Source organism: Pieris rapae, chromosome 15 (assembly GCF_905147795.1).
Source record: "Pieris rapae chromosome 15, ilPieRapa1.1, whole genome shotgun sequence".
NCBI lineage: Eukaryota > Metazoa > Arthropoda > Insecta > Lepidoptera > Pieridae > Pieris > Pieris rapae.
The window spans coordinates 9,267,805-9,326,852 of NC_059523.1; the positions used below are offsets into that span (position 1 = coordinate 9,267,805).

Sequence of the window (59,048 nt, forward strand, 5' to 3'; positions counted from 1 at the left end):
AACAAGCTTAAAATCAGTAAAATTTTTAAAACAGAATTATAAATAATATTAAAAAGTTCCCCATCATTCCCGTGTATGGATTTTTTTTAATTTAATGTCAAAGGTAAACAAAATGAGTATTTCTATATATCGTAAAAGTAGGTACCTTATGCAACAACTTTTCACCACTGGAATATTATAACATACTTTAATATAATAATAATATAAATAATAACTAAATCAGGGTTAAATTATTTATTTACTATGACACCCAATCTATGACAAATAAAATAGAGTTACGAATGCACAACTTAAATACAGAAATAATAAATAGTAGAACATTGTTAAACGTACTTATCGCATGTCGTGTGTTGTTATTAATTTTTATCAAAATTAATTATTGTAGTTAGCGGTCACTTTGATATACCGGATTTGTTTTGTTTAAGTGATAAACGACTCTTAAAAATTTCGTGATTTTATGTGTAAGTTTTTTTTTTAAATTCCAGTTCTGATTGTTCAATATAAAGTGGATTATTATTATTAGGGTCTGTTTTACAATGTATGGATAAGTTCCAAATAAGCTATTTATTACTTATTGGTAGGACAAACAGTATTTTTGCGTCAGGTAGCGCTATTTGTCATGAAATGCGAAGTATCATATTCGGAAATTTTATCTTTCGAATAACTTATGTGTTGCATAGCTATTTGGTACTTTATCCATACAATTGTGACACAGGTCCTTAATCTCAAAAGCATTCAAATGCCAAGTTTCATGTGGAACCTGGAAAGCTGGAAATCCAAGGGTTTCCCTGCAACAACCCGCTTTTGTCTCACATAATTGCCTGTAATGTGTTAAGTTTATGTTATCAACGTTTGTCATTGAACGATGTATTATTCAATATTGGAGTTAGATTATTATCATATTTGGAGGGATTTACGACGTAAATGGTTATTATTAATAAAGAGGCCATGGTTGGATCGGTCTGGAAATGTTTATTGGTGTAATAAGTCAATTTAATATTTCAGAGTCATGGAATACAGAAAACATAGAATATTCGGATATACTTTAGCAATATTGATACATATCGCTAATTTAGTATATATGGGAATATATGTAGCCCCAAGAGTCTACGGAAATCCAAAACTTATGCAATTTAATAATTTACAACCGAGATTCTTTACGATTTGGACCTTGGTAAGCTTAATTGTTTGATAATTATGTGATTGACAATTGCTTGATGATTGGCAATTCACAGATACTAACAAATGAATCTAGAGATGAAACAGATAACCCTGTTGTTTATTAACTATTACTAATAATAATTAGTTTGTTGTTGTAAAAAAGATTCAGAGATTGTGTGTATGTGATACCACCAGATATACAAACAATCCCCGCGCGAATAAAAATGTTTTTAGGCTCTCTTCAAATCGGGTCGGAAACACTGCGATATGCCTATTTAAATATACATTAAATTGTTTTCAGATTTTGCAATTGATATACTCAGCTGTAAGTTTAATATGTGAAATCAAAATGAAAAATGCAACGAATTGGAAAAACATGACTCGATATGTAAATGGATTAAGAAACGTTATGTTTTCCAGTATTCTGTGGCCATCTTGTTGGGTAAATATATTATTACTTTTGAAAGGCAAATAAATAATTTTTAAGCACAAATCTGTTTAAAGTATGAAACGGAGAGATGTTGTGCCGGATAGCCGAATATCCGGCCGAACATCGTCGAATGTTGCCTTGTTACGCGAGTGCGTCACTAAGCAGTCGGGTGGACTAGGTTTTCGCGCCCTTTCGTTTATTTTTCATTGGGTAATATCACCCCTGAAGAAACTCCATGGTACAAATGACTCAATATTTTGTGTCACCCTCTTGTTCTATTTTTAATTACTAGCACTTAATTTTTTCATGCCTCTGGAAGTAATAGCAAATACGATCAGAAGAGGTTATGAAAAAAAGTTTTGTTGTTGTTTGAGATTGTGTTAATTTTTTAGTGTTTTTTTCTATAAACTTTCTATGAAGTACAAGTGCATTTATCCTCATTTAGTAGTTATTTTATCTCCGGTACTCATTTCTTATCCGGTATTCGGTCGGATTTAAATATACCGGATAGTTGCCGTATCATTTAAAACTTTCTAAAATTGAAATTCTATATTTTGTTTTCAGGTTGTTGCGATTGTATTTTGGTCGCTCTATTTATATGATATAGACCTAATATTCCCTGAACACACAGCTGAATTACTTCACCCGATATCTAACCACATAATGCATACACTAATAGTTCCTATATCTGTATGGGAAGTAATATACAGACCGAGAAATCAGCCCAGATCACATAGGAAATATGTTTATCATCTATTATTTTATTTCGCTGTTTATTTTAGTGTGTAAGTACTTTTTCTTTTATTATTTAGCAGTATATGGAGCTCAATACACATAAAAAAGTACAATATTATACATCAATTAAAAACTTATTATTGTGTCTTAAAAATCAATCACGCTGTTTTGCATGCAATTCTTCGCCGTCATAACGCCAGGCGCAATAGTTTAGGAACTGCATCTTCATTTTCAAATCGTCTGCAATTTTAATATTTGTAACGTTAGTCGTTTATTATCTATGGAAATTGACTGCCTAACGAGTTATTTCATGTGTTTAAGTCCTTACTTAACTGCATAGGTTACCTACATAGAGGCATTTCGTAGATTACTCTGATTATCCATACATAGAAGACAGCTTTATTGTCACATACAATAAATCCGTGTTCCTTGCCCTAAAATTATTTATTTCTTTTCAGATTGATCTACACATACATAGAAAGAGGTCTATGGATTTATCCAGTTTTTGCAAAATTTTATGGAACTATCTTCTTCCCACTCATACACCTGGTAGTGACGGGTATAGCAATAGTCGCTTACGTCATACAATGGCCACTAGCGAAGTATGTTTGGCGCCAAAATATAAAAAAAGCCCTTTAGTATTTTTTAAATCAGAGTTAATTCTTATTTGATTCCTATACATTTAAATGTTACGTACAATTTATTATAATTTACGTAATTATTTTCGATTAGATTTTCTGATGATTTTCAAATTATTCTCATTATTATTTTATTTTGATTGATATTGCGCGAAATCAATTTTTTTATCTATATTTAATCGATGTATTTTTTTCTCTTCGTGCTTCTATGTTTGCCTACAACTGTTTGTAAGATTAAATCTTGTAGGTATTTTATTTTAAGTTGGCATACTTTTGTAAATAAATTTAATTTTCAACATAACTAATAAATATCTATAGTTTTTGTCAAGCAATTTTTAATAGTACTTAATAAGTAACTTTAACTTGGTCGTACTTGAATTCGTGTATGCGGTGATATTAGTTGTTTATACTACGTATTTGCTTGTTGTTCTCACGAGTATGTAAGTGCGTGCTCCTATTTCACCATGCCTCCTGCTGATATAGGACAAATCTTTGTTTTTCATTTTTTTATTCCTTATTACTCAATATGTCATATGGAACATGGTGTAGTGGTTGCAGCTCCTGACAAACATTGAGTAAAAAAAACTTGGCAATTAAAAAGAGTGGCGGAGAGTTTATTGCCAGTTATTCTCTTCCGTTCTACGCCCTTGATTTGAGAACTGGCAGTAAATGTAAAATTAGCTTCATTTAATATTGTATTGTCTTTTATTAACATAACTTTTACACATTTAAAGAAAAACACTTTGTTACGGATTATAGTTATGTATTATTGTATTTAAACTTATAATTATTTGGACATAATTTTAAATTTAAACCGCGCGAAACGTCGTCGTAAATTAAATACAATAATACATAACTATAATCCGTAAAAAAGTGTTTTTCTTCATTTAATATTTCTTTTTTTTTGACGTTCATAAGTGTACATTATGTTACCTATATGAATAAATCAATTTTGACTTTCACTAACTAACACATTTTTATGTTAGGTAAAGTTAATTAAGATCGTGTAGTCACAAATAAACTTTAAATAAATTTTTAAACTTGTAAGGAAGAGCTACGTTTACTGCTAGAAAGCATCCAATAAAACCAAAGAGAAATGATTATTCTTCGATAACTTTCGAAAAAACGATTAAACCATATACATTGACCTATCTAGCTGGTACTACACGGTTAATTACTTGTCACAAACCGGGTCTTCTTATATTGGCTATTAAAGCTAGACGCATATACTTTATTGTATTGGAAATTGTATCTTAATAATATAAACGTAGAACGTTTAATATCGCGTACTATTAAAATTGAATGCGTTTCTAGCTTACTTATCTAAGCGCATTTTATGGCTTTTATTACAATGTTCTAAGGTACTAAATGTGGAATCATACAATCAACATCACTTTGTTACTAAAATGGGTAATGGGTCCGATGCATTCCACTTTTCACGGTCAAGACCAATGTTGCTATGAAAAATAAATTCCCGGATATGTTGTAAATCTTGTGTATTGATTGTGTGTTACGCATTTTTTTTAGTTAATAAATTCGAGCAACGTATCATAGAGTAAATCCAAACTTATGTGAAGTATTTTTTATGGAAAGTAAAGATGCCTTGTATTAATTTACGCAATAACATAAAAAAAAATATTGAGTATGTTTTTAAAATATTAGTTTTATTTACCAGTATATGGTCTATAAATTATTTCTGATAGATAATCAATTCACAACATTTAGTATCTGACGAATATTCTATCAATACATAATATGTAAATATTATGAATGACACTTCAGTGTATTTATTTACAAATTAGAACCAAGACTATACAAGGGTAACATGAAAATCAATGTCGCAACAAAAGAGGTGTTAATTAAGGTAATTTTAATATAACAAAGGTAACACTGACGGATGCACCACTATACGCGTTGTCATAACAACAAGCGCACGCATAGATAATAGAATGTTTTAGAACGCGCCAATTTTAAAGTGTCAAATGAAAAATGGCTTTATCCTCTCGCATTTTAAGACGTGCTTCGTTATTTCTCTATCAAAAAAGATTAGAAACGACTGTTGCAAGTTTGACTAAAGATGAAATTTTAATTTTATTAAGACCACCGTTCAATAATTGGAGTAATGTTATTCGGGAAGCAGAGAAAGTTGTCGGCTATCCGACCTCTTTCATGAACTTAAGGTGTCTATTGAGCGATGAATTTGCTAATCTGGCGCTGTATTTACGTAAACTGGTAAGTTATTTTCATGTTTATTTGTATTTTTTATCACATCATAACAATATATTAAATTTACAAATCTAATAAAAAAATTGTTCTTGTTTACATGCCATCAATGTTTTTACTGTGCCCTTTTACTCAAAACCTTTTCTGTCCAAAATTAGAATGCCGAACGAACACTGTGCGGGCGTAATTCTAATACATACATGCAGAATCTGATATAATCAGTAAAAAATATAGATGATAAAGATATAACAATATAAGTATCTGATTCATTACTTTGTTCTGTATAGCCAAGTAACGCTGTTGATTTTTGTAAGTCGCGACGTTTTTTTTAACCGTAGGAGTTTTTACTGAGCATACAATATTTGTAGACGAAGAAGACGGGATTCGACCGAGTTTCTTAACCACTATTCCAAATACCTACTATACATTTTCGTCTATTGCTTAATTGACATATCATTTAAGTGTTAACATTCGTATAATCATAATAATATTGTTTTTTTTTTCTTTAAGTCTTTTAATAAGAACAATATAATTCTATATTCCTTGTTAATATTTATTTTGTTACTTTATTTTATTTATTACGCTCTATCCTCGTAGTATTCATTATTCTTGCCTGGAAGAGATCGCTTGTTAGCGGTAAGGCTTCTATCTAATCTAAATAGTCTATCTAATAAAAATATAAATCTAAATAATCTATCTAATCACTTAAATTTTTACTCTCAATGCAACGATGTCTTAATAAACACCATGCCAATGAATGCCACGAAAAGTTAGTCTTGACTTTCATAGTAAAGGGAAAATAGACTTTCTGTTGACAATACGATTAACAAGTATTTTACAAGTGTTTATATAGATTTGCGTTACGCTTACTCTTGTGTATTTACGATCAAACGGTAACGCTAATATGTATAATATACAAACTACAAACACCGTATCCATATCGAAAATGTCGAATACTTTTAATCCATAATAATAGGCACAATTTAAATATTTTTTCTGGGTTAACATATTTTGACTGTATCCATAAATTGTAATTTAGCCATATTAACAACTGTGACATAATATACAAAACTAATTGATGTATTAAAACGATCTTTCTTTAGCACGTTCTTCATTTCTAGTGTCTATGCGACAGTCTATTCTCTTCGGCAAGTCTCGTAATGCTGTAAGGATCTTAACCTGGTCGATTCAGCAACTACCGAACTAGCCACCACCAACTTCTGCAAGTTATGGTTATAAAATATTTATAAGAAAACAACAAGTCAAGCCGTTAATTTGTTAAAAATGGTAATTCAAAACGCAACTGACAGCAAAAGTTTTGAAAACACTGCAAAACGTCAAAATTCAAGTTGACAGTTCGACGTGTTTGCTTGTCAGTCTTTGCAGGCACGTCCTTAAAATACTTGATTAAAGTCTATTCTCATAAAAAAATATATATGTTACTTACGTGATTTTTATTTATTAATGTTGTTTATTAAATAAAAATATTTAAAAGTAAATTATATCATGCCACCGTCGCATCGCTGAAATGCATTAGAGTCTATAAAAAACTTCGCAGACGTGTTCAAAACGGGACCCATATCTCAAGAGGCAAGCCGTTGTAGACTCGATCTGAAATAAAACTGAATAATCTTGTATTAATCTACTTATAGATTGCCTGCTTAGCTTCTATTTTATAAATTATTAAATAATAATATAACAGTATGATTACAATTACAGTGCGATGTTGTGATTTTAGCCTTTGTCAAGTCTCAATAATTTACGATTTAAATATATAACCGTATTAATTTAATTAATTAAATCACTATCAAGTGGGAGGTGACAAATTCTGTAAGCACAATAAATTGATCTATCATTGAACTAAAATAAAAAAAAGGAAAATATGGAAAGTTAACTTTCACGATACAGTTATAACTGTTGTGCGTTTCGCTTCAACGATTATTTACAAAGGCGGCTTATAGACGAATGTAACACAGGTTTTAAATAAACTTTTATTAATCGAATATTATAGTTATTTATATTATAGATACGTATTCGAAGTCGTATTACATTGGTTTAATAATTTGGTTAACGACTGATTGAAAGCAAGAGATATTTTTTGTATTCCGATTCTTACGGAACTAAAGCAAACTTATTTTTTACTAAAATGCACGAAATACCAGTTAACTTGGAACGAATGACTCTACGAGTCTGTATTTATCTTTTATTTTATTTACAAAAGCTTTCCAAGTATGAAAATAAAATGCAACAGTTACTATGATAAGCACATATAACAAAGAGAGAAAAAAACATTGATGCATAAATTAATTTGTGTCTGCTCAATTCCAAATTGATTTATCAATGAGATTTGGCTAAAAGGCGTTTTTTAAATAGGATAAGTATCTAGCGGTTACACGAAATTTAAGTTTAGCTGAAAGCTTGTGTAAATTTGTCGAATTCGGTTTCAATAGCTCCCTCCATTTGCTACGCCAAAAACGCTGCATATATTCGTGACGGTTCATCCGTTTTTTACTCTCACTCGCCTCAAGAAGGTTCACTTCAAAAAATTTGGAGCTGTTTTATGGTGGAGCCGTGGTTCGGCCAATTTACACACAACCTGATTCATAAATATCTTCAACGCCAATGTTAAAACAATTAAATTTCCTATGACAAAATCGTGTTCTAGCCTGGTTTCATATGATGGTAACTAAAGAGGGCGGAGAGTTTCTTGCCAATTCTTCTCGCCTCTTCTTCGTGACTTGCGAACTGGTAGTAAATTAGAATCGAATTAACATCTATTCTGTTGATGCTCTTAAGTGTAATTGGTTTCCTATATGAATAAAGTTATTTTGAGCTTGAACTCTTTTATCGAGACGCCACACTTAATATTATTTAAATTACTCTTGCTATAAGAATACCACTTAGATTTTAATTTAAAAGTACTTAAAATAATTACGACTTATTAAGATTATAAACTGCTTATCAAAATCAATGAAAAATCAAGTACCTTATACACAGTGGTTCTTGGAACTGTAATGGTAAAAAATGGTTTTAGTATGGTTTCCATATTATGAACATAAAAATCATTAGTTACTCTCAGAAATTGAAAATAAAACAGTCAATATCGATTCTGATATAGTCCATTTCTATTTCGCTATCGGGTGTCACTATTACCTGGCGGTTATACTCCCGGTAAAATAAAAATTGTTTCGCATAGTTAAAGAAATATGATCATTTGAATTGAAAAAATATAAATACAGCAAATTCTAAAATGTGTCTTCCACAGAGCAATTGAACCAAAAAATCTATAATTCCAGGTTGGCAGTAACCATCTCGTAATGCAAACAGCTAAGAACGTCCTCTACGGCGACTCCAAGAACCTCCAACCTTGGGGCCTCATCATGCTGCTCCTTTCAAAATCCGTCAAAATAAGATCATCTCAAACGAAACTAATTGAAGATCAACAAAGACAATTAGCGGAACTAACTGAAATGATGAGGACGGGACATCTTATACATAGAGGTACTTAGCTGATTTTAGTGCCTTTGTATTGCCATATTAAATTATACCTATAGCTTTAGATTACTTTTATCTTAGTCTTGAAATGAATTTTCATTAATTGACAAAAAATACGAAAGAAATGTACGGTCTATAATTCCTACCGTATTTAATCAATATTATAAATAAACATACATATGTAATGTGGTTTATAGAATAAATACAATTAAATATGGTAAAGGTGGCTTTTGATGCTTTTTGATAAATTTAAATATACATTAATTAAATTTCCAATTTTCACAGGTATCGTCAACGTCCCATTTGCGAAACGCTCAAAGAACACAGAATCAGCCATATTCGGGAATAAAATCGCTATCCTACTTGGTGACTATCTATTAGTCACAGCAAATGCAATGCTGGCTGGCCTGAAGAACGCTGATGTTCTGTACATCGTATCCACCGCCTTACGCGATCTGTCTGAATCAGAATTCTTTGGTGAACGGGACGAACAGAATATGCCCTTACCAGGAAAACCCAAGAAAAATACAGATGACGATATAACCTTTGACACCACGTCTATAACAGCTGATGACGTGTTAGGGAAACCGCGAAAGGAATGGACTGCCAGAACAGTTTACAACGGAGTCAGTTTGTTAGGCCGCGGTTGTCAATCAGCGATGATGCTCGGCAAGCAAAATCGTGATGTTCAGAACAGTGCCTATCATTTCGGATGCCACGTTGGTTTAGCATGGCAAGCAGCTATGGAACTGCAAGCCTTAAACGCCGACAATAAAGACCGGTTTTGTCTAGCAAGTGCCCCGGTGCTATTCGCGTTGGAAGAAAACCCTGAACTATACAAAATCATCGATCAAGCCAAGAACGATGTAAAAGATGTGGATTATGAAGATCTGAAGTTTAATATATTGAAAACTGATGCTGTTGATAAAACCAAAACGCTGTACGAGGACCACGCAAAAAAGGCGACTGGATATATTGAAAGTATCGCTAGAAATGACACTGTTGAAATGATCAAAAAGTTGATTAATACCTTCTAAATGACATGAAATGACAAAACGATGTCTATGACTGTAATTTACTAAATTTCGTTTATCACCATTTATTTGTAAATTGCATTGGCCGGATCCGTTCCCTTACCTACTCTTGATCTTAGCTTAAATTTTACTTTAGTGATATATTTAAATGATAACAATATCAACTTAAGGGGCGGGGCTCCTTCCTTGCATAATCCATAAAATCATAGCTTGTAAAGCAAGCTCACGCTTGTGACATCCGAGTTTCTATATAAAACCTCCTGGGGAAAGTAATTTTCTTTAGAATTCAAAGTATTCCACTAGTACACGTATTTCGTGATATTAATATAACTACATATTGCTATCATAAATATATTATTTCGTACTAAAGATGACTGAGACTATTATTAACTTTAGAATAATATAATTGAATTAAAAAATATAATTTTGGTAGTTGTTTTCTTCGAAATATAACATTGCTACGATTCTGAGACATTTTTTATTCTCATTTGCCATAACGCAAAATTTTGCACCGCATGACGTTGCTTTCTATTAGCGCGCCATCTATATTGTGTCTCCTAAGGGGTAAGCAAGGATTACACTCAACAACTTTAAAGATATAATTTATTGAACTATTTTAATGATAAAAATATAAAATAAGAAATGGTTTTTTTTTCTTTTGGCTCTAACACTGTTTGTGCAAGAAATAGTTAAAGCCTTTGTTTTTATCAGCATACTTTTGACAATCATTAACTTGAAGTAAGCTGTCAATTTCAAATATTAAATTTGATTTCACAAAAGTGTTACCATTTGTTGAATATGTAGCCAAATAAGAGGTATTTAAAATGGTATCTAAATAAGATATTATATCAAATAAATTAAAATTTAGTAATTTTAACAGTTTTTAAAAAGCTCAATTGTATGACTGATTTTGTATTTTCTAATACAAATACATTTTTTTGAAGAGTTAATATGGTGTTGTGTGAAAGGTTTGCGATTAAGAATTGATATTTTTACATGGTCACCCAAATATTAGGGGAAACTTGAAAGGAGGTCCTTTTAATATTGGTGTTATTTGTTTAAAAAACACAGAATTAATCGTAAAATGACCTTACAAAATTAAATTAATGAAATGAGTGAGGAAGAAGATTATTATTGCCGGCTTTGTGCTGAGCCCACTCCAAAAGCCCAGTTAATATCGCCTGATGAAGATGTTGCAATTAGTTCAAAGGTGGCCACTAAATTACTCTGGATAAACATTGATATATCTTCATCCAGCACCCTTCCAAATACAATATGCTTCTCTTGCTTCGATCTGTTGGAAAGGACATGGTCGTTTCTACATAATGCTCGTTCTGCTCAGGAAAAACTGCACAGTATTTTTCAGTCACAACAAGACACAAACAAACATGAATCTAACTTAAAAAACGTGGAAAACATTTGTAACACCATTGGTAAACCAGTTGATCAGAGTTGGGAGAAGTTCCAAGAACTTAAAACAGAAATAAAAGTTGAACGCGAAGAATTCACTGAATATGTTAAATCCGAAGATGACAGTGATCCAGATTTTACAATAGTTCGTGACTTTAGTATTCATAGTGGGAATACCTCAGACAGTGACGTGCCATTACTTGCATCTAGAAGGAAAAAACAAAAGCGTACCTGTAAGAAAGATTTTAATAGCTCTATAAAGAAAGAGTTGCCCATAGATCCCCTACCTGACACAATTACTTGGGATAAGCAAATGTGTAGATGTGCAAAATGTGATGCTCAGTGTGAGAATATAGCCTCACTTCAACTACACTCTCAACAAATACATAATCGCTGCTGTGTTTTCAAATGCCTTGACTGTAATAAAATTGTTCATTCATTTAAGACCTTTATAAAACATGTACGAACACATAAAGAGTTCCTTAGATATTGTTGTGAGTTTTGTAACAACTTGTTTACTTTAACATCTGATTTAAAAATACACAGAACTAAAGTGCATGCTGGTATATTTGTCAAAAAATGCAGAAATTGTGGTTCAGAGTTTGATACTCCAGAACAATTACAAGAACACAAGGTACTGTACAACCAGCGTCATAAAAGACTGCCATCTACTCAAGGAGAGGCTGTGTTTGATCTCAAGTGTAAAGATTGTAATAAGGAATTCAAGTCACGGAGCAATTTGCAACAACATCGTCAAGTACACAAAGAACGTACCAGGGATTTCTCATGTCATGTTTGTGGTAAAATGTTTTTCACTAAAGGAACACTAGGCACTCATATGACGACACATGAAGATACAAAACCTTACAAATGTCCTTACTGTCCACTAGCATTCAAAGCAAGAGGAAACCTCACGTCTCACATAAGCTGTCATTCTGGAGTGAAACCGTTTGTGTGTGAACAATGTGGTAAAAGTTTCAGAGTTAAGAGGCACCTAAAGTCTCACTCAATTATTCATACAGATCTTATGCCTTATGTATGTGAATATTGTGATAAAACATTCCGGTTTAAAACACGACTTAACCTGCATATACGACAACACACAGGAGCTAAGCCATATAAGTGTTTGTACTGTCAGCGAGATTTCACAAATGGATCTAACTTCAAAAAACATATGAAGAGAAGACATGGTATTGACACATCCAAAAAAGCATATCAAAATATGGAAATGGATGATGCACAGCTTAACAGTGAGAATGAGAAAGTACTGTAGGGTAAATAATATTATTTTATTACATTGAAAATGAAATTATGTAGAAGTTTTGCATTATTTCTGTGTATTGATGTTATAAATATTAACTGCTGGGTTACAGTTGCCAGTATCAGGAGTCAGGACCATATCATATTGATAGAAAATCTGTTTTGAGAATGAATTGTACTATGCACAAATATTTTACTTTGCTTATCATAATTCTTTTTTTGAAAAATATCAATGTATAAACAAAAAAAATCACACCCACCTTTTTATTTTAAATTTTAAACTTTTGTTAGAAGACAAGATCAACAAAAGTGTATTACTATTGTGATAAATGTATAAGCTGATGTAATAATACTTTAATGTAGCAAAAATGTACATTTTATAAGTAAATAAAATTAAAAATAGTAAATATTTTTAAACCAAAGCACTTTTATTTAGTCAAACTATACATAAAAGGGGTTCTATTTGTGAATAAGAGTAATAAACGTTATGTCCTTTATTTCTAACAAAATTCATGAAAATCAGTGGAATTCATGATTTGAATCACATTTTACACTTATATATGGGTCCTTAAGGAAAAGGGCGTACCAATTCTTAAAAGGCCGGTAACGCGAGTCCGTTTAAGAATTGGCCCGCTAACCGGTTAGGTTAGTCCACTAGTGCCGCCCATGGACACTCAATGACAGAGGGCGGCATTGAGAGTGTCCATGGGCGGCGGTATCACTTAACATCAGGTGAGCATCCTGCCCGTTTGCCCCCTGTTCTATAAAAAAAGCAGTTTGTATGAAACCTTAAACAATAGCTATTCAGAGCGTGACTTCTTAAATTTCCCTTTGTCACTTGAAAGTACTGCTAATTATTGTTATTTATTTTTATTGTTATTGTTTCGATTATGTACATCACCCGTATAAACAGCTTTTTACAACGAAGGCTGCATAATATCCACGAAATTTCGCACTGTATTCATAATACTGGTAGTAGCTTTAAAGTCTACAAAATGCGACTCATAATATAAATAATAATAGAATCAAGAAGAAAAAAGTCCTGTAACAACGTTGTGTCCTAAAAACCATGCAATTGATTTCGACTTGTTAATCTCTTTGTAATCGTCCTCATGTATGGAGATATTTATTTACAGTTAGCTTCGTTATATATAGATATAAAATCTAAATATCTCATTCCAAATATCTAAATCTATCTATTAAAGTAACCTACCGTCAAAATCAGTGATTCCCAGCCTTGTTCGTGCCATGCCCTCTTTGCCTATCTTAAACTCCCGAAATCTAACATATTTTGTAATACCTATTTAAAAAATCTAAATGTTCAATTCAGAAACTCGAATTATGGTTTTTAAATTACTAACTAGGAAATTGTAAACAAAACAAGTAAAAAAGTATATTTAAGTTTAAAAACATACTTAATAAAAACTGTTGCATTGCAAATAGTTTTAGCGTGGGGCATGGACCCCACATTTGGAATCACTGGCCTTAACCTTCGTATCGATTTCGATATGCTATAGATACGTAAATTAATGATTGTCGATAGAAATTATTAACGTTTAATATATATATATATTAAACTATATATATAAACTGTATATACTCATCAAAAGTATACAATCAATTTCATTGAAATTTACGTAAATTTGAAAGATAATCTTACCGCACTTTCGCATTTACATGTATGAATTATTATCTATAGCTGCATAACAATCTATGATATTATGGCATGCGATCATTTGTCTTAAAAGATGGGTGTAGTATACGTGATATTTAGATGTAAAGATCTGTCTGAGGATAAACGCCTGAAGCGAAAGTGTCAGACATGTTTTATTTCATCGGATTCCCACGGAAACGAGATGATTTCGGTTAAAAGAAGTTGATCAATGAAAAATATTCTCTATACATTTAGCTGGCACATTCCTGCACCTACGTGCACATATAGTTTCCCTCGGGTATATTACACCCTTATTACTCCATTGCATTGTCCAACGGGTGGCCTTTTCGCTAGTTAAAGATGTCTCCAGGCAAGGGATATACTAACGAAAATATGGAGTTATTTCATTGATGGATTGTATAAAGCAATTTTCGTCTTTTCTGTTATTGTTGTTTGGGAAAAATGCTTCTATTCTTAAAAATTTGAAAAGATATATCCGTAGATATTATGTGCGATATGGCGGTCCCCTCAATCTGTGTCGTGTTTACTCACCGTGGCCAAAACAATACAGCGGAAACATTAGTTGACGACAAGGAGTAACGCTAGGCTGTTTTCTATAACGTAAAATTAAAAAAATCTTAAAAAATAAATATAGTTTCATCGGATTAAAAGCGTATTTTGTTGTATTATTCGAATAAATTACATCTTCTATTAATTCGTAATAAATTAAGTTTTGAGTGTGTGTTTCTAAAATTTTAATTTCTTAACTTAAATTCGCTTTTAATTCGATAAAACCTTATTAAACATTGTTTTTATTTAGAGCATGGTCAATACAGTGAAAAATAATATAATTATACATATTATGTGTTTATTAAAGTGACAATTGACTTCCAAGATGGCGGTCAAAAAAGGCGCGTTAATTTTATTTGCTTTCTACACACGGTTCGCGTGCTGTGATTATTATCGAATGGTGAGTATATAATAAATCATAATGTGAAAATCTTTATAAAGATGTATATTTCCTTATATAATATTAGAAACTACAGTCTAGTGTGTTATGCTAGAAAGCTCTTGCCTGGATAACAATTATTTCGTCAGGGTAATATTATCTATTGTTATCATAATTAATCGCGTTTTAATACAATAAAATGTTCTATATTCTATACGCAATTCGAAAGTCTAAAACTGGAAGAGTTTTTTTTTGTTTTTAGTAATTATTTATACGTTCAAGATTATGAGCCAATATTTTCGGGTGCGTACAATAAATTCAATTGCCACACTATCGGCATTCGAACACACGACCATGAGAATCGCTTAACCACTGCGCTATCGCTGCTCCGTCTAACTCAATTATCGATGAAAGTTAATTACATCGTTACAGTATCCAACAAATAATTACAACGAATTTTGTCTTTGAGTAGATTCTCTATGAAATAATATATTCTGTGTAATAGAGGAGCATTAGTTTTTTTAAATAATATAAAATATGTTTACAATATTGTTATAAGCCAACTTTTAAAAAAGGTAGCAGGTAATTTTAAGAGGGACTTACAACGAACGTTTGTCAAAATTCAATCGATTTTTGAACCTTGCCATGGAGTGTTCCATATTTGGTTTATTGTCCTTTATTGGCGGTTAGCAATTAAAGTGTGACCAAAAATGTTAAACATGTTTATAAAAAAAACTACTACTAAGTAGTATTCTCATACTTAAGTAAGTATGAGAGTGCTAGCCTAGTGGCTTTAGTGTGCAACTCCCATCCCTGAAATCGTAGGTTCGATCCCCGACAGCACTAATGACATTTTTTCATTTAACATTCGCTTCAACGGTGAAGGAAAGCATCGTGAGGAAACCGACTTGCCTTAGATCCATATAGTCTCGTGTGTCACGGGCTATTAGTTGACAAATGATTATGAAATCATACGGAAATCTGAGGCCCAGACCTAAAAATTAGTGATGACTGACTCCCATATATCAATAACGTATTGGATTAAGACGTTCAGGAGTCATGGTTCTACGTCTCGACGTTGAATCTTACCCGAAACGATTCTATTGTGTACACAAAACCTTGCAAACATAATTTTGGAAGGAAACCCAGTTCTATAGGAGATACGCTGACACACACACATTAAGTGGTATTACAGTTCTCAAGGATTTTATTATGTTTATTTAATTTGCTGTGACAAAGTGTCTCTTGTCGTGATACGTTTTGCTTCGGTGATTATCGCGACCTTAGTAGCCTGAAGTGTGAAGTGGCCAGGCGGTTTCGTAGAGAGACAATTTTCGTAGGGATGACTGAAGATCGTACTGGTCTCGCCCCATGGTTCCAGGGCATTGGGATGTTGAAACCAATAATCTTTATTTGATCAGACCAACGGGTAACCCCAACATCTCCTGCTATCACCTCGAGGTGAAAACCGAATAGTCTCAAACTGGCCTACCATTACCAGTTCTCTTTTGGCATTTTTTATATAGAACAGGTTATATTACTAAATTTTAATTAACACATACATATACTATTGTTATAATAGGGCACTAACACAAATGCGGCTGAAGCGATGCAATTCCTGAGGGAGTACGACAGGGAAGCGTCAGGCATGTGTTACAGGTAAGATTTCTGGTCTTTCTCTTCTCCAGACACATCTTAAGTGAATCCTTCTGTAACTGATACACGTTAATTTGTTTTTCTTTCAGAGTAACAATAGCACAATGGAAATTCGTGACCAACATAACAGAATATAATCGCCGCAAAATGCTTGAAGAGTTGGGAATTAACTCCAAATTTGAGAGGCTCTCGTGGAGGAAGGCAGCTGCGTATGATGCCTCCAGGGTGTCAGATCCTCAGAGCAGGCGGCAGCTGGTTAAAATTCTCCAGGGCAGTCGATCTGCCCTGCCTGATGAACAGTTTTCCGAGGTGCCTTTTGGATTTTTCTATAAATAAATATGTATAAATTTTAATAAAAGAATATTAAATAGAAAATTCAAAAGTTTGGCCTCTGTGGCTGTGTACCTTGTGTTTTACGATACTTATTCGTTTATGGAGATAATCCCCTACCAAGAAATCACCGGTACTCTCTAACGGGCACCAATAAAAATTTCCGCCTGTTTTACGCCATCTTTTTTATTTGTCGTAAACATCCAAATTTAGTACGTTTACTCCATATATTGTTATGTATCCCTTAAATGTAAATTTATCTCTTTCAGATACAAACCCTAATAAATGAGATGAAAGAGATATACAACTCGGCAAAAATATGTCCCTTTGGTCAGAAACCATATGATCCTCATATCCCGAGGCTGCCTCCCACGGAAGTGCCTGAGATAAATCAACACCAGTACCATCTTAGTAATGAGCCATTCCAGCATTACAAATTGAACCAGGTAAAATTCTTCTTATAGATAAACTCAAATATTCTCATTCGTCGTGAAAACTTTAAATTCGATATTTTTCGGCTCATTCTCGTATTAGATTAAAAATTGTGTCCGCAGATAGGTTTTTTAACACGAGAGGTAAATTATGTCTTAATTAAATTATTTCTTCTACGAACATCAGATTTGGGAATCTGATGTTCGTAGAAGGAAGATTCAAGCCTGTTTATTTGTCATCTGAATGTGGGCCTCCACTATTTTGCTCCAGTAAGACCTGCATTTATACTGCACTGCGTAGGGATGCCAACAGGCTCGAATTTAATGACGTGGAATAAGTGTTACCATGAAGATTTTATGTTCCAAAATAAATGAATTTTCTTTTAAATTTTCATTCTTTTTCACTGGCCTCTCTGTATCCAACCTCCTTGACGATGTCGTCATTCCACCTATTTGTGGACGGCCGCATGGTCTTTTGTTCTGCCATGTCTCCATTCAAAGAGACTGCGGGTCGATTGGACATGATGGACAAGGACCAATGTCTCCGTAGATTATAGTTTAGGTTAATGACAAAGTCTCCTTAAATTATCTGAGGAATGTTTGTATTTTTCTATCTATGGTCGCTTATCAAGCCGTGAAATGAACCAGCAAGACCTGAAAATCAATGGCATGTGTCTAGACGGATCGATATTGTTTGATATAAGAGTTGGAAGAAAAATGTGAAGGCAAGATATGGTTTTTCAGGAGGTTACAGAGTTCCCAAACTACTGTGATATGCAACTGGATCCGGAAATATCCAGGATTCTCGCTCACTCCAGGATAGAGAGCGAGTTGCTCTACGTCTGGAAGAGTTTCCGGGATAAAACTGGACCGAAATTGAAAAATCGCTTCATGAGATACGTGCAACTGGCGAATCAGGCTGCAATTAGCTCTGGTAATAATCATTATTTTACAGTGATTTATGATCTCCAGTTATTTGGGAGTTCTAACGTGAAGACGTGATTTTTATATTTGTCTGCATTCTTTCGTCTGATTGGGATAATATCTAAAGTTCTTTTGATTAAATTGAGAATTTTTCTCTGATTATGACAAAATAATTTGCAAGGAAAATGATTCTTTTTGGATGACAATTGATATCTTATTAATTGAAAATACATAAAAAATAGTCCCTGAACTTCCAAATGGGTACCGAGAATGCCAATTTCTTCAAACTCAAAACTCTTCACTCAGAAATCGCAACGCATCCTCGATTAACCAGACATCTATTTGCTTCGTGAAAATTTTCTATTGCAGGTTACAAAGACGCAGGTGACCAGATGAGATCGGCCTATGACGATCCCTCTTTCCGAGAAAGTGTAGAGGAGGTCTACAACCAGGTGGCCCCACTTTACAAGCAACTCTTCACTTATGTCAGACGGAAGCTGGTGCAAAGATATGGCGAGAACAGTGTTCGCAGTGATGGGCCCATACCGGCTCATTTATTGGGTATATTTAACAATGCTAAGGGGTTTGAAGTGAAACTTTTGGCGCATGAGGATAATTTTTTTACGGATGAATCCGTAAAAAATTTACGTCACGAAGATGGGCAGCGTTTTTTATTTTGTTTATAAATTTAATTAACAAAACAGTAACATAATAAAATATTTAAAAATATACTAACTATTTCGTAACTACACAAGACTTCGGATAAAAAATAGATTTCGACTAATAAACAACTTTTCCTTTGATATTTTTAATTATATTGGAATATAATTTGGGGGCAAGGGCCATTAGGTCTTTTAATCCAGCCCTGGAGGTGATTCCCACAATATGAAGAAAATACTACTTGGATTATATATGTTTAAAAACTTTGTTATTGACCTTTTTATCTCTTCAGTCGGCAGCTCATGTGCGACTGTCGTGTTCAGCACGGAAAATTTGATCGGTCCATCGGCCACGTGATCCTTTGTCTTCTGTGTCAGTCCCATGATCAGTTCCTTCTAGTTCTCATTGTCTCTGCGCATTGTATGGCTAAAATGTGTATCTTCCACGTGGACTCTGTTGACCTTTTTGTATATAATATGAAGTCTTTTCATTCATATAATATGTTTGACTGACTTGAAACTTAAAATCGACTTCGTTGGGAAATCCTGGAAATCTTATTTTCTATCCTGATGGCGTGGCATTGCATCATGGGATGGTCTCAAAACTTGGCGATTAAAAAGAATGGTGGAGAGTTTCCTGCCAGTTCTTCTTGTCCGCTATACGCTCTTGACTTGGTAGTAAATGTAAATTTAGAATCAATTTAACATATTTTCTGTTACTTATCTTAATTGTGATGAATAAAGTTATTATGAAGTTGAAATTAGGGCTTTAGAAGATTTCTCTCTTTTCTCCTGTATAAGAGATTTGCAAAATTCTTAATCTCTTTAACAGGCAACATGTGGGCCCAGAACTGGAAGTCGATAATGGACTTGGTGATGCCGTTTCCTCAGGCTGCAAACATTGATGTGACCTCGGAAATGCTGCGGCAGGGATTTACACCACTGAGGTAGGTTTAATCATATCATACGTACACTTGATCATGGGTTATCTGGTTTAACCTTATAATTAAAAAAAAAAGAATTATTATTAATATATCTACAATAAATACATATTATACAACAAAGAGGATGAAAAGATGGAAAGAGCCACCAGGGAAAAGAAAGAGGGGTTCCCCTCTTGCACGGTGGGCTGGCGAGCTTAAGGTAGTTGGTGGAGAAGAGAGAGAGATAGAGACAATTGGAGAAAGCCTAAAGCTCTTTTTAAATATCGATAAATGTCTCAATTATTAGCTTAATTATAACTGTTATTATACAGTATGTTTTTTTTAATGTATATATTTAATCTTAATTAGTCTAACTACGTCTTCGTCTATACAAAACTGTACATAACTACGTTAACAAACACGGGTAACTATTAAAACCACATTTGTGTTTTAGTAACTTTTTTAAAACAGTTTGATTCTCAATTACCCGCTCATGCTATTAAAAAAAACTATTAACAATTTTATAATCTTTGGTTCTATAATCAACATTGACTAAAATTTATTCGCCTTCAAAAATAAATCAGTCTAATTATATTATATGTAACTCTTTTTATTACAGCGTAAACACAATTTGACAAAAAGAGACGATTTATTTAGTAATATAGTTATTATAGAAAGTTTTTTTTTTAATATTTTCTCAGAATATTTCAAATGTCCGAAGAGTTCTATACCTCTATGGGCATGAAGCCAGTGCCGCCAGAATTCTGGCGCGGTTCCATGCTGGTCCGACCTTCGCAGAGAAGCGTCCAGTGCACGGCTAGCGCTTGGGACTTTTGTAATCGGATTGACTATAGGTAAATATGTATTATCATAAAACAAGGATTAAACAATCAAAATTTTGAATTTCATTATATTTAAATGCTTAAGCGTGCGTGTCTCATACCAGATGTCGGAGGTTCAAACGGTGAAGAAACCGACTTGCCTCAAACCCAAAAAGTCGACGGCGTGTGTCAGGCACAGGAGGCTAATTACTTGCTTTAATATAGATAAATGATCATGAAACATTAATAATTTTTCTTTTGGAACAGAATAAAGCAATGCACAGAAGTGACAATGCAGGATTTGATTTCTACACATCACGAAATGGCACACATACAATATTATCTACAATACGCTGAACAACCACATCTATTCAGAGACGGGGCTAATCCGGGTAAGTGTATATCTATTTAATCGTTATATACACATCAAATATAATGAAAAGTATTCATTCATATGAATATCAGAATAGAAATATATATTAAATGCTTCTAATTTTACATTTACTGCCAGTTCTCATATCGCGTAGAATGAAAGAAGAGAACTGGCAATAAACTCTCCGCCACTCTTTTTAAACGCCATGTTTTTTAAACACATTTTTTGTACGGCTACATCCATTCACCATGCTCCACATGATCTTCAGTAATTAATAATAATAAAATAAATTAAAAACAAAGATTTGTCCTCTATCAGCAGGAGGCATGGTGAAAACGTACTTACACATACTCTGATTAATGATTCTGTAACATTTTTAATAATTGCTATCACAAAAAAATACATATTTAGATTAGGTACATATATATTAAATGCGTAAGATAAACCACTCCTTATATGGAAATTGTATTCGTTTTTACAACAAACTCCCAAGCGAAATTAGAGAATTATGACTAAATAAATGAATGACTCAAAACTTTTCTATTAAAAAGAGTGGTAGAGTTTCTTGCCAGTTCTTCAACTCCGTTCTACTCCCTTGATATGAGAACTGGCAGTAAATGTAAAATTAGAAGCATTTAATATATTTCTTTTTGTTCAAAATTGTACATTGTGTTACCTAAATGAATAACTAATTTTGAGTCTTTACAAAATGTAATAAAAACTTGTTTCTATTAATATTTTATTTCGTTTGCAGCTTTCCACGAGGCAGTAGCGAACGCGGCGACATTATCAGTGTATAATTTGCCACATTTACAAAGAGTGGGACTTTACCAGAATAAGTAATGAAAACTTACCCGCCTATTTATAAAAAAAAATTGTTGATTCACCTTAACGTGTTTTTGTCTTTATTCATCCTACATTAAGTACAATTTGAAAGAGAGAGAGAGACTAAGAAGTGAAGTAAAACTAATTTAGTTTTGTGTAAGGAGTACTCTTAGTATCAAAATATTATAGTCACAATATTAAGGTATTAATTTATTTATTAAGTACGTACTAATTAAATAATTAATTAATTAAAGGTACTAATTGTCTTTTACCTTCATCCTCCTTTGCTCTGGATTATTTATAAGTTAACTTGATAAAGAGCACTCTTAGTAAGCGTTCATCACTTAGGTATAGCCATTTGACACAGACACAAACACACATATATTTTATGTTTAATAATATATATATATATATATTTATGGTCAGGTCTCATGATCCCTACGAAGTGACGATGAATTTCCTCATGTCCATGGCTTTGGAGAAGGTGGCTTATTTACCTTTCGCGTTTATGGTGGATCAGGTAAGTTGGGGTATATGATAATATTGTCTTAATTGTGCAAGTAGATATATAAATAATAGACACTTATTAAAATTATTTAAGTATATACAATTAAATACTCTGATTCTGATTGGATTCACAAGATAGATTTATCAATTGTAATATTACAATTCTAGAATTAGTTGCGAATGTGTAAATTCTTATTTAATTATGTTTTCCCAACACTTGATCGAAAATTGCTGAAAAACAATCACAACTTCATTAAAAAATATTATTTGTTTTAATATTTTTGACAAATTTAGTGGCGCTGGTCGGTATTTGAAGATGGCGTCGAAAACATGAACACAAGATGGTGGCAGATGAAACTAAGATATCAAGTTAGTATTGCTTTTATTATCCATACCCCTACGGGATGCAGTAGGTATTTTGAATATAATAGAAGACAGATATACTTACTATTTCCTCGTTACAATTTTAATTTAGCTTTTACTGGGAGGCTCTAAGAAGTTTCCGTGGTATAGAAAAAGAAAACCTGTCCCTAACTGCTAAACTGCTGCCTAAATATTGTAACCTAGAGATCGTGTTGAACCTAGAGTCAGATAGTCTTAATAACCTCAGGTTTACCAAATCTTTAAAAAATTATTTATGAAAAGTGTTATTACAGTTAGGTACAAATTATTTAACCGATAGACTTTAATTTCTTTTACAAAAGTTTATTAATATTGTAATAATTATAAGTTATATAGTAAATACGTTCTCCAAAAAATGTACCTTGTTAGAATAGATATGTACTAACTATTGTGTAGCATGCCCTCCCACAACATTACTGCCCAACAAAGGTTACTTACAAACTTACAAAGGTCCTTATTGTAATAATAACGTGTCACTTGTAAAATATTAACATAAAAATGCAATAACGATTTGAGTTTGAGTTTGAATAATAGTATTCAGATCCGAGGGCTGGATCAAAGTAACTTCTCGATAGGTGTGACGTACTAACTCTAAATAAGTTGTTTGGGAAAGATCATGCTTTGATGTGTCCAGGATCGCTTTAGTATAACCTACTGTGCCCGGATTGTCGAATTCACTTCAATCGGCGCTAGGTTCGACAATGCAATCTTGAATTTGGATTCGAATTTTAAAAATCTCCCTTTCTCTGAAATCTAATTTGATATAATTGATTTAATATCTATTAAATTACAATTAATTATTTAGGGAGTTACACCACCTATTACAAGGACAGAAGCAGATTTTGATCCCGGATCCAAATATCACATTATATCAGATCAAGTGAGTTTAATATTTTAAGAAAATGTAAAGTTTGAATAATATTCACATTAGCACTACAATGTTTTTTAAGCACTTAAGTTGTTCACATTTATTTGTTCCGAGAAATACACTAACCCAAAAGACTAGTTTTAGTTTCCTTGTGAGTCTACGCACTAGCGCCGTAGTGTCGAACAATTCCATTTATAAGTGTACGTAATAACTAATACCTGAAGCACTTGTGAAGTCAGCGAAATGTATATGTCGCAACCAACTTTCTCAATAAGCCGTTCAATTAACGGCCTAGCTTCTTAATTAAAGCGCCGTTTAACTAGCGGCCTGAAAGATATTTAGCCAGTTCATCAAACAGCTAGGCAGTTAAATGAACGGCTGAGTAGGTAAGCTACACATTAATAGTTATTTCGTAGACTTATAAATCTAATTAGTTCTTAGTATATATATATATATATATATATATACTACACTAGCTCAAAAGGCCTAGTAATTTAGGGTCTACGTACTAGCTCCGTAGTGTCGAACTAATTCAATATATAAGTGTACGAAATAACTATATATATGTCGCAGTCAATTAGCTTATCGAGTCGTTCAATTAACAGCTTAGCCTCTTAACCAAACAACGCAGTTTATCTTATCAGTTAATCAAACAGTTAGACAAATGACATAGATCGATGGCGTTTTATTACTTACCTAGCCTGATGGCTGTTAATTTAAATTAAATCGCTAGGCAGTTAATTGAACAGCTAGTAAACTAGTTGGCAGATATATGTTTTTTTATACTATGATATTTAGGGAAAATTTGTTGTTATCCTTATTAAAATGTTACATATATAAAGCAGATTTTTACAAAAACATATTCATAAAGAGTATAATTGATAACCGTACTGCAGGAATACATAAAGTACTTTCTGGCGACGATACTCGAGTTCCAGATTTTTGAACAGCTGTGCCTTGTCTCCGGTCATCTGGGACACCTGCACGAGTGTGATATATACAGGAGTAGAGATGCTGGAAGGCTGTTAAGGTATTCCATTTTCTATTGCTAGTCAAGCTCTTAAAAGGGACCATCTGTATAGTAGCGTTAAATGTAAAATTATTTTTGACAATTAACATTTTTTTAATTTCAGTTCCCATTCTGTCAAAATTCTGTGTTTCATAGTTTTTTTAATAATCTCAATCGATATTTAATAATTTTATATACTTTATGTTTATTTTATTTATTATAATGGAGGCTTTTAAAATGCTTTGTAAAAATTCAGCCAGTCACGAATATGTCTTCTAAAGATATCATTTTATATCTAATTCCGAATCTGATTTGGTCCCATTTGGTGTCGAAACACAGGAGACCAGAGAGCTGGCAGCTACCTCTGACAAAGATTCAGTCTAGCTATTCAAAGGGGGAACGCTGCCAGTATCTTCGGAACCTTGCCTAAAGGGACTCCTTATAAAAATATATTTTAGTTTTTAAATTTTGAGATATGTTTATGTTAAAGTAGTAACAATAACATGGCCACTTTTATTATTTTAAATTCTTTTAATAATTCTTAATATATAGTACAAATATCAAATTATTAATTCCTGTTTACACCTTTATTCTTAGTGAAATAATGCAGCCAGGCTCCTCCAAGTCAGCGTCAGAGATTATTCGAAGTGTGACACGGGGAAGAACTAACCGGATATCACCTGAAGCACTTGTCAAGTAAGCTAAAATGGCAGATAAAGTTAATAAAAAAATACGAAATATTGAACTAAAATAAATCGTTAGTTTATGTGACTACTATTACTGATTTAATCGCAATATTCTTAAATTATCTGTTTATATTGCTGGTCTAATACGACTATGATACGGCATCGGGTATCGAATACTCGGATCCAAGAGCTAGGAATGGCAATGGTTAAAAAAAATGAATAAGACGCTCGCACGGATCCGAGTGACACCGCTTCTATGACCCCGCTCCACTAGGATCCGGAGAAAGAAGCACATAATGTATTAAGTCATTATCACAAAACAATATTTTTATCAGATACTTCCGTCCACTCGAACTATGGCTACGGGTTCAAAATCGCGACGAGCAATTAATCGGCTGGAATTCAAATCAACTGGATGTCGCTCTCTTTGCGCCGCGGAAAAGCGCGGGAACTTTTGACAGCCCGCCATTATTCTCTATTGTTATAACTGTTTGTCTTTGGATGTTTTATTAAAGAGTTTTTATGGATCTTTGTTTTTGTTGATACCTGAATTTTCCCCACATACGATTTCTCTCGACCATGGCAGAAGGCAACTGCTGGCCAAGCATTTTATTACATTCCTTTTAGCTCAATAAGCAGCAACTCAGAAAGCAGTAATTTCTGTGTGTACTTATGTACACGCGTTAGAAGCTATACTTCTTTGGCGTATGGAAAAAAATAACTAAAATTCAGTAGTGATTAATATTAAAATTAATCTATAAATATTAACCGTTAATAATTTAATAATATTTAGTATGAATTATATTAAATAATAATTTTGTCATGTATATTACTAAATTATTTATTATATACAGACAGTTAGCCTCAATTGTATTGAAGCACTTAGGAAGGTTGATGAGCACAGTTTTTTCACAAATATTTTTCTAAATATTCAATCACTTCTGATAAATAATTTAAATACACAGTGAACTGAGGCGGCGTGCGTTCCAACATGCGCCACTAAAAGAGGTTCCATTTGTGTTTTGTTGGTAGCATTTTTTCTTCAACTTAATGATCGATTTAGTGGGCTGTTTTCATTCTGTTTGTTTTGTGTCATGGTGCTCGCGCATCGTAAAATTTCACTCACATCAATTTTTCATAACGCGCCTAAAAAAGTATAACTTCAAAAACTTTCTAATGGTATTTATTTCAGTTAAATAAAAATTACAAAATATAAATATACTACTAAACAAAATATAAAGGTAAAATGGAATCACTATACTTAGGGGACTATAAAATATAATGTATGTTTTATATACATATATAACCTATATATAGATTAAATTACAAATATTTTAAGCAATTATTCAAAAGTATGTATGATCACTTTGCCGATGAGTAGGGATGCCAACAGGTTCGAATTGATTGACGTGGAATAAGTGATACTAAATATATTTTAGATTATATTTCATTTTATTTACACTACATCTGTTATCCAAGATATATTTCCAAAAAGCTGGTAAACGTGTATTTTATTTATGAATAATTAATTACAGTTTGGGAATGTGTCACTACTGTGAGAGAATTTAAAGTTATCGGGTGAAAACTAATTGGGAACATGAAGTCGTCAAAAAGCGATTTGCGTCATTTTTCAATCTCATCAGTAGAATACAATAGAAAAAAGGCTTTCGGACATAATGACTAATTTTACTTTCGTAGACCACAATTTTAGTATTCAGTCTCGAAATATAATTCGTATTGGCGACACGATAATGGCGCGAAATTTGACATTGACATTTTTATTCTTAATTCACACGGCGGTTGGTAATGCCACTGAACTGGAGCAAAGAGGTTTATTGAACAAAATTCGGGACGAAATCGCCGACTCTGTTTTATATTTAACGCAATTGTTAGAAAGATTTAATAATGAATATTTTGCTAAAACTGCATTTGGTAAATACATTAATTATGACCAAATTAAACCCAGATTGTACTCAACGGGGTTAGAAGGTAAGTTATTTTTATTACTTCATTACAATAGATAACTTTTACATTACTAGATATATGTATTGTCTAGTTTTAATTTGTAACGAATATAGTGAATCTCTTAGTTTTCAACAGTTTTAACTTGTAAGTGATACTTACTAGTATTTTCTGCGCTTGTCACAATAATGGACTTATGGAAAAATACCCAATAATTTAAATCTCTTTTACATTGCAGGTAAAAGAGATTTAAAGTCATATTTAAAAAGTTAATTATACAATTTTATTAAATCATAACAAATGTTTGCTTAATGAGTCCAAGAGACGACAACCGAGATTTAGGGTAATATTCAGTGACTAGATTAAGCTCTAGTCACTGCCGTCCGTCAAAAAACTATTCTATTTTGACAGACCGATGGCGTAGTTCGCAATAAAGTAACTATACTGAAAGAATAATACGTCAGAATACTTAGAGACAGCGGATCCAGAATAAGTTTAACATGTATCTTTCAGAATCCCGTGGTATGAAGAAAATGGCTATGGGAATGATGCCACTGATCTTCCACGTAGGGGCCACGTCGACCTGGATGATATTGACTACGATTCTAGCGGCGAAATCCGTGTTTATTGGTATCATCTTACTCGTGTGCAAGATTGCTGTTAGTGCAGCTAAGGTAGGCTTAAGTTTACGCCACATTGGATTAGATCAAAAGGATTTAGTTTCAAATTTCGAGTGGAATGTGATCCATAAAAGTTGTCTCGGGTGAGAAATGTAAATTAATGCGTCGGATCTCGCGGTATTGGCAAGTCTATGAGAGTTATAGATAGAGGCACTTATACAAATTCTTTAGATTAGCCACTATACATTTCCTTCACTTAATATTTCATGTTTCTGCTTATAATTTCGTTAACGCTGATTTTATCGTCCTTGAAAGAAGCAAAAACGTTTCTTTGTACAGCTTTTGTTCATTTCCATTCATTAAAGAAAGTCAAGAACATCTGTACTTGGTGAGAACATCGGCAATTTCTTTCTATGTGCGCATTTAATATTCGCTAGAACGGTGAAGGAATACATCATGAGGAAGCCGGCATTCCTTAGACTCAAAAATTCGACGGCGTGTGTCAGGCACAAGAGGCTCATATTCGAGAAATTGCCTCCTGCCCGTTTGCCCCATTGACAAATTATCACGAAACAGATACAGAAATGTGAAGCCCAGACCTACTGATTTATATATTATCTAATATATACTATATTAGTTTATACATATAACTGTGACGATCTCGCGTAGTTCTATGCGCGTGCGCATAATTACATAGAAACCAGGCGTAGTTAAATGCATGTGGCTATTTATTTTTTCCAGGTCGGATCATTCTTCACAACCTTAAAAGCACATTCTAGTCACGGTCATCATCACGAGTGGGCGTGGTCGCCACCGCATGAGCATCATGGTAGTTGTTTTTTCTCTTCAGTAATTAATAATAACTAACTATAACATATTGTAGTAATTATTGTATATAATAGTTAATTATTGTCCATGTCCCATCCAAAAAATATTCTAATAACAATTCTGTTAATCATTCAAAACGTGAAATAATTTGCAGTATGTTATAGGTAGTAGGATTTATTTCAAAAATTCATAACATTACTGTATATAATATTTTAAAAAGATATTTTGGTCTCAGACAAGATTAAGAAAATAAAACTGCTATCCAATGGCGCTATAGGCATAATAAAGAATTTCTAATGAAAATGAAATTGTCAAAAACATTAATATACTCGAAAATCTACAATAAAGAGTAGTAAAAAAAGGCAGATTTACTTTAATAAAATTGTATTGGTTATGACGAGATAAAAAATTTAAAAAATATTTTAATTGTTATGCCCCGAAGATCCTCCCACCATTGTCTTTGAAACTGATTATTGTCATACATCTTACAGCTTCTGCTTTAATATTAATGCGGACGAAAATCAACGACAACTTTTTCTTTTTTATACACAGTCACAGATTAGTAAAATGGTTATTAGATTCATCCAGATTTCGTTATTGTACTGGTGAGCCAAGGTAACTTTTTAATTTCATTTGTTTTTGCAGGATATAGAAGTTTAAATGGAATCAGTGGGTAATATAAATACAGATATTGGCTCACCAGGTACGTCTTCATCACGTAATTGTATGTAATTAATAAAAACAATCCTTAAAGATAGAGATATAAGGTAGAAATCGGTTAATTTGTAAGAACAAGGACGAAAATTGAATGTCAAAATCAAAATCATAGATTATGAACTGAATAAACTAAATGAGTGAACGAGACACAAAACAGAGGAGCGAGACAACAGATACAAACTTTTATTACAAAATAAATTGTGTACGCAACGAATATATATATATCTATGTATATATATTTATGAAAAGTTGTTCTTTTTTCAGGTCCCATTTATGAATCGGGTCACGGCTGGGGCGAAACGTCATACAAATCCATACCCACTGAATATTTGGAGCATCAAGTCGATAAAAAATCAAGAATAGGATAAAATGCTGAAATTATTAGTAAAATGCATTTATTTATAAATAATTTATTTCACAATAAAATTTTCTACAAAATTGGGCGGATATTTATTACAAAAATATAAAAATAACACAATACAATGTGTTTAAAACACAGTTTTACAACAATATAAAAATAACCAATAAAAATATTTAAAAAATTAAAGCCAAAATTGTGATCTCATTTTGTCATATCACAGAAACGAACTTAACTAAAAAATAAATTGCTTTCGGTACTCTTAATAAATTATATCACAAATGGACGGAATAACTTGCATTATAATTCATTAGTTTCTGACATGCTGTCTTTTTCTAATACTACCACGAGAAAGAGAGACAGATTTAGTTAAGGACCACTCTAGAGATTCTGTTTTCATTGTCTTATTTACATTTTCACAGATAGACTAGAAAGCCAAGTACAAAAAGTAAAGCACCTAAAGTAAACTATAACTTTGTAATGAAATCGTTAATGGTATATGGCAACCTCGTACAATCAATATTAAGTACCTAAATTGCGCTTAAAATACTATAAAGGAATAACCTAGAAATCATAAGTCAAGGTCAGATAACCGTCTAAAGCATACACCTAAAAATATACACAGAGTAATCAAAATCGAATCACTCACTAAACCAAGAACATTATTCGAAAACCAGCTATATTTAACCTTTTTCCTGCTCAACCTTCTTTTGTCTACATTTAATTTTTTCGGCCATGATTCAAAATTCGAAGGAATGCTTTGACACTGGCCGTCGAACCATTTGCGCGCGAAACCGCTTGACGATTTCGCTTGAATACAGACGTCAAGTTTGCCGCCATTTTTCAGCGCCGACTTGAAGTTGTCATCTATGGCTATTGTCAAAAAGCGGAGGTTATACGAGACATCTTTGCTGTAGTACAATGTATTATTTTGATCGCGAATAAATAAATAAAAATCGGCGACATCTTCTGTTGATAATATGAACCAATGCACGTAAATTGAAGATTGGGAACTGAAAAATAATATTTTAATGAGAATCATACAAATCAATATATTATTATATTAAGTATTCATTAAATCGTAAGATAATTTCTAACAGTTGAATAATTTAGGTTATATAGATATAATTTAACTACAATTATGTATTTAAGATAATTTAAATTAAAGTATCTAAAAATTAAAATCTGATAAATAGATTAGAATTACTTAACTTTAAAAAAAGAGTTATTAAAAAGTTGGAAGATTTAATACTTGTTTTTATTATCTATACTAATATTATAAAGAGGAAAGGTTTGATTTTTTGTTTGTTTGTTTGTATGAATTGAATAGGCTCCGAAACTACTTGGCAGATTTGAAAAATTCTTTCACTGTTGGAAAGCTACATCATTCCTGAGTGACATAGGCTATATTTCATTTTCAAAAAAATAGGCATCCTTACTAAAATTACGATAACATTAACATTTGTTTATTATTTGATACAATTCTAACAGATGGCGCTGAGTTAAAGGTAGTAGTTTGGCAAGACGACGTTTGCCAGGTCAGCTAGTAAAATATAATTAAAAACACTTACTACTGAATATCTCTAAACGCCAAATCCGGTTCAGTAGAGAACATATATTCATTGCCATACTCTTTTAATTTATCCATAAATTCAATGTTGCCAGCGCATAACAACCTCTCTTCGTCTATGCTCATGAAACTGACATTTTCCAATGATGGCGGCTCGGCACATATTATATTATTGTACTTTGTTTCTTTAACGAGACTGGATTTTGGTAATTTATTTAAGTAGTGCTTCAGTGGCCTTGTGAAACAGTCGCATTTTAATTTATTATCTGAAAGAAAAATAAATAAAACTAGTGCATGGTCGTGTTTGAACCGCGGCTAAATTAGTTGATATTTGTTTACAGGTGCACAATTCAAGTCACGTACTAAAAAAGTATGAAGAACAGTTTTGTATGAACAAAATTTAGTTTATTTTGTTTATACAAAACTCAGAGGAATCAGATTTTTACTTATATTAAAATTGTATATAGACTAAATACATAAATAGCATTGTCTTTTATTAACACAGCTTTTATACATTTAAAGAAAAAACCGACACCTTATCTGATTTTTTTACGTTGGATAAATTTAAAATTACGTTAAATAATTATAAGTTTGCAATAATACATTGTTTCAATCCGGTAAAAAAGGGTTTTCCTTACATACATAAATGTTTTCTATAAAAAGTTGCACTTTTAACTATTAAAGAGAAACAGGTAAACGTACTACGAGTAACATGTATTTTAACTATCTAATATTAACTAGCTCTATGGATAGGTGTCTGTAATGTTTATTAAAAAAACATACCCTCAAAATAGACCTCCAATCCGTGTTCTATTAATTTCATCAGCTCCGGATAAAAACTCGTCAGTACATTATGACGTACGTCTAATACTCTAAGATTTTGTGCTTTAGCGATATTGTCTATGGGCAGTACTGCCAGAGAGTTATTCTGCAGATAGAGGTGGGTTATATTCTGTGGTAATTGGAATTTTGAGTCAGCTGAAAAAATAAATTAAAGTCATCTTAGAATAAATACGATGTAGTAATAATAATCTCTACTCTACTTCTAAAAAAGTAAGACAGCCTAACACGTAAATGTATTAGTGTGAACAGGACAGAGAATAATTTTGTCTTTGTTTATTTAGATGATGTTTTTCGACTTCAATAACTGAATTCGTCTGACTAAAATATTAAGCTTTTCCTGCCATTTTTGCACGTATTATAATTTTAATTTAGTTTTTTTTAATTAATAGAAATACATGGAGTGATCATATGCAAGATCATCTATTGGGGCTTTTACTTTATTCATAATTTATAAAGAGCTTCTGACTCGTGTACTCTGTACGCACGAACTTAATCGTGAAAAGATAATAAAAAAACTAAACGAAAATCGATTTTTAAGTGTGAGGGGAACAACTATCTATGGTTATCCAGATTTCGTTAATCAGAACACTAAATTCATGTAAAAAAAATACTTATAATCTTACCTGTCCTCGATACTAAATCTTTGAGTTGGTTGTTGGAGACATCTAATATTTCTAGAGAAGTAAAATTACCGAGAACATCTGAAAAATAAATGTTTAAGTAATCCTGGTAATAAAGCCTGGTCCAGGGACGTATCAATTGGGTCCTGGATTCGATTCAAAAAAAATATTAGCACTACAACCTTTTTAGGTCTTGGCCTCAAATTTCTGTATCGGTTTTATGATCATTAATGTAATAGGCAAGTAGGTGATCAGCCTGTGCCTGACGCACGCCATTGACTAAGGGTCTAAGGTATGCCGGTTTCCTCACGATGTTTTCCTTCACCGTTCGAGCGAGCATTGGATCACAGCCGGAGATCGAACCTGCATACTCACGGTCATCTGTGAGGTCGCAGGTTCGATCCGAGAGTCGCACACTAAAGCCACTAGGTCAACGCTACTGGATTCCATTCATAGCGAATTTTTATCTAATTTGTAAAAAAATATTTTTTATAAAATTTGATGGAAATAGAAATGCATGCCTTTTTATTTTGGCTTTAGCGGCCCTAGCAGAAGATATATATACAATATTAATACATATAAAAAATAAAATATAGTATTTTACGAATGTATTTTGATACTTACTGCTACGTATATCATTAATATAATTTCCGGATAAATTCAATTTCTTCACTTTTTTCGCTCCAATAGTTAGATCCAAAGTTACAACTGGTATCTCATTATGACTCAGGTCGATCTCTAACAGTCTGTAGGGGATCCAGGGGCTGGCGGGGAACATTTTCTTTGACAGAAATCCTATACGATTGTGGCTTAAATTAATCTGAAATTAACATCTAAATGTTCTTAAATAACTATGGCAATCAAAAGGCCATAAAAGAAATAGAGGTAGGCAATATAAAACGTGGGCCCATAAAATCACGGAAATGGCTGGAAACACCTGGACGAGATTGGTGGATAATAAAGAAAAATAGAGGACAATGGGGGAGGCCTTTGCCCGTAGGAACACAGAAGAAAAACAATACTTATAATGTATATATTTTGGAATTCTGATATAATGCTATAAATATAATACATAAATAAAAGTAAAATGTCTATAAAAATTCACTATAGAAATGGACTTTCAAATTCCTGCCTTAAAAAATATTTATAAAACAAACGCTGATTTTTAATGGATTTTGGCTTCCGATTCAGAGCCTCCTGATATATAGATCGATAGAGATCCTGAGTTCGATTCAAAAATAATAGAAATAACTATCATTTAAAATATATAAAATGTATATTACCATTTCAATCGACAGACAGTCATCCAATAGACCATGTGTTTTGTTGTCTATTTTCTCCAAATTGTTATGGGATAGATCCAATTTTCTGAAAGAAATTGCTAATAATATACATGGCAACAATAAAGACGTCATTTTTGACATAAACATCTTGTAAATTTACACTCCGCTTTTTAATTCCGTAGAATTCTGACAGCTGTCATTTTATTGACATGTCAGAGATTACACACTCTTTTGGCCGGGCACATTTTTCAATTTCAATACGAGTCTGAACATTTAAGTCTATACAATATTTTATTTGTTAGTGTGTATAATTTTTTTAAAGTGCGGTGCTATACATCTAATTGTGGTTTTACGGCGAGTGATAATTACGTCCCTTTTCATTAAAAAACAGTAAAAAACGCACAAGTTTAGAAAACCTTTTTTTTATTAAAAAGGTATACCAAACGATTAGTAGACAGTGATGCCAGCTAAATAATAAAATAAAGTAATTAAAGTTTATGATATTGAAATATTTATTATTTTTGAAAAAATAAATATATTTAAACCTACCTCAACGCAACCAATCCTTTAAAAGCCTCGTTCGGTATTTTCTCTAACAGGTTTCCTTGGAGCGACAGATCAAGCAGCTGCTGCATCCCATCAAACGATCGTGGTGCGATATCAGTCAACTTGTTATACGACAAGTCTAGTTTAAAAGTCGTTGGCAGATTACCAAACGCGGATTTCGTTAGCGACGTAAGTTCGTTGTACTGAAAATTTATTATAACTTTAAATAAAGGATAAGGTTATTAATTGCACGTGTATTTTACCCACATATAGTTCAGTTTTAGCTTAGTTAATTAATCGAAAAAATCTTTTTTTTTTGTACCACAAAATTATTACAAACACATGTCAAAATTGACACGACCAGCGATCATCTGATCAAATCATAGGCAATACACAAAAGTTACCTGTAAATACAAATATTGCAAACTGGTCAATGTGTTCAGAGCCTCCCATGGCGTTCTAGTCAACCCGTTGGCAGACAAATCCAGCGATTGGAGCGTCAGTAAACCGGAAAAGGCATCGTGCGTCAACTGGTCTCCCAACATGTTGTGCGACAAGTTGAGTCTCAGCAACGCGTTCATTGTTGGCCAAGTGTTTATACGGATTTCAGACAAATTGTTGTGAGCTATGTTTAATTCTCTAAAAATATAATATAAAAGAAATACTCCGATGGCATTCGTCCAGGGATAGCATGTTTTATTACCACTATCTCTGGCGCAAAATACTTGAAGTCTGTTGTGAGTCTACTAATACTCCAAAATTTAAAAAATCTGATCCCCATTACGAATCGGCGTTTAACAATAAATACATATATGTATATATATATTGGTTTAGTCAGTGGGTGTATATAAAGTTTCTGACTTATTCATAAATCTACTAAATATATTTTAAAAAAATAATAAAATTCGTTCAAGCAGATATCAAAAGCACCGACACGAATTTTATCTATAAAGATTTAAAATAATAAATTCCTCTAGTTTAATCAATTCATGTAATAAAAAAGCTAACAATTTATATATATGTTACACACAGAAAGTACTTTGAGAGAAAACTTTAATAATTTTAAAATCATATTATTCTAATTACAATACAGAAGATAAAATCTATTTTTAGGCCTATAATATTGTTACGAAGACAGGTTGACTGAAATGTTTCTAGATTTTTATTACCCTATTTTCCAGGAGACTGAATCTTTCTTACAGGCTTATCTTTGATGAAGGAATATTCTAGAACCAATTTCTAGGTGTGGGACAAGGAGGGAATTATACGCGAGAGAGAGGGAAGATCGGAAGCTTCTCGAAATCAGGCTGAACACACAAGAATGCTGTAAGACGTTCCAGCAATATGCGAAAGAGATAGAGAGTACATCGTTCTAGAATTGAGCAATTGCTAGCTCAGTAGCAATTCTGCCTAGAGAATTCTCGAATATCGTTGAAGATTATTCCCAGGGATATATAAGTGAGCCGAAATGCGATGGATTAATTCTCCTGCCCTTCAGGCGATTGATTGATTCCGTATCGTAACAATATTTATAGCTCGTAAGATAAATTAATAATTAACAAAAACTCACCCCAAACTAATAGGTATTTGAAAGATCTTCTCTAAGTAATTATGACTGATATCGAGCAGTCGACAACTGGCCAATTTGGCCAGACTTCCTCTCGACACGTCGACCAACTGGTTGTGCGACAGATCCAGCTCCAATATCGTAGGGATCGTACCAAAAGTCGCCGGCTTTATTTGTACCATCGAGTTGTAGCTTAGGTTTAAATACCTGTAAATGAAAAGAAATATAGCTTTGTTATATTATTAGTATTATTTGTTGCTTTTAAATGTCAAATTTCAGTTTTTTTTTATTTTATTCTTTTTTTTTTTCGCTTGTGTTCTGTTTTTTATACATAAATTGTCTATCTATGTAATCTGTTTTGGCTTTCTGTATTGTCTTAGTGTTTTGTATTATAATATGTATAAGTATAAGCTGTTAGATTACTTATAATTAAATAAATAAATAAATATTAAAACACCTGTTGGTAAAGAGTTTGTTTATTTTAATCCCGATTCAGGACATTCGATTGAGTAACTAAATCTTATTCATTCAAAAACTGTGCAATGAGTGATAAACAGTACCTTAAATATATAAAAAAGTTAGCACATTAACACAAAAAGTAAACCTATAAAGAAAAGTATAAATGTCTGTCCCATACCCCACCTCAAAAACATATTTTCCTGACTATGGTTGCTTCCTTATTTATTTATAATATCCATATTATAAAATGCAACTTAGACAATAAACAAAGCCAAAGATTACATTGATTAAATGATGAAACAGAAATCATAAGTACTGATAAAAAAACTGAAATTAAGCAACTAACGACCACTTAATATTTAAAAAAAACTGCATATGCGTACAAAGTGCATATGACAGAAGGAAACATCTTTGTTAATTAATTATGAATCAGGTGAAAGTTCCAATTGATGATCATGTATCAGTGTATGATCACTCCATGTATTTGTATATTATAAATATATAAAAAATCTGGGTTTATTGCATAAGACATTATGCGACAGAACAGCCATCTAAAGTTCTAATATATAACGAACACACCAACCAATCGCGTGTATTTATTATCGATCTCCCTTTCTCACTCACTCTCAATCGGTCTCTCCCTTCTCTTCGACAAAAACGCTGCACAACTTCGTGACGTTTCATCCGTAAAAATTTTACCTCTAATAAAAGTATATAAAAGTCTTTGATAAGCCTGTCTGTAGTACATTGAAGAATAAATAAATACCTTAAAGAGAACAAATTCTGAAACACAGCATTGGATATTTCCTTCAAATTATTGTGTGACACATCGACTGTGTGCAGTTCGTACAATTTGGGGAACGCATTCCTCGGTATCACTTCGATTGCGTTGTGCGACGCGTTCATTATCCTAATACCGGTCATGTTGTGAATGGGGATCTGCAATTGTTGTATAAACATAATTTATACAGAACCGGAAGAAAATATATAACAATATCGAAAATTAGAAGAACCAAATTTTTAAAGGATTTATTTTATAAGAAATGTTATACTGTTACAGAGTATCTGACTGATCGACTCTAATTTATTTATAATAGACATAGACATAAAACACACACACAGACACATACAAAACAACAACAATCAAAAAAATTTGATAATGTTTTTTTTTAAGAACAAGGTATGTTTTAAGTATGTAATGCGTTGACACTATAAAAGCTAAGTTTATTAAGACACTTATTAAGACACAGAAATCATTAAGTTTTAGTGTTGCCATTAGAAAAATAATAATTACCTGTCCGAAATCTGTAAACTGGTTATAAGACACTTTAAACTCAAATGCGTATGTATTTTCATCAAAAGCACTTTTATGAATTTCCGTCAAGTTATTATGACTTAGGTCCAGCAGGGTCATGTTGTTGCAATTTTGAAAAGCTCCAGGTTCGATGCTGGTCAGTTCGTTGTGCGAAATATTCACAGTAGCCAAATACAGGTCGGTGAACGCCTGCTTTTCTATTAACTTGATTTTGTTTTCTGCTAAATTTATTATCTGAAACAAAATTAATTACAATTAATATAGAAACAGGATCTCATCAACGAAATTCCCGTAGACCTATAAGGCGTCACATCAGTGACGTAGCATAGGGTGGGGGGGGGTATGCACCGGGTGTAACCCACCCGGTCTCTAAACTTTAAGAACAATATACAAACAAACAAAAATAAATCGCTAGCAAAATAAATTCTGTTTCAGGGGATCTTCCACTAGCACTAGCTTTATGTAGAATTCAATCTCTCCATAAGATCTTTTAATAAATGCTTCATGTCATATAAAATTTATTGTTTTTTATTTGCATCCAAGGTAGCTACACCACTACGTCACATCCTGTGGTTATTACATACACAAAGAAAATTGAAAAGTCTACGGAGTATGTTAATTATCATGAGACAGCATAAAGTTGACATAAAATATATTGAAACAAATATTGTTATTTTTATCAATATTGGTATGCGTCGCAGCTACCTAGCTTAATTAGCCGTCCTATTAAGAGTCTAGCCTCTTTAATAAACAGCGCCGTTTAACTAGTGGCCTGAATGATATTCAGAAATTGACAGCAGGTAGTTTTGTACAATAAAACAGAGACTTGTCATATTCACCTCAGCATATTTGACCTGCTGGAACATCTGGAAGTCAACCTTGGTGATGAGGTTTCTCGCCAGGTCAACAGTTCCTATGCGAGTGACAGCAGAAAATGTGCCGCGACCTACGTCCGATATCTGATTGTCTTGTAGATAGAGACGTCTGTAAACGAACGAATGAATTTCTAGTGATAATATTGTAAATGTGAAATTAACTCAAAATTGGATAGGATGAATTTATTTTTCTTTTTGAACAAAATACTCTTTGCTTGATTTACTTAAAAACGAGGTATATTGACTATAAATGTCAAAATCAAAGTGACAACTGACAGACAGCGCATGATGACATTGCATAATTTTATACAAAATTGTTTTCAATTTAATTATTACTTAATTTAAACTAATATCTATACATAATTTGGTGCTAAATCTAAAAAATGAACTCACCTCAAAAACCGCATACCACGAAAGCTATTGGTGTCCAACTTCTTAATTTTATTATTGTCCAAATGTACCACTTTTATTACTGTATTCCTTGCAAACATGCCCCTGTAATGTAAATGTCATTGATATATTGATATAAATTTGTTTTATAAAGTTTTGGATCCAAATTTTTGTTTAAGAAAGTTTTTATCCAACACAAGTATTACTAAAAAATATTTGTACTTTTTAAATTGCATTGAAGTGACCTGTAATCACATTTTACAACAAGTACAGTTATTACTTACCTAGGTAAATCAGGCAACTGATTATGACTAGCATTACACCACCCGAGTTTTGTCAAATCTCCGATATTGCTTCCGTCTAACTTCGTTAAATTATTATAACTGTAAATAAAGATACGATAAATCCTGTGGCGTCTATATAGGTCTTAGCCTCAGACAATATCCGTTTCTTTGGTAATTTCTTTATATAAAAGTCACCCTTCTTTGTGTCTCATATCACTATTTATTTACACAAGAATACAATATACCAACAGTGTGCAATTTTATCTAACATTGTTAAAAGGTAATTTACTTAATACATAGTTACATATTACATTACATTTTCAGTCATCACATTATTAAACTATATTAGTACATAATCAAATTAAGGATTTATCAAATTCTAGTAGGAAGAACTTTGAATATTTTTGGTGAATTATTATGTAGCATGCGTTAAGTGCGCAGAGATAAATTGTTTTCAACCGTGAATCAAACGCACGCCCTCAGAGTTGAGAGCCGTACGCTAAAGACACTTTGCCGGTCAATGAACAGTACCTGGATGACCTGTTTTTTTTTTTTTAAATTGTGTTTTTTGGAAATTATATTTAAGTACGAATTACATTCTAATAAAATGATGAAAAATGAATAATATTGTAATGAATTTAAGATTACTTGTTATTATTTTACAAATTTATTATTTAAATCGCGTTTATATTTAAATAATATTTATATTCAATTTACAAGATACTTTATTTTGATGATTGTACTTGATTCACGATGTAACGAATTTATGATGATATGTTATTACTTTACAATTTTAGTATGTTTATAATTAATATTTATAATTTACAGTATAGATTATTTGATGATTGTATTTGTTTTATATGTTTTACTCGATGTAAGTTAGTTGACTGATTCGATACCGACAGTTACAAACAGAATGAAGGGTAGTCTTGATACGATCTAAAATAAGTGAGGTTATTCGGACCGATCCGCTTGAGAAGGACGGACGTTAAATTGTAAGCTGTGTGGTTTTAAGAATAAGAAGTATTGGAAATATACTTAATTATTGTTGTCACAAAGCAGGCGTTTATTATTATACACCGAGAATCGAATAGGGCGAATTCATCTCAATATTTTTCGGTCATACCGACAGAAGAATATTACATTTTCTATAAATGATTCCTAGATCGATTTACCGTCCCCGAAATACTAAATTTATTTATTATATTAAATTTCACAAAAATCGTTGGAGCTGAAATCTTACGTCAACAATCAACATATGATATAATTACTTTTGAAACAAAATATCTCTAATATAGAATACAATTTTTTATTTAATTAGGATGTTTTAGTTACTTTGTCAAAAACATACCTTAAATCTAGTACCTCCGCCTCCCTCAATCCTTTAAATTGGCTTCTCTTCAAGGTCACTAACTGATTGCCATGCAAATCCAACGTTCTTAGTTTTTTCAAATGCTGTAAATTAAATGTGAAAATATGTCTAAATTATAAAACCTATTAAATATTTATATTAAAAAAAATTATTTGAACCCATTTAAATGAAAAAAATATAATTAAAGAGGGAGCAGTATTAGCTTGGTTTATTTTATGAAACATAATATTGAATTAATTAGAATTAAAATTGGGTGGAAAATAATTTAGCATTACCTGTAAAGCATCAGGCGATATATCAGATATTAATCCATTGGTTAAATGCAATTTTTCTAATTTGCCGACAATTAGACTGTTAGCAAATATATCCTTTCCAAGAGACTTAATCTTGTGTCCGTCCAATGATAATATCGACAGATTGCCTAAAATCTGAAATAAAATTTTTAATTGAATTAATATTATTGTCTTTTATTAACATAACTTTTACACATTTAAAGAAAAACACTTTTAACGGATTGAAGTTTTGTATTATTGTAAACTTATAATTATTTAAACATAATTTTAAATTTCCGTCACGTGACCACGCACGCTGTAAAGCACGCGAAACGTCGGATAAATTTAAAATTATGTTTAAATAATTATAAGTTTACAATAATACATAACTTCAATACGTTAAAAGTGTTTTTCTTAAATTTAACATTATTGAATTTTATCCTGTTATAAAGGGACTGTCACAGTCATTTTTAAAATCCACAATCTTTCTATACTTAGTACATCTAAGAACAATTATATTATACTTTCAAATATCAGATCACAAAACAAGTAGTAATAATTTTTATCATACCTGAAAAGCCTCTTTAGGAAATTCCTCTATATTAGAATTTTTTATATACAACTGCTGTAGTGTTCTATTAACACCAGCAAATGCATATTGATCAATGGTCTTGATTGGAGTATCTATTATATGTAAAACTCGCACTGTTGATCTATGTAACAGCGGCCCAAACAGGTTTGCTGTAAAAAAAAGTTTCTGTTGGTAGGTCTGGGTGGGACTACAACCGTCTTACTCAGATTAAGATGTTTTTGATGATAAAATGTAATTTTCTTCACAGCCGTGGGACCTTGGGGTACCTTGGTAGATACCAGTTTATATATTGTAATTATTTACTGTAAAGCATATTAAAATGATAATTGAAGCTTATCATAAAACCATGTATTGACAACATATAAATAAATTTATTTAAAAAAATATAACAATGTCAAATGAAAGAGGTCAACCCAGACTAGCCTTGAAATTTTATTAGATAAATTGCATAACATTATCTAAGACGCTGGCAAAATGGTCAGGGCTCTTACCTTGACGTAAATACATTTATCAGTCAAAAACTTATTTATCTCACATTCCACCAAGGAAATTCAGGTGTTAAAAACACCAAATAAAGTGTAGAAATACAAAAGTTGTCCCTTAAATCTAGGGATATAATATCAAAAATTCTGATTTATATTATTGTAAGCCACAGAGGTAGTAAAATTATAAATATATATTGAATTATTAGTATAAAGTAAAATTATTGCGATCATAATTATAATTTTCTTTTTTGAGATTTTACATAAATCATCCATAAGTTATCGTAAATATTGTCTATATATAAATATGACAACTATCATGTGAATAAAAATGAGTAAATACACAATGAATATTTATATACTAAATAGAAAAAATACTGACATATTTTGCACTCTTGCAATACCAATTGTTCTATTGGCAGGCCTAGACCTGCTAAATTTCCCAAACCAACACTCATTACTGCCAACCCAGCATTTGAGCACCTTATAAACAATCCATCATCTGTCCCTTTCTCACACACACAGGGATAGATCAAATGTTTTTCTGTCTCTTTTGGACAAGTAAATCTTGGTCCAGGTGGAATGTATTCACTTTTTAAAATTGGAACTGTTATAGCTGCTAACACAAGGATGATTGCTAGTTTTTCCATGTTTACCTAAAAAATGATTAAACATTACTAATAATTGTATACCAATACATATTTGTGTCCAAGGCAATCTTGAGAATGAAACATTTACTAATGTACAATAATAACAATTATGAAGAAAGGGTCACATAAAACAAAAACACTACTCAAACTAGATAAACAAGACTTTGACTTTATTACTTTAAACTTTTCAAAAATGAGTTAATATAAAGACCTAAACAATTTAAAATAAACCCAACATATTTATAAATAGCATTTAAGGCTAAGTAAATGTGTAACAGGATTCTATTCATTTACCTTTATTACTCTACCTCTCTAAAATATTAATTCTGTAGATAGAGAGAAATCTTATTCTATAATGAACCATTTGTATTATTTACTAACACTATCTGTCTTACACATAACAAAATCTTTATTTAGGGTTAATAAAATATAAATTACTAAACAACAACCAAAGTTAAATAAGCTCATACTCTCAAGGTTATAATACAATAGGAAGTAGTAAGTAAAAAACTCTTAAGCATCAATAAAAACAAGGCGATCAGGGAAAAAGTAAGTTCTAGCACATAAAGGCTTCCAAGCAAGCAAGAATAGTATACTACTACCTAAAACTACCTTTAGCTAACTTCCTAGTTTCTCTGACAAAGAAAAAGCTGGTTTTCAATAATTAAAGTTGTTCAATAACTTTCACTTATACAATGACTCACAAAAAAAACTTACCGCGAAAAATTCGTTTATTAGGACTGGATATAGAAATCAAAGATACAGATTTAGTTTATTTTATTGTTTTATACATTATAATAACACGAATATCACGCAATTTAAAATTATACAAAACAATAAACTACACTTGATCAACGTCTAAAGCACACTAAATTTCTAAAATCATAAACAGTGTGACCATTTCAAAAATAGCGAATCTGCCCGATATTGGCAAAAAATCTGCCAAAATCTGCCAAAGCTAACTCCAGAAAATGCCAAAAATATGCCATCATATTATAGCATCTAATGACATTGAAGACGGGTATGAATAAATAAAATACTACTATTCAAAGGAATTCCTTTATTATTCAACTATAAGAGTATCAAAACTTTCTCCGCACTCTTCATTTTCGTAAATTGATTTTGACGACATATTTTTAATCATATTCCTTGTTGGTTTAAAGGAGATACAGTCTCCATGTTCCTTTATACCTTCTTTTGTTATTATTAACGCGGATACATGTTTATTTTGGAACCTGTTCCTTATTTTTGTTTTGTTCAAATTTACTTGGGAGAATATTCTTTCGCAAGAGGCATTTGACAATGGCAAAATTAATAGAGCTTTTGCAAAGTTTGCAATATTAGTATATTTTTGAGCGCCATTTGCATCACGCATTTTCCCAATCGCTCCCCAGAATTTATCCACACTTAAATTTGTACTGGTGCTACTCCCACCAGATTCCAACAAATCGGTTACACTTTTGTCAAATTTAATTTGTCGAAATTCGTCGTCAACTTTTTGAAGATTATTTTCATCTACTATATTGGGAAATTTATTTGCAATGTTTACTGTTGATACAAAATCTTTGTAAACAACATTTTGCGGGTCTAAAAATTGTAAGTCTTTAAAAAGATTAGTCAGTGGTAAACGTGTTTTTAACTGATTACAGAGTTCAATAAAAAATGTTTGCATTCTTTGAAGGAAAGATTGAATTCCAGGTTTAAGACTAACATCTGCAGATAGACGACCGATTTCTTTACTAACGTTCACACCTAAATACAAATCTTTTAAAGGTAAAAAGTTGACGTTAGATTTTGGATCTATACAAAGTGGATCTGTGGTTTTCAAATAATTACCTTTCATATAACAACTCAAAAGGCTCATGTACACCTCGGAAATGTCTTTAAATGCTGTGTGGATTGTCGTATAATCTCCTTGAAATATAGTGTTCAGTTTGTTAACTGTTTGCAGTATATAATCGAAAGCATAAAAATAAAGTTTATATATCTTGTCATTCAAACTATTATATAAAAATTCAGCTGAAATATTTTTGTCTTCCAGAAACTGCGATTGAAAAAAAAGTTTGAGGGCATCCCATTGCTCCAAAATTCTTTTAATACATGCATGCAAACATAGCCATCGAATTTCGTAATGTTTTAATATTTTATGCTTTTCAGTGCCAATAAAGTCTTGGAATTCAGCAAATTCCCACCTTGTTCGCCAAACTTAACGTTAGTAGTGTCAGCTCCGAAACCAATTGCATCGTTAATGTTAAGGTTAGCATTGATTAACGCCTTGGAAAGTGAATCGAACAAAGCTTGGGCTGATGCTCCTTGCAAGTCCACCAAAGTTAAAAATTTTGTTTTTACCTGAAGATCTTTTTCGGAATAATATTTGGTAACAACTGCAAGCGTTGATGTGGTTGTTACATCTGTGGTCTCATCTATAACTAAGGAAAACATTGGTGTACGAGTTTTAATGTTTTCACATGATTTTAAATCGGCAAGCATCTCTGCTTCTAGCTCTGGCTTTAAAACATTATACGTTACCGCTGCTGCTTTAGTTCTCTTGCAGGAAAAGGACTTGGCAATTTCCGAATCGTGAAAACATTTTGAGATAATTTCACTTAAATGATCCATTAATCGGAACGGTAAATTATGTTCCACTAACATAGCACAGATATTAAGTTCTGCTTTTTTCACTTCCTCTTCTATTGGAGATTTCTTAAAAAACTGTTGCACCTGAAATAATTGTTTGATATTAGTTTTTCTAAACTTGCAATAGGTATCTATTGAAAACGTATTACATATTTACGTCTATTAAATATTTCCATTTATTGCAAAATACTTACCGATGATTGGCCGCTATACCCAATCATATGCTTCTTATGTTTTTGGGATAACACATGTTCTTTTAATGAAGACAATCTTGTAACTAATTTACAATTGCAAGCTTTGCAAAACGCAACATCAGGATCCTCCTTTGCTCTGGAAATCCAGGACGAAAGCAAAGGATCTTGCTCCCATTCAGGTCGGTACGAACGCTCGTATTTTCTCTTCATCATGCACGGAATACACAACGCACTGACACTGCACCACAACGCCAAATGAGAATAACGTGGCAGTAGACAAAACAACAAACATTGTTTTGAACCTCGATCAGTTATATCATTAAGAAAATAAACCTTATTACTGATTCATTACCGTTCATAATCGTAAGGCGTACCTACATAAAAACAGAATAAACGGGGATTCCCGTGTTATCTGGCATAGGACAAAAGTTGCCACCTCAGTAAATGATTTCCTACCAAATAAATGCATAATAAAAAATAAAGGAAATAATAAGACAGAAAATTATAAGTATTCTAAGTAAATAGAATTACATACATTAAAACGTATTTAAAAAAAATTAGGATTTCTTTGAAATCTGCCAAATCCTGCCACTTTTTTAAATCGTCAGCTTGGTCTGCCAGGGTTAAAATTTAGGTACCAAATCTGCCCAAATGGCAGAAATCTGCCACAAATGGTCACCCTGATCATAAATGACATTTGACTGATGACACTAGACTCTAGAGACTGTTGACAGTTTTGGCGATCGTTTAGCTACTGTAGGTACAGATAATAAAATTTATCGTAGTCTTTTTCACGTTAGAAATCGAAAGACGACTAGCAAAAGCTGACTTATAATTTTATGACAGCGATTTTCATATTAAAATGTCTGATTGAAAATTATGTATAAAAGTATTCCGATATTTTACCTAGGGTTTAGAAATAATTTTTCAAAATGCCAGCTAAGAAACCTAAACGTCCCGTTCATAAAATACGCTGTGATGAAATACAGGGAGAACGGTTTCACGCACCAACCGAAGATGTTATGCAACACAACTGGTGGGAGGTATTTTGTTTCCCATACATTTTGTGTGGTCGTCTTTGGGATTGCTTCGTGTCTCTCTGCTCAGGAACCAATCAATGCCTTGTCTACTGGATGGTAATTCAATGGATTGTTTGTAAAATTACAAAATTGACAACTCCTGATGCAATTATATTTCCATATTATTTTTATATGTTCTGCCAAGTCATACTCCTTACACTTTTTTTTGTTTTGTTGTGGATTTGGTTTGGAAAGAGCGTGCTTATTCCATATTTTGAGGCATTCTACGTGGCTCTTATGGAAATAGACGTCAGAAATTCTACAAACACAACTAGATTAGCATTTAGAAGATATTGCTTTAGAAAAAGTGAAATTTTTGATAATGCAATGGAAACATCGGCCTCTGAGAAAATATACAGTCTAGTGCCCGTAGTGACGATATTTTTTACACATTTTTTTATTAATAATATAATAGATGTTTTTTGAAAATGAATATTTTTATTTAAAGTATACCTACCTACAAAAATGTTAACTGAATAATACCAAACCAGATATACAAAACGTATTTTAAATCATAATTTCGATTAGTAATCAAAGTCATGTACCTTTATTATTTATAATAATACAATTCCAATACATGTACTTACCTACATTTTTTACGTTGATTGATCGTTTACTCGCAGCGCATTTCGCATTTAGAAATTACTATTCGCATTCGGAATTCAACCTCCTTCTTAACTCGACAGTCGACAGGAAGCAGACGTTCGCGTCTCACTCCATAGATTTAAATTAGTCTGTGGTCGTCAGTGGACGGACGTCAAGGAAAATGATGAAAAGTGTGTCAAAGTAATTTTATTTCACAATTTTTTAAATCGCACGATTTTCTTTAAATAAATTCCGCAATATTATAATTTTAATGATTGAAACTGTTGTGATTTGTGAAGTTTTACTATTTGGCGCAATAAGATAAAATCTTAATAAGGAAAAATATCGGGTAAGTCAGCTTTTCACATGAAATATTCACGTAACAAGAAGAGAAATTTTTGTTTTAAATAAAATCGATCCCTCGCATCACAGAAAATGATACTATAAAAAGTATTATTATATTATTATTAACATTTTTATATATGAATACCTTATGTGTAAGGAGGATGTAGATTGTTTAGAAATAATATTTTGAACAAACTAGACCTGCGTGAACGTAGGTAATTAGGTAGCATAGAAATTCATGGCATTATTTAAGTAAAATTAATGAGCTTCCGATTAAAAGTGAAACTTGTAGACGTAAACTTTCTATGTCATTCAACTCTCTCTTGTTGACCTTGATTTTTTGGCACAGATTTTTTATTGATGACTACTTGGAAGAAGCCTAGTATAACAAATATTTGTATTGTTAAACATAAATATGTGTATAGTTACAAAACCCTATAATTTTATATCAAATAATAATATTTTTAAATAGAAAATATCTGTTATAGAAAATTATTATGGTCTCTAAACACAAATTACAATAAAATCAGATTTATACTTTTAAGACAAATAAGTAAATATAAATACATCAAACATCTTATTAATGAGTCTGTTTTTATCATGATCAAGATAAAGTAATTATCTTACACATACTTAATCTGTAAATTAGGAATAATTAAATAATTGTATTCTTTTAAGTAATTTGTTAATGAATCCATTACTAATAAATCAAGTGATAAATGAAGAATATGCTTAATTAAAAGTTCTATATTTAGTAATCTATAGAATTAATCTTAAATTTAATCCAGCCAGTCTGTGTTTTATCTTATATGTGATTTTATGGCAATTGTGGTCTTTAAATACAGATATTTAATATTCTTAATTTGTAATTATTAAACAAATTTATTTTGGATTTATATCATTGCACTTCAGTGATAGTGGTGTATGCTAACGGTAAGCAAGTAATACATTTTAAGAAGGTTGTACTGGCCATACTTTATAAAAAAAATACTATAATGGGAAATGAAAATGTATGAATGAAAATGTACTGTAGATAAGATCAGTTTATCTTACTTGAACTGAAACAGCATAAAAAGGATGAATTTATACTTTCATAGTAATTCAAATAATTTTGATGTTAAAGATCTATTATGAAGTCTGTGTGTGTGATACATATGTATATGATTTTATTTATTAGGTATAATTTATACAACAAATATTAAAATTATATGGCAACCAAATGGTCTTATAATAGATTTTTTTTAAACTTTATTGACTTAATTTTTATGTATACCTAAGAACATGTAATTTTAAATTACTTATTTGTATATGTAAAAGTTTCTGCTTTTTATATTAAATATATTTTTTGTTGCTGTTGCATTCCACATATCTATCTATTTATTGGGCTGAGCTATATGTATTCCATTTACAAATTCAATGACAACTTTTTATGTATAGAATAATTTAGCAAATGTTTTGGTAATACAAGTACATGATCGAAATTTGATGATCTTTATTCTGGTACCGAGTTATTTCAAAACATTTCCTGTTGCATACAGATGGACTGATACCACATGAATGCCTTAAGAATAATAAACGTTTTGCGTCATACAACACGGAATAATTTATGACACAAAAGGTGGTTTGAAGTAACGATATTTTTGTTTTAAATTAAGAAGGATTCTTAATTTACGAAAATGATAAAATTCACACACCATGTTACTGACGGTGATAGTTTTTATATATATATATATATATTTTATGTAAGTTCAGTAATATTACCAGTATGCTAAACCCCGTCCTATGATTGACGAAGCAGATCATATAGGATTATTTAGAATATTTTGTGAAAACAAAAATATCTATTTTTAACATTAATTATAGAACTCGATTGTCTAAAACATTAACGTAAATTGAATACTCAGACATTGTTGCGAATTATATTAAATAATTAATCATTTAGCCCGGATGAGTAAGGAAAATACGCCCACGATTGTTGTAACCACATTCAAATATGTAATTGTATTGTTGACCTATGAATCAGAATTGTGCAGTTTTGGAAACGATTTAATTTCTAGGAAATAAGTTATATTTATTGCATTTGAAGAGTCCCAAAAAAACCATAGGAGCTCACAATTTAATTTATTATAGTAATAACATTCTAATTAATTTTAAATCATCAATAAATGAGACTTTTTAAACACAGGTATTATGTTATGTAACTATTATTAAATTTTTCAAGATGTTTCGTAGGACGTTTACATTTCGACGTGTGCGTAATATTTGACCATAATATCTGTTAAATAAAACTTTTTGAGCATGTTTATAAACTCACTTGAACCAAGTATTTAATACATATAAGTTTAAATTTGTTATATCACTTAAAACAGTATTTATTTAAAACAAAAACAAGCTTATAATTAGTTGCGAAATATATCGTATATTATTTTCGCAGTCAGAAATGTATTTGTTTTTTGTGTCTTAAAAGCTCGAGTCTCGAATTTGCTAAGTACCTATTGTTTGCGGTTGAAAGCGAACATGCTACGTAATTATTTATTAATTGATATTTTTGATGGACTCGTCGTAAGTGATTTTGCGTGATAATTGCAACACTGAGTTGAAATTCGTGTATATACTGAATATAATACTGAACCTTTAATTATAATTTGTAGTATCATTATCTCAATATTGTGTTGAATTTATTATTAGATTCCAGAACGTTTTAAATACTTAGATCTTGTTTCAAGAGACATTTTTTTATATTATGTTTGACAGTAAAATATATGTAAATAGTATACAAGACAAAATGGGCCAGGGTACGCATTGCGCATGCGTACCCTGAAAATAAGTTAGTAATTCATTTGAGAGTACTTAAAAACTATATAGTTTGTCGAAGCGCAATGTCTATATATAAAAGTTTAAAAAAAATAACAAAATTACAAATAATGCAAGTTCGTTAACTGGTAGATATTTGTTTGTTTTAAAAATAAATATTTTATATTTTTGTATATAAATATTTTTTCTCATTTTACGGATTATTGACGTACGGAAGTATGTAATACTAATGTTTATAAATAAAGAGCAAAACAAAAGAAATGGTGACTGATGATAACGTAACTTATATGACAAAGTTGTGCCTAGAATTCTGTCTATATAGAATACATTTATAAGTATTACGGCGCAACTTCTACCTCCACGGGACATAAAAATAAAAATAAAGTTTAGACTTAAGCTGCGCGAACCATGAATTCGTCAAAATTCAAAATGTTTTCTTTAGGTTTAAGCTTCGATTCTAAATTCTTAGACTACACTTTGCCACAGGGTTCAATCGATATGTAAAATATGTATATTATAATAGTTACGAATAGTTTTTTTTCCATACAAATACAATGAGCTCTTTATGTTAGTTTCAAAGGTCAGAAATCAGCCCCATCTTAAATGAATCGATAAATGGACTATATATTAAAATATTTTTAGTAGTTCCTGAGATAAACGTCTTGAATTTAATTTTGAGTTATAAGGCTCTTGATCTTATGGTGTTGCCTCGGCAAATGTTGCTTAACTATATTTATCGGCAGTCGATCGCGTTTAACTCTACGTTATAACGTTACGAAATAAAATAAAGTGCTGTAAACAATTAATAAATTAAAAACGATATATACGATACGATCTTAAAAGACTTATAAATTCAATTACAGGAAATTGAATTTATAAGTAAAAGGAATAATTTAGGATTTTGAATAAATTGTGATATTTGTGATAATGAATTGTTCGGATTTCGCACGAGATGATTTTATAAAGATCTTTTTAGAGCTGGGCCTCAGGTTTCTGTATCTGTTTCGTGATTATTTGTCAAAGTAATAGGCAATTAGGTGATCAGCCTTCTGTGCCTGACACACGCCGTCGACATTTTCGGTCTAAGGCAAGTTTCCTCACGATGTTTTCTTTCGCCATTATAGCGAATGTTAATGCTCACATAGAAAGCCTGCAAAGCACAGCCTGGGATCGAACCCACAACCTTAGGGATGATAATCGCACACTGAAGAAACAAATTCTTTCCCTATCAAATTATGTAATTTTAATAATGCACTTGCAATCTGCAATTTATTTTTATAATAATTGACGTAATACGCTATCATTTGGATAATTTTTATCTCGTATCATAGAGTTTATCTCAAAATAGATATAGATATATATTTTATGTAGTCTCATTGATTCAAACATCAACGAAAGAGAATTTCAATATATGACGAAAGTTCCTTTGCCCTAAAATAATCTGACCTTGAAGATTTCATAGATTTGACACATAAATTATGTATATAGCTTGTTAACATAATTAACACATAAACCAGTCTATGTTGACATATTATGTATTCGTGTTTGCTAACTGATCTAAGGTTACAGGTTCATATAGTGAAGGCCAAAGATTTTAATGTAAATAAGGATGTGTTAGAAGGACAAAGGTGCCCAATTCCTGAATGTATATATAGTGTATATAGAGTCATTATGGACTTTACATAAACTCACATGTATTCGTTCATAACATTATTCGTTTCGATAACATAATAATAATCACGAAATACACAGATTTTAAAAATTAATTTAAAAGGATGTTGACCTTTAACAAAGTATTAGTAGTCCCTATCATTTTGTCCACCATCAGAATATTCCAGATCATTTATATCTTCAAAAAGCAGTAATCTTAAATACTACTAGAAAAACCCGCGAATTTGTACAATATAACTAAACTTCAACCAGGATCATATATCGATCAAATTCTCTAAATAAAAAAAAATAAAAATAAATCATCTATTCATGTTGGTAACACTATGTGGGTACACTTATGAACGTCAAAAAAAAGACATTTAATGTATTTAAATCTTACATTTACTGCCAGTTCTAAAATTACGGGCGTAGAAAGTTAAAAAGCTAAAGTAAATTGTTACAAAACATAATATGTAATAATAATCACTTAATTGGATTGTAATCATTTTCTCCAATGCTTAAACTCTACCGAATCTTATATCATGTCTTTTTAGATTTATCAAAAGAATTATTCAAATGATTTTAATTACACTCAGTTGGTTGATCTTCGTTTTAATAGTCAAAGAAAGGAGAATTTATATTTGGGATTTCACTGACCGCATTAATATAAAAAAGCTCCACAAGTCTGTTTTGGAGCGTATGATATACATACAACACAATATTTGTAACAAATAAGTAAATGAATTTATCAATACATATAAATAGAGAGATACCCGAGAATGATATAGATAGTATTGTGTAATATTTTTGCTACATCTAGTACGTGTATGCATAAGAAAAGCTTCTTATACGTCATCATAGCGTTTGAAGAGCCTTCACACATTCAGAACCACATTAAATCGCAATTCTTTTATCAATTTATATGTAGCACCAGACGTACATAATATAAATGTTATAAAAATATATATTTTATCAAATATACTTTACGTGAAATCATGCAGAGAAATCGTGATTATATAAAAAATATAATATTGATTATAATTTCACAAGTGTCGTTATAAATATAAGAATTATATATTATTAAATAGTAATTATTGAAACAATGATACATTGTATATTTTTTGCAAAATAATGCAATTATATGAATAAATATAGACTTTTTCTATTATTGTATTCGTATTATACAATAATAGAAAAATAGTCGACAGTCGAAATCGACATATCATACTTGCTTATCAAGATAAAATGGTCTGAAATTGTTATAAAATCTACGTTAATACATTATATATTGTAGGATTAAACTCTAATATTTAAATTTTAAAGTTATGAGATTATTATATCAAACGTATAGCAAATATACATACTAAAATTATTTCCTTTGTCCACAGGCAAGATGAAGGTTTGGGGGGCGCACGGCGAGTTTTGTGCAAGACATCAGTGGGAAGTGATCGTGGCCACCTTGGCTCTATTAGCCTGTGCAGCCAGTGTCGAGCGTCATGCATCAGGGCAAGGATCCGAAAGGTGCGCGGGTTGGGCCAGAGCCTGCCCCGGCCTCGAAGCGGAGTATCAAGCTGCAGACGCCGTCATAATGACCATTGTGCGCTGTTCTGCCCTTCTATACGCCTACTACCAAGTCTCGAACCTTCAAAAAATCGCCTCCAAGTACCTCCTAATCATCGCCGGTGTCTTCTCAACTTTCGCCAGTTTTATATTCACGTCTGCATTAGCTAGCTTATTTTGGACTGAGTTAGCGAGTATTAAAGATGCCCCGTTTTTATTCCTACTAGTCGCTGATGTAGCGAGAGGTGCGAGAATGGCGAAAGCTGGCTGGAGCGCGGGAGAGGACCAAGGAAAGAGGGTAGGGCGGGCTTTATCGTTACTGGGACCGACAGCTACGTTAGATACGCTTCTAGCGGTTCTTCTAGTCGGTGTTGGTGGATTATCAGGGGTGCCCAGATTGGAACACATGTGCACATTTGCCTGTTTAGCCTTGATGGTTGATTACCTAGTATTCGTTACGTTTTATCCTGCCTGCTTGTCGTTGGTAGCGGACTTTGCATCTGGTAAAAAAGATTTGACTGGAGATAACCCGTTCATGGAAACCGACTTGAAACCTAACCCTGTCGTTCAAAGAGTAAAGATGATTATGGCTGCTGGATTGCTTTGTGTTCATCTTACGAGCAGATGGCCTTGGGCAAGAGATAACGGAATGATGGACGGCTCGCTGAGCAACAGTTTCAAGCCGTCACCGCATGATAACGTTCTACTGCACTCATACATTAAGTGGTTCTCTGTATCCGCTGATTATCTCGTAATTGCAACTTTACTATGCGCTCTGATTATCAAATTTATTTTCTTTGAAGAACAAAGGAACTGGGTTATCGATATGAACGACCTAACTGTTAAAGAAGTGGTGCATAACGACAAACCGGTGTTTACGTTGGGAGAGGACGTGAAGGCTGACGCAGGCATACAAACGGAGGACTTTTTAGGCTGTGATGAAGCTGAATGGCCAACGCTATCGCCAAGCTCTTCTGTTGCCAAATTGAACTCCAAGAAACGACCGATGGCAGAATGCCTGGAAATTTATCGATCAGAAGGAGATTGCACTTCATTGAGTGACGAAGAAGTCGTAATGCTAGTGGAACAGTCTCATATTCCCTTACACAGACTAGAAGTTGTTTTATGCGATCCTTTAAGAGGTGTGAGATTGCGCAGAAAAGTAATATCATCAAGATTTCAGACCGAAAACGCAATAAAAACTTTACCGTACTTAAATTATGATTATAGCAAAGTGATGAACGCATGTTGCGAAAATGTAATCGGATTTGTCGGTATACCCGTCGGCTATGCAGGTCCATTAGTAGTAGATGGAAAGCCTTATATGATACCGATGGCTACTACAGAAGGTGCTCTGGTCGCTTCAACAAATAGAGGAGCTAAAGCGATTGGACCTAGAGGTGTTACTAGTGTAGTTGAAGATATTGGAATGACTCGAGCGCCGGCCGTGAAACTACCAAACGTTGTACGAGCGTTAGAGTGCCGCCAGTGGTTAGACAATAAAGAAAATTATGAATTGATCAAAGAAGCGTTCGACTCAACATCAAGGTTTGCCCGGCTTCAAGAAGTTCACATTGGTGTTGATGGCGCAACGCTTTATCTAAGATTCAGAGCAACAACCGGTGATGCAATGGGCATGAACATGGTATCGAAGGGTGCAGAGAATGCATTGAAAGTCCTCAAAAAATTCTTCCCCGATATGGAAGTTATCAGTCTCTCGGGTAACTACTGCTCAGATAAAAAAGCGGCATCTATAAACTGGGTAAAAGGGCGTGGTAAGCGAGTTGTCTGCGAAACGACAGTCTCTGCTGAGAATTTACGTACAATTTTAAAATCCGATGCAAAAACGCTAGCGCGGTGTAATAAAATCAAGAACCTGTCGGGGTCAGCGCTAGCTGGCTCCATTGGAGGTAACAACGCCCATGCTGCTAACATGGTGACGGCCATCTTTATAGCTACAGGACAGGACCCAGCTCAGAATGTAACGAGCAGTAACTGTTCCACCAGCATGGAGGTTTGTGGGGAGAATAGGGACGAATTATATGTTACTTGTACCATGCCTTGTCTGGAAGTCGGTACTGTAGGTGGGGGAACAGTTTTGACAGGTCAAAGCGCGTGCTTAGAGATCCTAGGTGTAAAGGGAGCTGGCGTAAGACCCGCAGAGAATTCGGCAAGATTAGGTTCATTAATTTGCGCAACTGTGCTAGCCGGCGAGTTGAGTTTGATGGCTGCCCTCGTGAATTCCGATTTGGTAAAATCTCATATGCGGCATAACAGATCCACGGTGAATGTCCAAGGTTCAACTAATGACATGACATTAAAAGTACCAAAGTTATAACGTGGCCTTTTATTCGTTTTAGAATTTTTAGTGCTTGGCTGAGGCTTAAACTGTTTGAGGCTTACATTTTGTTGAATAATCTTCGTGCTTCCATTTTTAATGAACATTTTGAAAGATAAAACTTGGTCGATATTATCGTAAAAATTGTTACAAATAACTCGACTTTGACATAATGCATATGTATTTTCTTCGCGGTTTGAGAGTTGGGTTTTATTACCTTACAGTGCGCAGTGGTAGTATATACATATTGCGATTTGTTTTAGAAGTTTTAAGGATTTTATTATATGTAAGTCGGTACTAACTGAGGACTGTTGATGCACAAATTGATATGATAAAGTACTTAACAGTTTATTGCCACGATTTTAATAAAAATATCGTTTTATTGTGTAAATCGTTTAATGTTTTTCTTGACGTCCGTAACTGAAAGTGCTTCTAACGAACCTTGACAAATAAATGAATGCAAATTTTGTAATACCGTTGCTGTAATATCAAAATCTGCAAATGATATCGTCTTTAGTTTATCGGATTTAAACGCGAATCTAATACTTGACGTTTCGCATAAATTCAGTGTCTTAACACAGCCCTTTGAAGCCTTCAGTATAGTTTCGCTTTTAAGTTCTAAAAGTTATAGTAAAAACTAAAAACACAGAAAAATGGCAAATGTTAAATTATCCTAGTTATTATTATAAGCATTAAACACTTCTTTTATCATTCATAAGAATACGTGTTATCAAATCCAGCTGTTTTATGTAATCGTTACATAAAATTCGAGTTATGTATTGGCATAATTGATGGAAGACCATTTTCGATGTCATTCAAGTATTAAGTGTTCCAAATATAGGACTGGATTGTTTCACTTGCGGTCATGTCTTTAACTAGAAAAGTACTTGGACTCGTAATTTGGCAAGATTACATCATAGCGAGTGTCCTAAAAAATAATTTCTGCCTAATTATTTCAATTTATCTTTAAAGTGACATAGACAATGATTTAAAATTAAAAACTTGATACATCATATGTTATCTTTAATAGAACGACCGTATTTCAAACGTTATGACGTTTCGTAATGCATCCTTGAAAAATCACAGATTGCGTATTTTACGCTAAGAACAAGGCCTCTTACGAAAATGGTTGACGTTAATTTTGGCGGGAAATGTCAACAGTGTGACTTTAGCAGAATGTGGTCTAATTACAGTTGTGTATTTTTTCGACGTAAAAGGTCTTTATAAATTCTTTAAAAAGTTCTCTTTAGTATAGATTAAATGTAGTTGGTATACGGATTCGGCTATTTTAGGTATTAAAAGCGAAGAAAAATTGTAACCTGACCGATAATTTAAAGATATTTAAAATCAAGACGATAGCATTTGTTTTTGACAAATCGAAGTGTGAAGAAAGTTTTTATTTGAAGTTTGTGAATTCTATTTAAATGTCTACTCATGGTTTGGTTTTGTTTCAATACAGTAAAATAATACAAACACATGTTTTAATTATATTATGTTGTTAATTTTTGTTGCTTATGATTGTGGTTCCACTGGTTTAATAATGGAATGGCACGGGAATCCCACTTAATCAAGGTTGGTTACAAAAATAGCCGTGACACAGTGTACTTTTCTCCAAATCGAGTTTGATCAGAATTGCAATATTCAACTTACGGACAACCGTTGGTAAAAACACCTAGAAAATATATGATATAGAAAAATGTCACGTAGATAGAAAATGTTAGAATAAAGATTATATATTATTGTTTCTTAATGCATATTTGTAGAGATTTTTTTATGTGTTTATTTAAAAAATATCGATTTATATACGAACGATGGTTTGGAAGGTTCGCCCGAAGACATTAGCAACACCGATCTGTCCCAATGGACTTTATAGATAGTAGACTGATATTATAAATCTAAGTTAATATTAAATATTTATTGTAAATACAATGGGTGTGGCAGTCACTTAAATAAATTATAATTATTTTTAGTCGTGTTTTATTCGCACATCGATTACCTGACATCTACACGAAATTCTTGCATGTTTGGTCAACTCTGTAATTACAATTTTAAGAGTTTAGACGTGTAGCTAACATACAGTAATCTATCAAGTATATTCGCGATATCTCTATCTGAATCCTTGCACCTACATTAAATATTTAAAAAATATCACGATGAATATATGAGATATAAGAAATAAGATGATATTATTTCTTCAGTTTTTTTAACAAAGTTTGTTAAGGCTAAAATATGATTGCCTCGATTGACATTCGAACTGTCGACAACCACTCATCCTCCTCAGCAGCAGACTTAGATCCTTTTGCGTTGCGTAGAGATGTGAGATGATGTCTTTCTGCATCTTCTACCACATTTACCTTGACTTGTTCAGAGGAGTTGTTCGCTTTAGCACTTGCAACTGAGTTTCGTCAACGCACGTTGAGGCAGAAGACGAAATACCACCCGTATCACCTCGACGTGCGTCGTTTCAAAACGTCAAGACAGTTTTTCCCCTACACCAGCAAGCACTATGTGGAACCAGCTGCCTACTGAAGTATTTCCGAACCAATTCGACTTAGGGCCCTTCAAGAAAAGAGCGTACCATTGCCTAAAAGGCCCGTAACGCACTTAGGAGCCTTCTGGCAACTTAACTGTCCATAGACTGCGGTAACATAATACAAAATTCATCATATTTTACAATATAAAAAATTCTGTTAAAAATTCCTACGTTGGTACGCTATATACATAAATAATGTTTAATTTACATCAGTCTTCTCAGGAATTTATCGCATCATCACGGGTTTTCCTTATCAATTGTCTTGAATTTTAAAACTTGACTCATAATTTATCAACTATCATTAA

At 32.2% G+C, this 59,048-nt stretch overlaps 6 protein-coding genes and 1 long non-coding RNA gene across 9 annotated transcripts; 6 read left to right on the top strand and 1 right to left on the bottom strand.

The window, feature by feature from the left end:
* Window positions 1-334: 334 nt before the first annotated feature.
* LOC110997224 (androgen-dependent TFPI-regulating protein) lies at window positions 335-3,435 on the top strand. The gene is made up of 5 exons (XM_022265275.2): window positions 335-461; window positions 1,006-1,174; window positions 1,463-1,603; window positions 2,156-2,376; window positions 2,785-3,435. Exons 2-5 carry the CDS (start codon window positions 1,010-1,012, stop codon window positions 2,963-2,965), a joined length of 708 nt encoding a protein of 235 aa, XP_022120967.2. The 5' UTR covers window positions 335-461; window positions 1,006-1,009; the 3' UTR covers window positions 2,966-3,435.
* A 1,237-nt stretch (window positions 3,436-4,672) lies between these two features.
* On the top strand, window positions 4,673-10,306 carry LOC110997220 (all trans-polyprenyl-diphosphate synthase PDSS2-like). Its single transcript, XM_022265270.2, has 3 exons — window positions 4,673-5,196; window positions 8,484-8,688; window positions 8,968-10,306. Exons 1-3 carry the CDS (start codon window positions 4,954-4,956, stop codon window positions 9,717-9,719), a joined length of 1,200 nt encoding a protein of 399 aa, XP_022120962.1. The 5' UTR covers window positions 4,673-4,953; the 3' UTR covers window positions 9,720-10,306.
* A 374-nt stretch (window positions 10,307-10,680) lies between these two features.
* On the top strand, window positions 10,681-12,571 carry LOC110997229 (zinc finger protein 557). Its single transcript, XM_022265280.2, has one exon. It carries the CDS (start codon window positions 10,828-10,830, stop codon window positions 12,397-12,399), a length of 1,572 nt encoding a protein of 523 aa, XP_022120972.1. The 5' UTR covers window positions 10,681-10,827; the 3' UTR covers window positions 12,400-12,571.
* Window positions 12,572-14,630: 2,059 nt separating this feature from the next.
* Window positions 14,631-25,930, top strand: LOC110997231 (angiotensin-converting enzyme). Its single transcript, XM_022265288.2, has 17 exons — window positions 14,631-14,661; window positions 14,861-15,010; window positions 16,572-16,648; window positions 16,735-16,954; window positions 17,245-17,421; window positions 18,151-18,340; window positions 18,700-18,891; window positions 19,822-19,936; window positions 20,614-20,766; window positions 21,001-21,125; window positions 21,861-21,945; window positions 22,358-22,451; window positions 22,733-22,807; window positions 23,646-23,720; window positions 24,605-24,738; window positions 25,315-25,413; window positions 25,739-25,930. The coding sequence occupies exons 2-17, from the start codon at window positions 14,936-14,938 to the stop codon at window positions 25,914-25,916; spliced, it is 2,064 nt and encodes a 687-aa protein (XP_022120980.2). The 5' UTR covers window positions 14,631-14,661; window positions 14,861-14,935; the 3' UTR covers window positions 25,917-25,930.
* A 1,236-nt stretch (window positions 25,931-27,166) lies between these two features.
* On the top strand, window positions 27,167-29,901 carry LOC110997232. Of its 2 annotated transcripts, XR_006750690.1 has the most exons (5): window positions 27,167-27,392; window positions 27,879-28,039; window positions 28,727-28,814; window positions 29,459-29,516; window positions 29,795-29,901. It is a non-coding gene; the product is annotated as an uncharacterized LOC110997232 (long non-coding RNA). The 2 variants fall into 2 exon arrangements; XR_006750691.1 differs by lacking the exon at window positions 29,459-29,516 and having other exon boundaries at window positions 27,168-27,392.
* Window positions 29,902-29,976: 75 nt separating this feature from the next.
* Window positions 29,977-43,880, bottom strand: LOC110997221 (chaoptin). Of its 2 annotated transcripts, none has more exons than XM_022265271.2 (19): window positions 43,726-43,880; window positions 42,741-43,014; window positions 41,856-42,025; window positions 41,288-41,440; window positions 40,992-41,095; window positions 39,641-39,739; window positions 39,360-39,461; window positions 38,931-39,075; window positions 38,071-38,325; window positions 37,543-37,715; window positions 36,321-36,524; window positions 35,155-35,389; window positions 34,754-34,953; window positions 34,205-34,289; window positions 33,546-33,741; window positions 32,925-33,002; window positions 32,242-32,436; window positions 31,460-31,724; window positions 29,977-30,901 (listed from the first exon to the last, which is right to left on the bottom strand). In XM_022265271.2, exons 2-19 carry the CDS (start codon window positions 43,006-43,008, stop codon window positions 30,460-30,462), a joined length of 3,369 nt encoding a protein of 1,122 aa, XP_022120963.2. In that variant the 5' UTR covers window positions 43,009-43,014; window positions 43,726-43,880; the 3' UTR covers window positions 29,977-30,459. The 2 variants fall into 2 exon arrangements, with proteins under 2 accessions (XP_022120963.2, XP_045487382.1); XM_045631426.1 differs by lacking the exon at window positions 43,726-43,880 and adding an exon at window positions 43,303-43,502.
* A 3,751-nt stretch (window positions 43,881-47,631) lies between these two features.
* LOC110997222 (3-hydroxy-3-methylglutaryl-coenzyme A reductase) lies at window positions 47,632-58,179 on the top strand. The gene is made up of 2 exons (XM_022265273.2): window positions 47,632-47,852; window positions 53,701-58,179. The coding sequence occupies exon 2, from the start codon at window positions 53,706-53,708 to the stop codon at window positions 56,208-56,210; it is 2,505 nt and encodes an 834-aa protein (XP_022120965.1). The 5' UTR covers window positions 47,632-47,852; window positions 53,701-53,705; the 3' UTR covers window positions 56,211-58,179.
* Window positions 58,180-59,048: the final 869 nt, after the last annotated feature.

What these genes read in the sequence shown, in the direction of transcription:
- LOC110997224 (XM_022265275.2), top strand. Translation starts at nt 1,010, where the DNA reads ATGGAATACAGAAAACATAGAATATTCGGATATACTTTAGCAATATTG. An exon ending in TCTTTACGATTTGGACCTTG is followed by an intron (nt 1,175 to 1,462) that starts GTAAGCTTAATT and finishes AATTGTTTTCAG; the next exon opens with ATTTTGCAATTGATATACTC. An exon ending in TTCGCTGTTTATTTTAGTGT is followed by an intron (nt 2,377 to 2,784) that starts GTAAGTACTTTT and finishes ATTTCTTTTCAG; the next exon opens with ATTGATCTACACATACATAG.
- LOC110997220 (XM_022265270.2), top strand. Translation starts at nt 4,954, where the DNA reads ATGGCTTTATCCTCTCGCATTTTAAGACGTGCTTCGTTATTTCTCTAT. An exon ending in CGCTGTATTTACGTAAACTG is followed by an intron (nt 5,197 to 8,483) that starts GTAAGTTATTTT and finishes CTATAATTCCAG; the next exon opens with GTTGGCAGTAACCATCTCGT. An exon ending in GGGACATCTTATACATAGAG is followed by an intron (nt 8,689 to 8,967) that starts GTACTTAGCTGA and finishes CAATTTTCACAG; the next exon opens with GTATCGTCAACGTCCCATTT.
- LOC110997229 (XM_022265280.2), top strand. Translation starts at nt 10,828, where the DNA reads ATGAGTGAGGAAGAAGATTATTATTGCCGGCTTTGTGCTGAGCCCACT.
- LOC110997231 (XM_022265288.2), top strand. Translation starts at nt 14,936, where the DNA reads ATGGCGGTCAAAAAAGGCGCGTTAATTTTATTTGCTTTCTACACACGG. An exon ending in GCTGTGATTATTATCGAATG is followed by an intron (nt 15,011 to 16,571) that starts GTGAGTATATAA and finishes TTGTTATAATAG; the next exon opens with GGCACTAACACAAATGCGGC. An exon ending in AGCATTACAAATTGAACCAG is followed by an intron (nt 17,422 to 18,150) that starts GTAAAATTCTTC and finishes ATGGTTTTTCAG; the next exon opens with GAGGTTACAGAGTTCCCAAA.
- LOC110997221 (XM_022265271.2), bottom strand. Translation starts at nt 43,008, where the DNA reads ATGGAAAAACTAGCAATCATCCTTGTGTTAGCAGCTATAACAGTTCCA. An exon ending in TTCCTAAAGAGGCTTTTCAG is followed by an intron (nt 41,441 to 41,855) that starts GTATGATAAAAA and finishes ATTTTATTTCAG; the next exon opens with ATTTTAGGCAATCTGTCGAT. An exon ending in CGTGGTATGCGGTTTTTGAG is followed by an intron (nt 39,076 to 39,359) that starts GTGAGTTCATTT and finishes GTTCGTTTACAG; the next exon opens with ACGTCTCTATCTACAAGACA.
- LOC110997222 (XM_022265273.2), top strand. Translation starts at nt 53,706, where the DNA reads ATGAAGGTTTGGGGGGCGCACGGCGAGTTTTGTGCAAGACATCAGTGG.